General features: G+C 46.4%; 3 protein-coding genes and 1 pseudogene across 4 annotated transcripts in view; 2 read left to right on the top strand and 2 right to left on the bottom strand.

The window, feature by feature from the left end:
• MTOR (mechanistic target of rapamycin kinase) overlaps nucleotides 1-8,077 on the bottom strand; it is a 157,920-nt gene extending 149,843 nt beyond the window's left edge. The window contains exons 1-4 of one of the 2 annotated variants that reach the window (XM_060170910.1): nucleotides 7,986-8,077; nucleotides 4,546-4,719; nucleotides 3,608-3,716; nucleotides 30-262 (exon numbers count right to left, since the gene is read on the bottom strand). In XM_060170910.1, the coding sequence (XP_060026893.1) occupies nucleotides 30-262; nucleotides 3,608-3,716; nucleotides 4,546-4,707 (504 nt within the window). In that variant the 5' untranslated portion in view covers nucleotides 4,708-4,719; nucleotides 7,986-8,077. Of the gene's footprint in view, nucleotides 1-29; nucleotides 263-3,607; nucleotides 3,717-4,545; nucleotides 4,739-7,985 lie in introns of those variants that run through there. The other variant, XM_060170911.1, reaches the window with a different exon arrangement.
• Nucleotides 8,078-13,108: 5,031 nt separating this feature from the next.
• On the top strand, nucleotides 13,109-22,708 carry UBIAD1 (UbiA prenyltransferase domain containing 1). Its single transcript, XM_016193864.2, has 2 exons — nucleotides 13,109-13,794; nucleotides 20,248-22,708. The coding sequence occupies exons 1-2, from the start codon at nucleotides 13,284-13,286 to the stop codon at nucleotides 20,733-20,735; spliced, it is 999 nt and encodes a 332-aa protein (XP_016049350.2). The 5' UTR covers nucleotides 13,109-13,283; the 3' UTR covers nucleotides 20,736-22,708.
• Nucleotides 22,709-27,932: 5,224 nt separating this feature from the next.
• On the top strand, nucleotides 27,933-61,165 carry LOC132542408 (zinc finger protein 14-like). Its single transcript, XM_060204979.1, has 6 exons — nucleotides 27,933-28,084; nucleotides 29,320-29,382; nucleotides 44,853-44,983; nucleotides 53,330-53,456; nucleotides 54,533-54,590; nucleotides 56,055-61,165. Exons 3-6 carry the CDS (start codon nucleotides 44,969-44,971, stop codon nucleotides 57,973-57,975), a joined length of 2,121 nt encoding a protein of 706 aa, XP_060060962.1. The 5' UTR covers nucleotides 27,933-28,084; nucleotides 29,320-29,382; nucleotides 44,853-44,968; the 3' UTR covers nucleotides 57,976-61,165.
• Nucleotides 61,166-65,791: 4,626 nt separating this feature from the next.
• Nucleotides 65,792-69,344, bottom strand: LOC132542429 (heterogeneous nuclear ribonucleoprotein A1-like; annotated as a pseudogene).
• Between the last annotated feature and the right edge of the window lie 1,543 nt (nucleotides 69,345-70,887).

The following is a 70,887-nucleotide window of genomic DNA, read 5'->3' as shown; positions in this document are numbered from 1 at the left end:
GGGCTGCCGCGTGCTCCCTGGGCACTCACAGCTGCATGCCTCCGGCCCTCGTTGCGGTCAGCTCCCAGCCATTCCAGCGCTCGCTTCACCTCAAACTCCACATACTCGGCGGTGAAAGTGTCCCCGGCCATGGCGAGGCGGCCAATGGCTTTGGATGCCATTTCCATGACGACCGGGTCATTGGATGGGAGGAGGTTGCGAAGGTAGTTAGCAAACCTGCCGATTCGAGTGGCGTTTCCGCCTTCCACCCCTATGAGGCTGGCTGGAAGAGGAGGGCAGAGAGGGCAGGGCTCAGGTGGGCGTGCTGCCATGGAGGGCAAGCTCGCCTCGGTGAGTAGACTCAGAACGCTCCGGACAGCAAGGCTGCAGACACTGTCCTTTTAACCAACAGAGTTGGTATTTGTGTCAGAACCAACCACATAAAGCAAAACAACCCAACTGCGGAGCATCTAATGCCTCCCGAGAGCAAGAACGGGGCCAGAGAACTGACGGGCAGGCTGGGCGCCCAGGCCCAGAGAGGCATATCTCACTGAGCCTCACTCACTTAGGAGTGTTGTCATGCTGCAGTCTGAGTCACAGAGAAGTCAGAACTCGCAAAAAGCAACATGGAATAATCAAAAGAAAACTGGTTTCTAGAAAAAGATGGCACCGGGGTTCAGGCCCCTGGTCCCCGCCTGCAGGGCGGAGCTTCCCAAGCAGTAGAACAGGGCTGCAGCCGGTGTCCTCCTCCACCCCACACTTCACTGTCAATTTCTCGCTGTCCTAGGAAACTAATTAAAAAAAGAGAAAAAGAACCTTATCAAAGCAAGGACTGCAAAAGCTGAATAAGGGCAAGAGACTGGCACACTTTAACAATGACTCTTTAGTCACTATCAGGCCACCCCATCAGCTGGGGCCCTAGTCGGGGAGTCCTGAGATTCCCAAACAGACATGATGGGCCTAGACCTCAATAAATCCCTCTCTCCATTGTTACTGGTCGTCTCTATCTGGAACAACACAATAGACCCCTTTGTGGGCCCCCACAGGACCTTGCCCTCAACATGGATCAACAACGGTAGAGAATGTTCCATCCTCCAAAGGGAGGCTGGGCAACATACTCTATGCTACACCTGAGGAAGATGGGTCCTGATACTGGGGCAGCTTGGAATGTTCCTACTCATGTCCACAGAATGTGAGCTCAGATCTAGAGGGATGCAGAGGTCACATAGGCTCCTAAGCTGAATATGAGCCCCAGATCACATCAAATCAATGGGGTTTACAGTCAATAATATTTATACACCTTTCCCATATTTGGGAGCTACTCTCTTCCATGATCCATCTCTCTGATCCTTCTGCCAGCCATGACATCATCTCCCCAGACAATAATTAAGATCCACCTGCATCTCAGATTTCAGGCTCAGGCCAAAAACATACACACACACACACACACACACACACACACACACACACACACACACACACGTAGCCACAGGCCCTTTGGAATATAACTAAAATATGCCTACTAGCTATCTACAAAACGGACATTTCACCCCAACTCTTCATCTGCACTATTCCAGCCTTTAGGTCCATGACTGGTCAACAATTTGTTTGGCTTTGTATGTTAACTCTCTTTTCAATCTCCAGGCTCCAGATGTTGGCATGATGCCAACCAGACTTCCCTGGGCAGACAACCCCACCAATGTGTCCTGGAGCTCCGCTTCCCCAGATCCCTTCCCTACTAGGCAAAGAGAGAGGCAGGCTGGGAGTGTGGATCCACCTGTCAACACCCATGTTCAGCGGGGAAATAATTACAGAAGCCAGACCTTCCACCTTCTGCATCCCACAGTGATCCTGGGTCCATACTCCCAGAGGGATAAAGAATAGGGGAGCTATCAGGGGAGGAAAGGGGATACAGAGTTTTGGTGGTGGGAATTGTGTGGAGTTGTACTCCTCTTATCCTATAGTTTTGTCAGTGTTTCCTTTTTATAAATAAAAAATTAAAAAAAAAAAAAAAAAGACCTTCTGCTGGTCCAGGGGGTGTCGTAGTGAATCAGGCACTGGGCTCTCAGGAGTGCTGCCCTGGGTACCATCCCAGGCAGCACATGGACCAAAGTGATGTCTGGTTCTTCCTCTCTTCTCCTACTTCTCTTTATTAAATAAATACAGTCTTTAAAAAATACTTATAATCCCAGCTTTGACAAACTGTCTGACCTTGCAAAAGTCACTTCACGGTTCTTTTTTTTTTTTTTTATTAAAGAAAGGATTAATTAACAAAACCATAGGGTAGGAGGGGTACAACTCCACAGAATTCCCGCCACCCAATCTCCATAACCCACCCCCTCCCCTGATAGCTTTCCCATTCTCTATCTCTCTGGGAGCATGGACCCAGGGTCATTGAGGGTTGCAGAAGGTAGAAGGTCTGGCTTCTGTAATTGCTTCCTCGCTGAACATGGGCGTTGACTGGTCAGTCCATACTCCCAGTCTGCCTCTCTCTTTCCCTAGTAGGATGGGTCTCTGGGGAAGCTGAGCTCCAGGACACATTGGTGGTGTCTTCAATCCAGGGAAGTCTGGCCGGCATCCTGATGACACCTGGAACCTGGTGACTGAAAAGAGAGTTAACATACAAAGCCAAACAAATTGTTGAGCAATCATGGACCCAAAGCTTGGAAAAGTGGAGAGGAAGTATTAGGGAGGTACTCACTGCAAACTCTAGTATACTTCTGCTTTCTTACTTTGGTGCCATACTCCAAACTCAGTCAATTTCTGCTTTGCGTTTCTACTTCTTTTTTTTTTTTTTTTTTACATGCATAACATTCCCCAGATTCCCATTTAGCAATACAACCCCCACTATTTCATTCATCATTTTTCATGGACCTGTATTCTCCCCACCCACCCACCCACCCCAGAGTCTTTTACTTTGGTGTAATACTCCAATTCCATTTCAGGTTCGACTTGTGTTTTCTTTTCTAATCTTGTTTTTCAACTTCGGCCTGAGAGTGAGATCATCCCATATTCATCCTTCTGTTTCTGACTTATTTCACTCAACATGATTTTTTCAAGGTCCATCCAAGATCGGCTGAAAACGGTGAAGTCACCATTTTTAACAGCTGAGTAGTATTCCATTGTGTATATATACCACAACTTGCTCAGCCACTCATCTGTTGTTGGACACCTGGGTTGTTTCCAGGTTTTGGCTATTACAAATTGTGCTGCCAAGAACATATGTGTACACAGATCTTTTTGGATGGATGTGTTGGGTTCCTTAGGATATATCCCCAACACTTCACAGTTCTGATAGTCCATCCTGCCGTGTCTCAGGGCTGTTGCTAGAATTCAAATATCTGAAGAAGTGTGCTGAATGTTGGAAGGCTCCTTAACATGCAATGCACTAAGCTGATGTGAACCATCTGGTGAGGGCTCAGCAGACAGGGGGACAGTGGACAGTGGACAGGCGGCTCAACAGATGGGGACAGTGGACAGGGGGACAGTGGAGAGGGGGCTCAGCAGACAGGAGGACAGTGGACAGGGGGACAGTGGACAGGGGGACAGTGGGGCAGTGGACAGGGGACTCAGCAGACAGGGGGACAGTGGACAGAGCGGACGCTGTCGGCAGAGACCCCGACTGTACCTATGGCCAAGATGCCGCCCTTCCTCTCGTTGGCATCAGAGCTGGACACCAGTTCAAAGATGTGGTGGTTGAGCTGGTCATAGAAGCGAGTCGACTCCTCCTGGCTCATCTGTGGAGGGAGACGCACTCAATCAGCCTCGAAGGTCTCTGGGGAGGCCTCCCAGTGGGAGCTGAGCACAAGTCACACCAAAGGCGACGGAGCCGCTCCCCACCCCGCGACCCAGCCCCGGTCACTGACCACTCGGCCGGCCACTAAGCTGCTGAAAGGCTGCCTCAGGCTGGGGTGTGAGGATGAGCAGGACGTTTCCCTGACCTCACGCCTGGTCTCCATCCTGAAAGGTCCAAGCTATCAGGCTGTTAGGGCTTTTTATTGCCACCAGGGGTGGGCTGCAGCTCAGTGCTGGCACAATCCACCTCGCCTGGTGGCCACTTTTCCATTATATTTTATTTGATAGGACAGAGAGAAACTGAGTGGAGAGAGAGAAAGAGAGAAAGACAGACACCTGCAGACCTGCCTTATTACTCATGAAGCATCCCCTGTGCAGGTGGGGATTGGAGGCTTGAACCCAGGTCCTTGTGTGCGGCAACGTGTGTGCTCACTGGGCATGCCACTGCCTGGCCCGTGCTCAGCTTTCTAAACCCATTCTGCCACTATGAACAGGCACAAAGAATTGGGGGTCTGGAAGGTGGTGAGGAAAAGGACAGGCATCTGGCTCTATGCTGACCCTTAAAATGCAACCACAGTGCAAGAAACGCCACAGAAATGCAGACATGCTTCACATGGGCTCTGTGTGTCTGAGGAACTGCCAGCTTTCCCAGAACAGCTTTACCGGGCTGCCCAAGCCCCCACCCAGCTGTCCAAGACCCAGACCAGGACAGTCGGCCCAAACAGCCCAGCGCGACTCCTGACCGGCCCAGTTGGGGCCCCGACCTCTCACCTCTCGCAGCTCCATGGTGACGTAGTGCTGGAGCTCCTTGGCGGCTTTGGCCCTGGTCTCTTCATTCCGGCTCTTGAGGCCGCTGGCAAACTGCTGCAAGACGCTCACGTTGCTGGGAGTGGCGGTGGCCGCGGTGGCAGCGGCAGGCCCGGTGCCAAGCATCTTGCTGCGGTTCTTTGGAGAAGCTTCCTTTAGTATTCTGTGAACCGGTCGCGGCTTATTACAGCCACCTGGAGTCCCAGCTCAACACCCAGCCCAGGTCAGGGACTAGTTTCTAAAAAGCCTGAGAGTGGCCTAGGAGGTGATGCAGAGCTTGGGGCTTAAAAAGCTTGAGGTCCCAACTTCAGTCACCCAGTGTCACGGGTGCCAGAGAGACACTCAGCTTATCTCTTTTTGCTCTCATCCTTGTTAATAAATAAGTATTAAAAAAAAAAGTCAGTAGATCTTATTGATGAACCACAGAAAACTCAATAGAGGGTGGGGGAGGTAGAATAATAACATGGTTCTGCAAACAGACTCCTGCCTGGGGCTCTGAGGTCCCAGGTTCGAGCCCCCACATCGCCATCAGCCAGAACTGAGCAGGGCTCTAGTAACAAAGAAAGAAAAGAACATCTCAATTCATGCTGTGGGATAGATATTTTAGGGAATCCTACTGTGCAATCAAAAAAAGATGAGACTGTGTGCTTTGGGGCAAAATGGATGGGTCTGGAGGTGATGATGCTTAGCGAAAAAAAAACACAGAGGAGAGATGACCAGACAGCTTCACTCAGACGTGGAATCTACAGACCAGAATCACATAAACTTGCCAAAAAATGAAACAAAACAAAACACAAACAGGGAGTCAGGCGGTAGCACAACAGTTAAGCGCACGTGGCGCAAAGCACAAGGACCGGCGGAAGGATCCCAGTTTGAGCCCCCAGCTCCCCACCTGCAGGGGAGTCGCCTCACAAGCGGTGAAGCAGGTCTGCAGGTGTCTGTCTTTCTCTGCCCCTCTCTGTCTTCCCCTCCTCTCTCTGTTTCTCTCTGTCCTGTCCAACAACCATGACATCAATAACAACAACAATAAAACAAGGGCAACAAAAGGGAATAAATAAAACATTTAAAAATAAAAAGTGGATAAAGCATTGGATTCTCAAACATGAGGTCCAGAGTTCAATCCCCGGCAGCACATGGACCAGACTGATGCCCGGTTCTTTCTCTCGCCTATCTTCATGAATAAATAAAATCTTTCTAGAATTAAAAAAAAGACCACTGGTGTATTTCCCCACCCTCTCTCCTCGTTCAGTCTCCACAAGTGTAGGCAAGCAGCACACCCACAGCACACGGCATGAGTTCCAAGTGGCTGGTGATCACGGTGCCAAGCACACGGTGATCCCGAGTACTGGGACCCGGACTGTGTCAGAGACTGACGGACGGGATGCAGCGTGGACCAGCCGCTTCTCAACAGGCACTGCCCACTCCTCCTGGGGTGCTACACGCCTGGGGGAATCACCAGACAACAAAGCGGCCCAACAGGACCCAGCCCAGGCTGCTCAGGGGTGACATACATACTTGTCCTGTTGCTCTTTATTTTTTTTATATTTATTTATTTTCCTTTTTGCTGCTCTTTTTTTCATTGTTGTAGTTGTTGTTGTTATTGATGTCGTCGTTGTTGGCTAGGACAGAGAGAAATGGAGAGAGGATGGAAGACAGAGAGGGGGAGAGAAAGACAGACACCTGCAGACCTGCTTCACCACTTGTGAAGTGACTCCCCTGCAGGTGGGGAGCCGGGGGCTCAAACCGGGATCCTTTCGCTGGTCCTTGTGCTTTGTGCCACGTGGCTTAACCCGCTGGCTACCACCGGAGTCCCGCTTTTTATTTAAAAATATGTATTGCTGGAGTCGGGCTTTAGCGCAGAGGGTTAAACGCACGTGTTGCAAAGCACAAGGACCGGCATAAGGATGCTGGTTCGAGCCCCGGCTCCCCACCTGCAGGGGAGTCGCTTCACAGGCGGTGAAGCAGGTCTGCAGGTGTCTGTCTTTCTCTCCCCCTCTGTCTTCCCCTCCTCTCTCCATTTCTCTGTCCTATCCAACAACAACGACATCAGTAATAACAGTAATAACTACAACAATAAAAAATGAATTAATTAAAAATATATATGTATTGCTTCACTACTAGATAGAGACAGAGAAATGGAGGGAGGAGGGGAAGAGACAGAGAGACACCTGCAGCCCTGCTTCACCGCCCGTGAAGCTTCGCCCTGCAGGTGGGGTCGGGGGCTCGAACCCGGCACCTGTGCTGTGTATCAGATGCCTTTTCCCACTGGCATCCAGCGCTGGGAGAGGCGCAGCAAAGGAAAAGCCAAACTGGGTTTTGAAAAGCCACTCGGGACTCAGCTCCGAGGAAATACAGGAGGAAAGGCCGCCCCTCCAGGGAGGAAAGAAAGCCAGGGACCCGGAGAGAGAGAAAACTACGGAGCGCGCTCACACACGCCAGCGCGCAAGGACCGGGGTGGGGTTCGAGGCCCTGGTCCCCACCTGCAGGAGAAGCTTCCTGGGTGCTGAGCAGGGCTGCGGGCGTCTCCCTCTCTCTCTCTCTCCCTCTCTCTCTCTCTCTCTCTCTCTCTCCCTCCTTTCCCCTACCAGGTCTCTCAGTTTCCGTCTCTACCCAACAATAAATAAATACGCTCTCAGGGTGAAGGCCGAAAATCCAAGCGGAATGCGGGGAGGAGGCGCCAGGGCCTAAGGCAGTGACATGGGGGGCGGGGAACCTAAGCGCAGGCTCGGGGTTCGACCCGGGGCGCCGCCGCCCAGCTGACCAGGTGTCCGGCTGTCCAGGCCAAGCTGTCAGGGATCCGGGTGCTGGCGGGACCGCGTGGGGTCCGAGGAGACCCAAGCCGGGGGCGGGGGGTCACCATGGGGTCGGGGGTCACCACGGGGGCGGGGAATCACCACGGGGGCGGGGGTCGCTACGGGGTTGGGGGTCGACACGGGGGCGGGGGTCACCATGGGGTCGGGGGTCACCATAGGGTCGGGGGTCACCACGGGGGCGGGGAATCACCACGGGGGCGGGGATCACCATGGGGTCGGGGGTCACCACGGAGTTGGGGTCGCCACGAGGTTGGGGGTCACCATGGGGTCGGGGGTCACCATAGGGTCGGGGGGGGGTGACCACGGGGGCGGGGGGTCGCCACGGGGGAGGGGGTCACCATGGGGTCGGGGGTCACCACGGAGTTGGGGTCGCCACGGGGTTGGGGGTCGACACGGGGGCGGAGGTCACCATGGGGTCGGGGATCACCACGGAGTTGGGGTCGCCACGGGGTTGGGGGTCACCCCGCGCCGCGCAGGGCCAGTGGCGGCGGCGGGCGGTCAGCACTGACGGGCCCCACGTCCCGAAACCCCCGGCCCTGGGTCCGAACGCCGCGCCGCCTCGGAGGGGGCGATGTCAGAGCCCAGACTCACCGCCAGGCTCCGGCCGAGCCCTCAGCTGCCGCCGCCTCGGGAGCCCGGCCCGGCGCCTGCTTTCCCCTCCGTCCTCTAGCCGGGCGGGAGGGCGGGCTCAGGCCCGCGGGGCCAATCGGCAGGCAGGAGGCGCCGACGGACGGGGACGCGGACCAACCGCAGCGGAGGAGAAGCCAGGCTCCGGGACCGGCTTCCCGGGGGCGGGGACTGTCGCGATAGGCAAGGCGGGCGGCCAATGGCAGGCGGACGGCGTCTCGGTCCGCTCGGGAGAGCCAATCGATGACGAGCTGACTTGTGTCGCTTCCCCACACACATCCGGTGCGGCGCGGCTTAAAGTCCCCTCCGCTGCCCAGCCCGCTGCCTAGGGGCCGGCCCTGGGATGGAGGTTCGAGCCCCGCCCAGTGTGATTCTGACTCGGGACAGAGATGCCGCAGCCTGGGTTTGCTGGAGCAGGATGTCGGCTCTAACGCGCCAAGGCAGCTTAGTGACCCGTGGCTTTTCTTTTTTATTAGCGGTTTGATTATTTTTTCTTTTTTACAAGCGCCCTGTTCAGCTCTGGTTTATGGTGGTGCGGGGGATTGAACCTGGGACTTTGAAGCCTCGGGCATGCGAGTCTGTTTGCGTGACCACTATGCTCTCTACCCTCCGCCCTTTATTAGTGATTTAATGTTGATTAGCAAAATTACAAGATAACAGGGGTACAACTCGGCACCATTCCCACCACCAGAGTCCTGAGTAAACACTAAATACTTAGGCCAGACTACAGTGCAACCATAATAATAATAATAATAATAATGGACCTACCCTGTGACCCTGCAATTCCCCTCCTGGGTATATATCCTAAGGAACCCAACACATCCATCCAAAAAGATCTGTGTACACATATGTTCTTGGCAGCACAATCTGTAACAGCCAAAACCTGGAAGCAACCCAGGTGTCCAACAACAGATGAGTGGCTGAGCAAGTTGTGGTATATATACACAATGGAATACTACTCAGCTGTAAAAAATGGTGACTTCACCGTTTTCAGCCGATCTTGGATGGACCTTGAAAAAATCATGTTGAGTGAAGTAAGTCAGAAACAGAAGGATGAATATGGGATGATCTCACTCTCAGGCAGAAGTTGAAAAACAAGATCAGAAAAGAAAACACAAGTAGAACCTGAAATGGAATTGGCATATTGCACCCAAGTAAAAAGACTCTGGGGTGGGTGGGGAGAATACAGGTCCATGAAGGATGATAAATGACATAGTGGGGGTTGTATTGCTGAATGGGAAACTGGGGAATGTGATGCATGTACAAACTATTGTATTTACTGTTGAATGTAAAACATTAATTCCCCAATAAAATAAATAAATATAAATAAATAAATAAATAAATAATAAATATTTAGGCTACAGAAAATATTCACAGGGGCCAGGCGGTAGCGCAGCGGGTTAAGCGCACGTGACACAAAGCCAAGGACCCGCGTAAAGATCCTGGTTGGAGCCCCGGCTCCCCACCTGCAGGGGAGTCACATCACAGGAGGTCTGCAGGTGTCTGTCTTTCTCTCCCCCTCTCTGTCTTCCCCTCTTCTCTCCATTTCTCTCTTTCTCTCCCCCTCTCTGTCTTCCCCGCTTCTCTCCATTTCTCTCTGTCCTATCCAACGACGACATAAATGGCAACAATAGCAATAACAACAACAAGGGGAAAAAACGGCCTCCAGGAGCAAGCAGTGGATTTCTGGTGCAGGCACTGAGCCCTGGCGATTACAAAAATAATAATTATTATTATATACACACACACACACATATATATATTCAGATATATATATACACACACACACACACATATATATATATATTCAGAGCTATGGTCTAAGCAGTTAGAGAATGGAAGTATGAAATCAATCTCTTGATGTGTTACATTAGTAGTGGTTTATGAGAATATAAATCAGTAAGATTATAATTTGACACCTTTACCAAAACCGAAGGTCACCCCATTCCCTAGACAAACACTGTTGTTTCCCACAATCTAAATATGGGTCAGCTTTGTGTTTGTTTCTTTAACTTTGTGTGTTCAGTTCTCTAAATTCCACATATGAGTGAAATCATCCTGTAGTGGTCCTTTACTTCCTTGCTTACTTCACTAAGCACAATCTTCTCCAGTTCTATCCATTTTATCCCAGAGGATACACAGTCATCTTTTTTATTGTTGAGTAGTACTCCACTGAGTAAATATTCTGCAACATTTCTTTCTTTTTTATTTTTTAAATATTTATTTTCCCTTTTGTTGCCCTTGTTGTAGCTATTATTGTTGTTGTTATTGATGTTGTTGTTGGATAGGACAGAGAAATGGAGAGAGGAGGGGAAGACAGAGAGGGGAGAGAAAGATGGGTGCCTGCAGACCTGCTTCACCGCCTGTGAGACGACCCCCTGCAGGTGGGGAGCCGGGGACTCAAACCGGGATCCTTACGTTGGTCCTTGCCCTTTGCCCCACGTGGGCTTAACCCGCTGCACTATTGCCGGACTACCCAACTCTTCTATCCAGTCATATGCTGAAAGGCATTTTGGTTGCTTCCATATTTTTGCTATTGTGAATAATGTAGGTATGAACATGGGGGTGCATTTATCCCTTTGAACTAATGTTATTTCTTTTGGATAAATGCCTAGGAGTGGAATGGCTGGGTCATAAGGTATTTCCATTTGTATTCATTTAACGATTCTCAGTACTGTACTCTGTAGTAGTTGTACCAGTTTGCATTCCTATCAGCAGTGTAAGAGTTCCTTTCTCAGGGAGTCGGGTGGTAGCGCAGCGGGTTAAGCGCAGGTGGCCTTAAGCTCAAGGACCGGCGTCAGGATCCCGGTTCGAGCCCCGGCTCCCCACCTGCAGGCAGGTCCCTTCACAGGCGGTGAAGCAGGTCTGCAGGTGTCTGTCTTTCTCTCCCCCTCTCTGTCTTCCCCTCCTCTCTCCATTTCTCTCTGTCCTATCCAACAACAACGACATCAATAATAACTACAACAATAAAACAACAAGGGCAACAAAAGGGAATAAATAAAAACAATAAATAAAAGAGTTCCTTTCTCTCTACATCCTTTCACACTTATCCTCTCCTATCTTGTTGATGGATCCCATTCTAGCAGATGTGAGCCAGTATCTTACTGTGCTTTTAATTTCCCATTTCTCTGGTGATGAGTGAATGGGAGCATTTCTGCCTATGCCTGTGGACCACAGGGTGTCTCTTCTCTAGAGGACTGTCTATCCATATCTTCTGCCCACTTTTTTATCGGGCAGTTATTTTTCTTTTTGTTGAGCTGTATGAATTCTTTATGGATGTCTGATATCAACCACTTGTCTGAAACATAGTGTGAAGATGTGTTTTCCCATTTGTTGGGTTTCCTGTTTATACTTATGGCATTTTCTTTTGATGTGTAGAAGCTTTTTAATTTGATAGAGTCCCACATTTGTTCATTCTTGTATTGTTTCCCTTGACCATGGGGTGGCTCTCCAGATAGGTGTTTAATGTTAAGCTCCTAAAATGTTTCACCAATATTCTTCCACGTATTTTACAATTTCAGGTCTCATATCCAGATCTTTGATCCATTTTCAGCTAAGACTGGTACATGGTGTTAATTGGTGTGACCCTTAATTTCTCATACGTTAAGGTGGCCTTGCATTTGGAAGCATTTGTAGTTAGATTTCTACCCCTTTCCTAAAGTGAGCAAGTTGACTAGGGCATCATGAGAAGCCACAGATGCATTTCAAATGGGTGTTTTTACAACTAATAATAATTATTTTTTTACCAGAGCACTGCTCATTTCTGGCTTATGGTTGTGTAGGGAATTGAACTGGGACTTTGGAGCCTCAGACAGGAGAGTCTCTTTGCATAACCATTATGCTAAGTTGCCCTTAAAGATTGTTTAGGGGGGGAGTCGGGCTGTAGCACAGCGGGTTAAGCGCAGGTGGCGCAAAGCGCAAGGACCGGCATAAGGATCCCGGTTCAAACCCCGGCTTCCCACCTGCAGGGGAGTCGCTTCACAGGCGGTGAAGCAGGTCTGCAGGTGTCTATCTTTCTCTCCTCCTCTCTGTCTTCCCCTCCTCTCTCCATTTCTCTCTGTCCTATCCAACAACGATGACAACAACAATAATAACTACAACAATAAAACAACAAGGGCAACAAAAGGGAATAAATAAAAAAAATTAAATTAAATTAAAAAAAGATTGTTTAGGGGAGGAGTAGCTCACCTGGTTAAGTGCACATAGTATGAAGCATAAAAACCCACACAAGGATCATGGTTTGAGCCCCTGGCTCCCCACCTGGAGCAGGGTTGCTTTATAAGTGGTGACGCAAGTCTGTAGGTGTCCTATCTTTCTCTCCACCTCCCTCAATTTCTTTCTGTCCTATCCAATAAAAATGAAGGGGAAAAAAGGGGGGCTCCAGGAGCAGTGGATTCGTAGTGCAGGCACCGAGCCCCAGCGATAACCTTGGAGGCAAAAAAAAAAAAATAAGAAGAAGAAGATTCATTTATTCTGGTCTCCCTGGTCTCTGATTATAGGTGATTTAGTATTTTTTTAAAAAGTTATTATAAATGCATTAACAGTTTAAGTCCAGTGTGAAAATTCAATCAGCTTACTAATTTGAAACCTTAAGTGCTTAGACTGAAGGAATATATACTATGAACTGAAGTCTATATATTAAAAAAGCTCTCCCCTCCAGCTCCCCTCCCTTCCCCTGCAGGGCTCCCCTCCCTGGCCCAGCCCCTTTCCCCTCCCCTCTAGCTCCCCTCCCCTCCCCTGTCCCCCTCCCCTCCCCACCCCTGCCAGGCTCCCCTCCCTGGCCTGGGCCCTTTCCACTCCCCTCCCCTCCCCTGCCGGCTCCCCTCCCTGGCCCGGGCCCTTTCCACTCCCCTCTAGCTCCCCTCCCCTCCCCTATCCCCCTCCCCTCCCCTCCCCTGCCGGCTCCCCTCCCTGGCCCGGGCCCTTTCCACTCCCCTCTAGCTCCCCTCCTCTCCCCTCCCCTCCGGCGCCCCTCCCCTCCCCTCCCCGGCCCAGCCCGGCCCAGCCCGGCCCAGCCCGGCCCAGCCCGGCCCGGAAGGCGCTGCAGCCCCGGTTTCCGCCCGGCCTCCAGAGGCGGTGCACAAGATGGCGGCGCCCATAGCCGGGGCCGGGCGGCCGCGCCTCCGCCTCGGGGTCTAAGCGCGCGCGCGCAGTCGGGGCAAGGCGGGGCCGCGGGGCCACGTGGGGGTCAGGCCCGGCCCGGCCCGGCCGCTGCCCGGCGGCGGGAAGGTCAGCGCGGGGGCTGCCGCGTGTGCGGCCTCCATGGCGGCGCCGGCGGTGGCGGCGGAGAGGGTCGGCGTGCAGGCGGGCGAGGCGCCCGCGGCCGGGGGTCCGGGCGGGGACGCGGCCGGGCCCCCCCGGCGCCCCTGGAGGCAACGCTGCGCCTCGTACGTGCTGGCCCTGCGGCCCTGGAGCTTCAGCGCGTCGCTCACGCCCGTGGCCCTGGGCAGCGCCCTGGCCTACCGCTCCCAGGGCGCCCTGGACCCGCGCCTGCTGCTGGGCTGCGCCGGCGCCGTGCTGGCCGTGCACGGCGCGGGCAACCTGGTCAACACCTACTACGACTTCTCCAAGGGCATCGACCACAAGAAGAGCGACGACCGCACGCTGGTGGACCGCATCCTGGAGCCGCAGGACGTGGTGCGCTTCGGGGTCCTGCTCTACACGCTGGGCTGCGTGTGCGCCGCCGGCCTCTACTGCCTGTCGCCGCTGCGGCTCGAGCACCTGGCGCTCATCTACTTCGGGGGCCTGTCGGGCTCCTTCCTCTACACCGGAGGTGGGAGCTGGCGCCGCGCTGTGGGCTTCCCGGCGGGCCCCCAGGGCGAGCGGGGGCGAAGGCGGTCCTCCGACTTGGCCCGCAGGGCAGGGCAGGGCAGGGCATGTGTCTGTGTGTATATACATGCATGTGTACAGGTGGCTTATTTTTTTTTCTTTTTTAAAAAATATTTATTTAGGGCAAGGGTAGGTAGCATAATGGTTATGCAAAGACTCTCATGCCTGAGGCACCAAAGTCCCAGGTTCAATCCCCTGCACCACTATAAGCCAGAGCTGAGCAGTGCTCTGGTAAAAAAAAAAAAAAATTATTTATTCCCTTTTGTTGCCCTTGTTGTCTTTTTTTTTTTTTTCCTCCTCCAGGGTTATTGCTGGGCTCGGTGCCTGCACCATGAATCCACCGCTCCTGGAGGCCATTTTCCCCCCCTTTTGTTGCCCTTGTTGTAGCTATTATTATTGCCCTTGTTGACGCAATTCGTTGCTGGATAGGACAGAGAGAAATGGAGAGAGGAGAGGAAGACAGAAGGGGAGAGAGAAAGACAGACACCTGCAGACCTGCTTCACCACCTGTGAAGCGACTCCCCTGCAGGTGGGGAGCCGGGGGCTCGAACCGGGATCCTTACGCCGGTCCCTGCACTTTGCGCCACATGCGCTTAACCCACTGCGCCACCGCCCGACCCCCGCCCTTGTTGTCTTATTGTTGTAGTTAATCTTGTTGTCGATGTTGTTGGATAGGACAGAGAGACATGGAGAGAGGAGGGGGAGACAGAGGGGGAGAAAAAGACAGACACCTGCAGACCTGCTTCACCGCCTGTGAAGTGACTCCCCTGCAGCAGGTGTGGAGCCGGGGGCTCAAACCGGGACCCTTAAACCAATCAGTGTACTTTGCGCCACGTGCGCTTAACCCGCTGCACTACCGCCCGACTCCCAGATGGCTTATTTTACTAGCCAGTCTTTTTATCTTTATTCACTTATTGGATAGAGACAGCCAGAAGTCGAGAGGGAGGGGGATAGAGAGAGACAGAGAGACGCCTGCAGCCCTGCTTCACCACTTGGGAAGCTTCTTTTTCTATTTATTTATTTATTTTCCCTTTTGTTGCCCTTGTTTTTTTATTGTTATTATTGTTGTTGATGATGTCGTTGTTGTTGGACAGGACAGAGAGAAATGGAGATAGGACGGGAAGACAGAGGAGGAGAGAAAGACAGACACCTGCAGACCTGCTTCACCGATTGTAAAGCGACTCCTCTGCAGGTGGGGAGCCGGGGGCTCGAACCGGGATCCTTATGCTGGTCCTTGCACTTTGCGCCACATGCGCTTAACCCACTGCGCCACCGCCGGACCCCCTATTATTATTTTTTTAATATTTATTTATTTTCCCTTTTGTTGCCCTTGTTTTATTGTAGTTATTATTGTTGTTCTTGATGTCGTCGTTGTTGGCTAGGACAGAGAGAAATGGAGAGAGGAGGGGAAGACAGAGAGAGGGAGAGAGAAAGACAGACACCTGCAGACCTGCTTCACCGCCTGTGAAGCGACTCCCCTGCAGGTGGGGAGCCGGGGGCTCCAACCGGGATCCTCAAGCCGGTCCCTGCACTTTGCACCACCTGTGCTTAACCCGCTGTGTTACCGCCTGACTCCCATGAAGCTTCTTTTTAAACATTTTCTGTTATTCTTATTTATTGAATAGAGACAGCCTGAAATTAAGAGGAAGGGGGAGATAGACACCCGCACCACTACGTCATCACTTGTGAAGCTTTCTGCCTGAAGGTGGGGGCCGGGGCCTTGAACCCACTCCGGATTCGATGTTGAGAATAGATAAACGGAGAGCTAGAAGACCAGGCAGGAAGTTGCTGAAAGATAGTTGGTCCTCGGGTCAGGGTTGTGGTGGTGGAGAAGGGAAGGACTAGGCGGGTTCTGAGTATACTTTGGAGGGGGTTGGCTTTTTCGAGATCTGAGGATCTGAGGATCTGAGGCAAGAGAGAAACAGCACTAGGCGTAACTAGAAGACTTTGGCCTGAGCAGTTGGACGGCTAAAGTTAGGTTTTGAGGAACAAAATTAGAAAATTAACTTTGTAAAAGATTTGTCTATTTACGAATGAGGCAGAGAGAAGAGTCTGAGCATCTCTGGTTTGTGCAGTGCCAACCAACAGTCATTGAACCCTGGACTTCACAGCTGAGCCTTTTCCTGGGCCGCCTTGGGACGTCTTACTATGTCAGACTTTTAAGTGGAGATGCCACAGGATTAGTGGGTGAAGGAGTCTGAATTCAGGCAAGAAACATATTTGGCAAGTCATTGGCACATAGACAAAATATCAGTGGGGGAGGGTCACTGGAGGAGGAAGGGAGAACAAAACTGAACCCTCATTAAGAGGTGGGTAAAAAAACAAAGCAAAACCCAGAACTCTGCTTTCACAATGTGTTTGCAACCCAAGCCACAAAGGAACTGTGCTGGAAGCCTGGCAGGAGAGAGAAGGCCAAGCGCCCGCAGGAGACCCCAGGAGGGCTGGGGCAGCGGGCACAGGAAGAGCCTCCTTGTCTTGTCCCGCTAGTGCAGTGCCACCTCATCTAGGACTAGGGAGCCGGCGAGGAGAGGGGCTGGGGGCTGACTGGCCTGTTGAGTCTTACAAGGCTGAAGAGCAGCGGATGCAAATGGCGGAGACCTTGGCGCCCTTCAGCACCTCCGGAGGGACCGCTGTGTGTGAAAGAATGGGGCAGGGTTGCTGAAGCAGATGAGGACTTTATGGTGCTGGCCTCGAGGTCCTCGGCCTCCTTGCTAAGTCCTCCTCCAGGCTCAGTGCTTGGACCTGTGTTCTGTCTCTGTACTTTTGGGGACTGTGGTCATTCTGATGGCTTCAGTTGCTGTTAAACTGGTGACTTTCAAATTTATTTATACCTCTTGCCCAAACTCCCTCCCTTCCCTCCCTTCTCCTTCCCTTTATTTATTTATTTATTTATTTATTTATTTATTTATTTATGAGAAAGATAGGTGGAGAGAGGAAGAACCAGACATCGCTCTGGTACATGTGCTGTTGGGGATTGAACTTGGGACCTCATGGTTGAGAATCCAGTACTTTATCCACTGCGCCACCTCCCAGACCTCCCTTTCTCCTTTCTCTCTCTCTTTCTACAGAGCACTACACAGCTCCCTGGCTTAAGGCGATGCTGGAAATTGAACTTGTGACTCCAGAGCCTCAGGCATGGAAAAAGCCTTTTGCAGAACCACTGTGCCGTCTCCCCTGCCCTGGCCCAGACTTCTGCCAGTGTTGAGTTTTTTTACCAGGAGCTCCTCACAGGCATATGGAGCTCACGTGTCTGAAGTCACACTCCGGCCACACACCCCCAGGAGCCGGCTCTGCCTGAACTCTCAGTTATTTCATCTTGTGGATTTTTTTTCTCAGAGGCCTGCTCAGCTCTGGCTTATGAGGTGCAGAGGACTGAACTTGGGACTTTGGAGCCTCAGGCATGAGAGTCTCTCTGCATAAACTTTATGCTATTTCTCCAATCCTATTTATGCATTTATTGTTCATTGCTTTTAATAGGATAGAGAGAAATTGAGGGGGGAGAGAGAGAGGGAGTGGTAGTACTCGTCACCGTGTGTGAAGCTCCCCCCTTGCCGGTGAGGCCTGGGGTGTGCACCTAGGCCCTCCTGCGTGGTAGTGTGCGCTCAGCCCCGTGTGCCAGCACCTGGCTCCTGGTTATTGCCCCCAGGTTGTCACTGCCTGCATAGTGACTCCACTACTCCTGGTGGCTTTGTAAGTTCTTTCTTGGAGAGAGACAGAACTTGAGAAGGAGAGAGACACCTATGACACAGCTTCACTCCTGTGCAGCTCCCCCTTCACCCGTCGTCCCACCACCCCACAGGTGGTGACCAGGGACTTGAACCCAGGTCCTTGCACATGGTAACATGTGTACTCTTGTACCATGGCCTCCGGTGTTGTGGTTTCATGGTCCAGATTGTACCCCACCCCTACCCCCTTGGGCTTCTCCCCTGTGGACGCCCAGATCTAGCCACTGCCCTGATGGTGTCACAGGTCTGCTTCACCTGGTCTGGGCTGTCTGTCAGCCAAGGGAGGTCACCAAGTGTGACTTCAGCCTTCCCGCTCAGCCTTCCCTCTCTCGGGGCCCTTTAACTCTCACTGAGCAGAAACAGACCTGTGATGCAATCTTGATGGTGGTAGGGTCTTGGGGATGCTTTATTTCTGGTGATTTATTTTGATTAGGACACTTCAGAAGAGAGGCGAGATGGGGGCTGGGTAGTGGCGCAGCGGGTTAAGCACACATGGCACGAAGCACAAGACCTGTGTAAGGATCCTGGTTCGAGCCCCCGGCTTTCCACCTGCTGGGGGGGGGGGTTCGCTTGACAACTGGTGAAGCAGGTCTGCAGGTGTCTATCTTTCTCCCTCTCTGTCTTTCCCTCCTCTTTCATTTCTCTCTGTCCTATCCAACAATGACAACAATAATAGCAACAACGATAAACAACAAGGGCAACAAAGGGGGGAAAATGGCCTCCAGGAGCAGTGGGTTTGTAGTGCAGCCACTGAGCATCAGCAATAACCCTGGAGGAAAAAAGTGGGGGGAGATCATTGCGCCCGCCCCAAGCTTTGGCGACTACTTGGACTTTCTGGGGGCCTGCTCTGCAGGCAACAGTCCTTCCAAGCAGAACGTGGGCTCCCCGCTGTATGCTGGAAACAGCTCTCTCTTCACATGTTTGAGGTGCAGGACGGGGGCCAGTTTTTCCAGGAGCCTCTAGTCTGTCCTCAACTCTCCAAACAGATTTTGGGCTTTGGCTAAGAAAGAAAGCACCGCACGGCCTCGATCTTCAGTCCAATGACCCAGAAACATCTCCTCAGATCGGCTGGCAAATAGAAGACCAGGGGAGTAAACAAAAGTGCGGCCAGGTCAGCCGCTTCCGGGAGAGCTCGGCCGAGCCCCGCCACAGGAAACAACACGGTCCTGGGGAGAGAGCCCAGATCCAGTGTCCCGGCATGAGGGCTCCTCCGTCCGTGCTCACTGTGTCTGGGGTCCTTCACTGTGTCGCCCACAGCGCTGGTGTCTGCTACTCCAGCTCAGAGCTCTAGTCAACGCCCTCTGTCCCCAGCACAGGGAAGCACCAGGCCAGGTCTCCATCTAAGAGCCAGAAGGAATCTGTTACATCAAAATGTTGGCAAGGGGGTGTGGTGGCTGGATGGCAGACGGCTGGTGAGGGTGTCAAGCACTTTGGCCACAGCAAGGAAGGGACCCTGGGGCTCTTGAAGGGCGGCAGGGTCTTGGGGATGCTTCATTTCTGGTGATTTATTCTGATTAGGACACTGTCCAGAAGATCTGGCTGCTGGTGGCCACAGGGACAAAGCCCGTGGACTCTGGAATTCAGGTTGTTGCACGCAGGTATCCTGTGCTACCACCTGGCTGCTCTTGCCCCAGACTCTCCAGTTACAGGACCGGAGAACCTGCGTGCCCGTTACTCAGTCAACAGGGTACCCCTTCAGCTTACATAGTCTCTCTCTCCCTTTTTTTTAAAATTTTTAAAAATATTTTATTATTTTTTTTTTGCCCTTGTTTTTTTTTTCTACTGTTGTTGTAGTTATTACTGTTGTTATTGATGGCCACAGGTGTCTCTCTCTCTGTTTCTCTCCCTCTCTGTCTCCCCCTCCCCTCTCAGTTTCTCTCTGTTTCTACCCAATAGTAAGTAAGTAAAGAAATAAACAAGTAAGGAAGTCTGGCGGTAGCACAGTGGGTTAAGTGCACATGGTGCAAAGTGCAAGGACCGGCGTAAGGATCCTGGTTCGAGCCCGGGCTCCCCACCTGCAGGGGAATCGCTTCACAGACTGTGAAGCAGGTCTGCAGGTGTCTGTCTTTCTCTCCCCTTCTCTGTCTTCCCCTCCTCTCCATTTCTCTCCTGTCCAACAACATCAGTAACTACAACTATAAAAACAAGAGCAACAAAAAGGAAATAAGTAAGTAAATAAATAAACTATTTTTAAAAATTAAAGAAAAGAGGCTGCGGAGGAAGGGGGGCAGAGAAGTGTGCAGGTGGGCCGGCTGGCGTCCCAGGTGCACCAGGTCTGTCAGACGGATCGTCCTTGGTCTTCCCGGGTTGGTGATGGCTGAACAGCAACCACAGGACTGCATAGTAAACCCTTAACTACGCGTGTTGTGCATACCCACTGCTCTTTCCTGCAAAAATTAGGGGTCCTGGGGTAGAGGGCGGGGTGTTGGGGTTACATAGGTGACAGGTACGCTCAGCAGGTAGGCCCCTGCACGGCCCTAGGGATTACAGAGGAAGGAGTCCCCACACCCAGCCGAGGGGTGAGAAATCACTGCTCTCCACGCCTCTGTACCACTAGAGAAGAAATCATCTCTGGAGGGAGGGGACGTGCCTGCCCTCCCCCTCGGCCCTGAACCCCCAGCTGTCCCTGCTGAGCTGTGCTCACATCCTTTCTCTGGGTTTTCTGCCTGCAGGGATCGGATTCAAGTACGTGGCCCTGGGCGACCTCGTCATCCTCATCACCTTTGGGCCGCTGGCCGTGATGTTTGCCTACGCAGTCCAGGTGGGCTCCCTGGCCGTCTTCCCGCTGGTCTACGCCATTCCTCTGGCCCTGAGCACCGAGGCCATCCTCCACTCCAACAACACCAGGGACATGGAGTCAGACCGGGCGGCCGGCATCGTCACACTGGCCATCCTCATCGGCCCCACGCCGTCCTATGTGCTCTACAACGCGCTGCTCTTCCTGCCCTACGTGGCCTTCAGCGTCCTGGCCACCTGCTGCAGCATCAGCCTGGCGCTGCCCCTGCTCACCATCCCCATGGCCTTCTCCCTGGAGAGGCAGTTCCGGAGCCAGACGTTCAGCAAGCTGCCCCAGCGGACTGCCAAGCTCAACCTCCTGCTCGGGCTCTTCTACGTCTTTGGCATCATCTTGGCACCAGCAGGCAGCCTGCCCAAACTCTGAGGGAGCGGCCGTCAGCCCCCACGCACACGCACGTCCCTCTTAGAAGACGCGAAGGCAAAACTGTGGGAAGGACTTGCTGTCGTTGAGGAGCCAGGATGACTTGTGAATTCGCACTTTCTATTTAATATATTTTCACCTTCTCCGGAATGGCCTCTTGTTACTTTGTGGGGAGTCTTGAAACTTCTCTGGTGTCCGAAGGCGACTCAGATGCTTGGCCGAGTCTTGTTTATGCTTTCCACCAGAGCGTGGTGTCAGGCCACCTTCAGGAGGACCGAGGCCTCGTCACTGAAGGGGTTGCAGGCTGCCTGTGCTCAAGCTGCGGACCCTGGTCGCTGGCCCAGCTCACCTCCTGTTAGCTGGGTCTTGCTGGGCAGGGTGGTAGCCCCTGTTGGGCCCCAGTAACAGGGCCGTCCTCTCACTCTGAGCGCTTGCTGCTGAGCAAGGCCCTCAAGAACATCCTGCTGTGGCTTTGGCGCCTGGCCTTCAGAGGTTTGTGTTCACCGTCCTTTTGCTTCTTGCCACAGTGGAGTAGTGTCAGAGCAGCCTGTGCAGCAGGACAAGCAAAGCAAAGCAAAGCAAAGTCGCTCACCCTGAGGTCAGCTGAGAAAGTCAGTCTGCTCTAGGAGAGACCTGCAGGGAGTGCTCTGGATAACAGGGACTCCAGGCTGGTTCTTTATTTTATTTTAATCAGAGCACTGCTCAGCTCTGTCTGATGGTGGTGCGGGGGATTGAACCTGGGACTTCAGAGCCTCAGGCATGAGAGTCTCTTTGCATAACCATTATGCTATCTCACCCCACCAACCCCCTCCACCCTCTTTGCTGGTTCCTTAAAGCTCACAGGTTGTTTTCTTAATCACCTCTCCCAGTGCTTCCTAATCCCCACCCCAGTTTCACTGGGTCTCAGTTTATGTGTCCACTAGTCCTGGGGCCAGGCCGTGTGGGCAGCACGTCATCCACCGAGTCAGGAACCATCAGCGCTAGTCCTGGGGCCCGGCTGTGTGGGCAGCACATCAGCCACCAAGTCGGGAAGCATCAAAGTGTTCACGGAGCCACAGGCAGAGACAACAGCTCTCCAGTGAATGAGCAGCCCAACAGACACGGTCCTGGCCCTGTTCAGCATGACTGACTGACAGGCCTGCCCGTGAGAGAGCTGTGTTTTCTCCTTGATGACAGATGTGCAGTGTTGACCCTGCTTCCCCAGAGGCTCCTGCTGCTTATAACGAGTCCACACCCGGCATGAGGGACCTGACTGTGTTTGTCGTCTCTTCACCTACATGGCGTAATTTCTGGGTTAACACTGCCCAGCTGCATTCAGATTGAGGCCACCGTCATTCCATTTCTTCTGTTGTGATTATAGCCTTTCTGAAAAAGTATTTCAGGGCCTTGGCCTGCACAAAATGATATAAGAACTAGTTTGGAATCCTCAAAATGATGCTAATTATGGCTTGACTCCCCAAACCAGAATCCATCAGCTTACTTGGGGAAAAAAATGCACTTGGGAATGGCAGAAGTCACCTCTGATGTCAAGACTGATGTCTGCAGAGGGATGGAGTCCTGGTCTGAGCTTAGCGACCTGGCAAGGGAAGAGCCCTGCCCGCCTTTCTCCCGGCACCTGTCAGTTCCGTGTGAGCCAGGTGCTGGTGCCCACAGGCCTGTCCTCAGAGGCCAGCTCCTGTCTCCTCAGGGGGCCTCATTCACATAGTGCCACACACACAGTGCTCATCCCCGTGACTGGGACCAAGTACTTCCTGTGCCCAGCGGCCAGACCCACCATTTGAGCCCTCCTGGTGGAGTGTCATTCTGCACTGTGTCCTGTGCAGATTTTAATCCTTTTTTAAATAAATCAACGTTTCTAAAAGTTCCTGTTTGGAGCCAGGTTTCACGTGCAGGGAACCATGATTTGTGTGACGTCCCCCAGTTCAGTGAAGGCTTTCTTTAGACTTGCTAATAAAAAGAAAGAGGATGTAATCAGCGGTCTGACCTCTAGCGGTTTTGCTTGTTTGGTTTTGATCTTGACTTTTTCTCTACTCACCTGGCTATGGGCTCTGATTCACAAGTCGCCCGCATGTGGCGGGCGGGTGACACGATGACTCTGCGTGGGGCCCAGGCAGATTTGACCAGCCCTTAGGGCAGGAGGGCCAGTGTGGGTCTGCCAAGACTGTCAGGCCAGAATCGCTACCCCATCTATCCTTTCCTGCTGGGTTTTTTTTTTGAAATGTGAGGCAGTAAGAGAGTTGTCCCACCGTTTTGTGTGGTACTGTACTGGGAGTTGAACCCAGGAACTCATGCATGCAGGGCATACACTCTACACCTGAGCTACCTCCCCAGCCCTCATTTTCCTTTTTTTTTTAACCAGAGCACTGTTCAGCTCTTGCTTATGGTGGTGTGGGGGATTGAACCTGGGACTTTGGACCCTCAGGCATGAGAGTCTGTTCGCATAACCATTATCTACCCTCCACCCCCCCTTTTTTAATTAATTAATTTTTTGCCTCCAGGGTTATTGCTGGGGTACAGTGCCTGCACTACAAATCCACTGCTCCTGGAGGCCGTTGTTCCCCCCTTTCGTTGCCCTTGTTATTGTAGCCTTGTGGTTATTGTTGTTGATGTCCCCTGCAGGTGGGGAGCCGGGGGCTTGAACCAGGATCCTACACCGGTCCTTGCATTTTGCGCCACCTGCGCTTAACCCTCTGTGCTACCACCCGACTCCCCCAGATGGAATATTAATGCCTGAGTTGCAGCAAGGTGCTCGGTGATGTGACAGGGAATGTGGAATGGAAACTCCAGTTAGAGGAACCTTGTCTCCAGTGGTGTGTCTACATTAACACGCACAGGGGCCGAGCGGTGGCACTCCTGGTTGAGCGAACACCTTACGATGTGCAGGGACCAGGTTCGACGCCCAGACCCAACCTGCAGGGGCAAAGCCTCACAAGTGGTAGAGCAGGGCTGCAGGTCTCTCTCTGTCTCCCTCTACATCTCCCCTCCCCTCTCAATTTCTGACTGCCTTTATCCAATAAACAAAGAAAATAAATATTTTTTATTAAATAAAAATAAAATGCAGGGGCCGGGTGGTAGCGCGCCAGGCTAAGTACACACCATACTAAGCTCAAGTATCCACACAAGGGTCCAGGTTCAAGATCCCAGCTCCCTACCTGCAGGGGAGTCGCTTCACAGGCGGTAAAGCAGGTCTGCAGGTGTCTTTCTCTCCCCCTCTGTCTTCCCCTCCTCTCTCCATTTCTCTCTGCCTTATCCAATAAAAAAAAAAACTGGGGCTGGTAGAGAGATAGCACAATGGTTCTGCAAAGAGACTCATGTCTGAGGCTCCAAAGTCCCAGGTTCAATCCTCTGCACCACCATCAGCCGGAACTGAACAGTGTTCTGGTAAAAATAAATAAATAAATAAAATGGAATAAATGGCCACCAGGAGCAGTGGATTCATAATATAGACACTGAGCCCCAGCAATAACCATGAAGGAAAAATAAAAATATACACAGGCCCTGAATATTATTTTATTCTTTTTTTCTTCCTTTATTTATAAAAAGGAAACACTGACAAAAACCATAGGATAAGAGGGGTACAACTCCACACAATTCCCACCACCAGAACTCTGCATCCATCCCCTCCCCTGACAGCTTTCCTATTCTTTATCCCTCTGGGAGCATGGACCCAGGGTCATTGTGGGATGCAGAAGGTGGAAGTCTGGCTTCTGTAATTTCTTCCCCGCTGAACAAGGGTAACAAAAGGAAAAAAAGAAAGCAAAATTAAAAGAGAGACCTGCATCCCTGCATCACTGCTCATGAAGCGTCCTCCCTACAGGTGGAGAGCAGGGGCTCGAACCTGGGACCTCACACGTGATGATATGTGTGCTTACTCGGCTGTGCCCCCGACAACAGAGAAGCAGAAACGGGTGAGGAGACACCACGGGACTCAAACTTCTGGGCATAACAGTAAAGCTTCCTACCTTGCAGGAGGAACTTGAACCTGGGTCCCTGTTCATTGTAGCGCCACCCTACTAGCTGCACTACCATCTGCCCCCCGCCAGGCATTGACTCTTACTTTAAAAAATTTTTATTATATTATATTGGATAGAAAACCGTCTGAAATCGAGAGGGAAGGGGAGAGAGACAGAGAGATACCTGCAGCCCTGCTTCACTATTTGTGAGACTTTCCCATTGCAGGTGGAGACCAGGGGCTTGAACCTGGGTCCTTGTGCAATGCAACATGTGCACTCAACCAGTTGCACCACCACCTGGCCCCAACTCTTACTTTTTTTTGTTGTTGTTTTTCTTTTTATGATAAAATCAGAGTGAAGTAGGGTGAGAGAGAAGGAGGAATGTAAGGAGGAAAGGAGGGGGAGAGGTAGAGAAGTGCCTGAGGCACTGCCCCACTACATGAGTGAAGCTTCCCCTGCAGGCAGGGCCTGGGGGCTAAAACCTGAGGCCTTGAGGGTGGTGACTTGGGCACTTTCCTGCTTTTGCCACCACCTGGCCCCCTGGGCACTGGCTGTTACAAACTGCCCCAGCCTTTCTGCCCCTCCATTACCCTAACTGGAGTGGAGGGGGCTCTCGGTGCTCTACCGACCCTTGAAACTGGGAAGCAGAGGGTCCACCTCTGTTCCCACAGGGGTCGTAAAAGACAGACCTGCCATCCTGTCCTCTCCCTGCCCGGCCGCTTCACCTCACACCACCCTGTGCTCTGTCTGTACCTGCCCCCACCACCAGCCTGTGTTCGTCTGCTTCTAAATTCTGCTTCTAAGATCCCTTCTGTTTCATTGGTTTAATCCCCCTGCTTAACACTGTGTTCTGTTTACATAATCACTGTTAACTAAGCACCACCCTGCCTCCCCGGCATTGGTTTAATCCTCACTGTTTTGCATGCTTGCTTTTTCCTCCCCACTCCCTATCCTACTTACTTCCTCTTCGGACCTGACTCTTCCACCTCAGGATATATATGGACAGGATTGTGATTAGAGATAGCTTAGATTGCGCTGTGTTCCACATGAATAAAGACTGAAGTGCGTACCACTCAGCTCAGCCATGAATCCCTGGTCGTCTCTCTGTCCCACCCGCGAAACTAGCCCAGCAAGCCTGGAGCCAAGAGCTGGCTGCAGATGGACTTGGGGACCCATTCCAGGGCTTTTCAAGGGCAAAAAGTGCCTTGGTCTCTCCAGTGATTTTGCTCAAAGAAGGGGGACTCTAATCACAGAGAGGCCACAGGACCCTATTCCACCAGCCCCTCTTTATCTGGTGGGTGTGGTGCCAGGGAGCTAATTAGCTGGGGAGGTGCCCACAGACAGAGATGCCCTGTGTCACCTCTCCCTACTTAATATTCAGAACCTGCTCCGCCTCCTACAGCATAACTTCTCCAAAAGGCAGATCGTAAAGCATATTAAAACTCACCTGGAATGGTTCTCCACAAAGACAACTGTTATTGTCTAGCAGTGATTCCAGGAGAGCACTCAGGCTTCCCAAGGCAGGGCACACCTCCTCCCCATTCTCACCCACCTTGTTCTGCCCCAGGAACACACCAGAGAGACCCGTGCGCCTCTTCCTACAGCCCCCTGCCCAACTCTGCTGCTGCGTCCCTGCCAGCCGCCAGGCTCTTCACACCATCAAGGCAGAGAGGAGAGAGGGCTGCGGCTGACGGCACGTCTGTGCTCTTTAAAAGGCCAGGGCTTGGGCGAGGGCATGGAAGCAGAACACACGTACCGCTGTGTGCACGGACAGACACAAATTCAAGTCTATGTGTAAGCCGCACAAGGGGTGAAGCAGCATCTCTCTCTCTTTCTCTCAGTCTTTCCCTCCTCTCATTTCTCTCTGCCCCCCCCACCGCATATATATACATATATAGACATGGCCTACAGGAGTGGTCCATTCTTTCTGCAGGCACCAAGCCCCAGAGATAACCCCAGAAATAATAATAATAAAGACTAAGGGCTTAGGGTGGGAGGATGCCCTGAGAAGTAGGAAGAGCAACTCCTGGCTCCCCAGGGGGGACTCCAGATCCAACTTCCCTGCAGGCAAGTGTCCTGGTCACTTCCACAACTGGGACCTGGACTGGACAGACAGACACTTTAAGACATTCCCTTGGGAGTTGGACGGTTAGTGCAGCGGGTTAAGCACACATGGCTGTCTCTATTTCTCTATATGTCTCTATATCTTCTGTCTCTATTTAATAAAAATAAAAAATGTATATTTGTAAAAGAGTCTTTTATTTATCACTGGGTAGAAGAAGAAACTGAGAGGGGGAGATAGAGAAGGAAAGAGGCTGAGAGACACCTGGAGCCCTGCTTCATCACTCATGAAGCTTTCCCCTGCAGGTGGGACCAGGATCACCTAGTTCCGAAGGATCACTCACTGTCATGTTGATCCGTCACCCGTATGTATGACAAGATGTGTTGATGAGTCCAGGATTCCTGCAGGAACTTTATTAAATTTAATTCCTTCTCCTGACAGAGGAGAGTACCCGCCACTAGCAGCTCTTAATATTTCCAAAGCAGCAAATTTACCTCATCTGTCCAAGTTTACAGCAACTTCATGCAGAATATAAGAAATAACATCTCCCATGGCCTGTGCAAAATAGCTGATTTCCACTGTTTCATTTCCTATTGTTAGCCATCCATGTGAGTCTGTGAGCTTACTCCGTGATAGCAAAACGGGACCCATGCTCAGTGTCCCATGCTCACTGCCATGTTCCCCTCTCCCCTGCCTCAGGGCTGTGGAGAGCACTGTGCATCTGAGTCAAGGCTGCAGGCAACAGCATAATGCGTCCTGCACACATCAAAAAGCATCATGATGGCAGCGTCTGGGGTCTCGGGACTGTGGCCCAAATACCCGAGTGTGTGTTGGGTGGGGATAGGGCAGGGGTAGCTGTGGATCTGAGTGAGCTGGAGCCAGCCAGCTTGAAGTGGCTGCTGGGAGTAAGTCTGGGTTTTTAGTTGCTGGTGCTTCTTGAGTGACATTCAAGCTCGGTTTCTTGCTTGGCTAGTTCCCCAGTCACAGCATCTCTGGAAAGCCAATTGGACAGTGCTTCTGCCATTCAGAAACCTCTGTTTTTGATCTGCTGTTGGTTTGGGGGCGTGTTTGTGTGTTGGGCGGGTCTGAGTATTATCCAGTCAGGAGAGGACGTGTGTTGTTGAAAAGCATTTCATCCAATTACATTTTAAGCTATTGGAAGTGTCCACCTCCTGTCCCATCTAGGCTGGTGGTGGTGAAAGAAGACAAGCCAGGAAGTAAGGCGCACTAGTGACCCCTCTCCTGCGGTCCTCACTTACTTCTCAGCTCACCCTCGCTTTCCTGCCATTTGGAATCGGAGAGAGTCTTCAGGGAGCCCCGAGCCTGGACAGCCAGTGGTGAGTGCAGTTCACCTGGACCGAGATGGGGAGAGCTGTGCCTGAGAGCTGCTGCGCTGCTGTGGGAAGCAGCCATGTGGCCAGGGCGCTCCTCCTCCAGTCATTCTGCCACCTGCACATTGCACCTGGGCTGCAGCCCCCTGGACCGCAGCCTCCTGGTCCATTGCAAGGGTCCCGGATTCAATGTGCTCCTTGGGCAGGGAGTGGGAAGTACCATTCATATTCCAAAACTCTGAAGCTGCAGAATCCCGCGTTCAGATTGTGATGGGGGAACAAGAGGAAGAAGACAGAGGTCCCACCATAAAGTTCCGCTGGTGTGGTTATAAGCTGATTTCTACATGAGGAATCACCAGAGAATCAGTCATCTTTCAGGGAGGCAAGCACTTACGGAGACAAATCAGAGAGAGAGAAAAGAGGCAAATACACAATTCAGACATATATCCTCCCAAGACAAAGAGAGGGGGGTATTGAATTGTCTGGTCTTCTAACTTTTATTGTGGGTTCAGGGAACGTTGAAGTGGAATTCCAAGGGGATTAACTTTAGCCTTTGTCCCCTGGTGTGCACATCTGCATGTCTTTATTTAATTTCTTTTTTGTCAGAACACTGATCAGCTCTGAGTGATGGTGGTCGGGGTGAGAAGTGCTCTGGTCTCTGTCCCTCTTGTTATGTCTCTCTTGTTAATGTAAAAAGATACTATGACACAATGCAGGAATCTGTGCACACTTGGCCTTCCTGCAGGCTTCCTACAGAGTGAGGAAGTAGTTGCTAATGTCCTTGCAGAGTTTTTCTCTAAACAGCTCCATAACACAGCCTCATCGATATTAGTTTGCAAGTAATTTGACAGTGTTTTGCAGTATTATATTATTTCAGGGCTACTCTCACCTTCACAGGGTTTGCATGAGACAACACACCCACCACCATTGTTCTTGCCACACACAAACACCATTGTTCTCACAAACTTCAAGTGGCAGCCTGGTTACATTTTTTTGTAAGTGGATTTGATCTGGTCACCTCTATTCTACATCCAACAGGAAACATCTGGTGCTGTCTTCACTGTTTTTACTTCAGTTAGTGCTCCAGGTAGTGCAAATAAGGACAAATTTTACAGATGAGGAAGTATAAGGAGAGTTAATATTTAAGTGTAAGAACAATGACTGCGGGCAGTGTACTATTTAAAGATATTTTTATTAAATTGCATTGGTTTAAAACATATGCTTTTTTTTTTTTTTTCCAGAGGAGTGCTCAGCTCTGTCTTGTGGTGGTGTGAGGGGCTGAACCTGGAACTTTGAAGCCTCAGGTATGGAATTTTATTTATAAAACCATTATGCTATCTCCCCCACTCTCGTTCCCTTTTTTTAAAATTTATTTTTTATTTAAGAAAGGATAAATTAACAAATCCATAGGGTAGGAGGGGTACAACTCCACACAATTCCCACCACCCAATCTCCATATCCCATCCCCTCCCCTGATAGCTTTCCCATTCTCTGTCCCTCTGGGAGCACGGACCCAGGGTCATTGTGGGTTGCAGAAGGTGGAAGGTCTGGCTTCTGTAATTGCTTCCCTGCTGAACATGGGTGTTGACTGGTCAGTCCATACTCCCAGCCTGTCTCTCTCTTTCCCTAGTAGGGTGGGTCTCTGGGGAAGCTGAGCTCCAGGACACATTGGTGGGGTCTTCAGTCAAGGGAAGCCTGGCCGGCATCCTGATGGCATCTGGAACCTGGTGACTGAAAAGAGAGTTAACATACGAAGCCAAACAAATTGTTGAGCAGTCATGGACCCAAAGCTTGGAATAGTGGAGAGGAAGTGTTAGGGAGGTACTCACTGCAAACTCTAGTGTACTTCTGCTTTCAGGTATATATTTTGCAGTAGTTTATGGATACGTGTGAACATATGCTCTCTCACAGAAACTGGTGTGTATCTTTTTTTAATGTTTATTTATATATTTATTTATTTTTGAGTGGAGACAGAGAAATTGAGAGAGGAGGGGGTGATAGGGAGGGAGAGAGACAGAGACACACCTTCAGCCCTGCTTCACCACTCCTGAAGTTTCCCCCCTGCAGGTGGGGAGCAGGGGCTTGAACCTAGGTCCTTGCACACTTAATGTGTGTGCTTAACCAGGTGTGCCATCGCCTGCCCCCCCCTTTTTAAATTGCCACCAGAGTAATTGCCACAAATAGTATCTATCCACTGCATCAGGCAGCTTTTTTTTTTTTTTTCTTGGTTGTCCTCCTCCTGTGAGGACTCTGGGGGTTTTCAGGTGGAGGACAAGAAAACTGGTGCAGAGTGTGGTGATTTATAAATGTGTGTGTGCATGTGGAATTACACCCCGAAATCTTTTTCTTTTAAAATATTTATTATTATTATTATTATTATTTATTTTCCCTTGTTACCCTTGTTGTTTTTGTTGTGGTAGTTGTTGTCATCGTTGTTGGATAGGATGGAGAGAAATGGAGAGAGGAGGGGAAGACAGAGGGGGAGAGAAAGACAGACACTTGCAGACCTGCTTCACCGCCTGTGAAGCGACTCCCCTGCAGGTGGGGAGTCAGGGGCTAGAACCGGGATCCTTTTACAGGTCCTTGCGCTTTGCACCACGTGCACTTAACCCGCTGCGCTACCACCTGACTCCCTTCTCTTTTTTTTTTTTTAGATTTTATTTATTTATGAGAAAGATAGGAGGAGAGAGAAAGAACCAGACATCCCTCTGGCACATGTTGTTGCCAGGGATCAAACGTGGGACCTTATGCTTGAGAGTCCAAGGCTTTAACACTGCACCACCTCCCGGACCACAATATACCCCCAAAACCTTATACTTTTGGGAAATACCATTAAATCACTAATAAAGTAAAAAGAAACTATACAGAGACATGCTATTTGTGGACCTCATAAAATTATCTAAAAGGTATAATACGAGAGAGTCATGTGATTATGTCAGTTACCAGAGACTGCCTTTTACTAATGACTGCAAGTCAGAGGTTCTCCTTTCATTGGGTGTCTGCATTATATTCACTTTGTCTCAGAAAGATCTGGACAACAGAAGTTGCTTAGTGTCATTGTCTGTCTTAGATCCATTATCTATCATTGGATGGAATGTTCTGCACCCAGAACTTAGCAGGGAGCTGTTGTGGTGACTATGTTGATATAAATATGCCCATAGTGAAGATAGCAAACAGCATGTGGGGGTCTCTCAGGAAATGAAATAGCTTCCTTGTCCATAGTCCCCAGTAGAGCTTGCCACACCTGTAACCTGGCAACCACTACACAGATATAGTATGTGGCATAAAATATGTTCTCCTGGGCCAGGTGGTGGGCACCTGGTTAAGTGCTCACATGGCTGTGCACAAGGACTCAGGTTCAAGCCCCTGGTCCCCACCTGCAGGGGAAAAGCTTCATGAGTGGTGAAGCAGGGCTGCAAGTGTCTCTCTGTCTCTCTCCCTCCCTCTCTATCTCTCCTTCCCCTCTTAATTTTTCTGTCTCTATCCAATAATAAATAAATAAACGAATTTAAAAAATAGTTTGAGAAACATGTTCTCCTGACATACGCCAATTTATAGGGGCTCTGTCTTGTGGGAACCTCAGTGACAGAGGCTTTCAGATGCTGAGCATGTTGTCTGAATCTGGTCATTTGTCACCACATTCCAGGAAGTCTGCTAAGATAAACAAAATGTCTGCAAGGTGAACCAGTGGCTCAAGGAAGTTAGACTCTTCTAGGTTAGGCTGCCTTGTGGTACTCCACCCCCCAGCCTCTTTAATGTGAAGGTCCAAGAGAAATCATGGAAGGGATGTCCTGGGCAAGCTCAAGTTGCTGGGCTGTTTGTTGAAAACCTGATGATTCTGTCATCACTCACCAAGACATCATGGAGGGAGGCCTGGGAATAGGGCCACTGAAGTGCCCCTTGTCTGTCCAAGTGGCCCATAGCCATCACAGGCCTCTTCTCCATCCTTCCTGGAGATCTATGTAGACATGGTGTGCATGGATCTGCTAGGCCCCGTCTTTACAGATGTTTAACCAAAGATCAGACAGGAGCTCATCTTCCAACAGAGGGGTCATGTGTCCTCCATCATCAGCACAGTCAGATACTATTGCAAGTGGAAATTGAAAGTCCAACAGTAGTCAGACTCTGCAGGCCCTAACTTCATACCTGCCATGCCTGCCATGTTTCATGTCTCTGACTTGTTTAAGTTCCATGCTTAGTGTGTGAATAACCTAAAGCTTCTTTGTTTTTGCTTTTTTACCAGAGCACTGCTCCGTTTTCAGTTATGTTGCTGGGGATTGAACTTGAGACCAGCATGCCTCTGGTGTGAACATCTCTTGTATAAATTGCTGTGCCAGAGCCAGGTCGAGCACATATGTTTCATTTATGAAAACGCTAATAAATCTATTTTAAGTATATTCCAAAGGGCCCATGACGTTGCTAATTTTTGCCTGAGCCTGTCAGCTAACAGGCAGGTAGGCTTCTTCTTCTTCTAGCGTTTGCCCTTCTTCCGTAGCCAGTCAACAGCGTCAGGTTGAGCCTGATGTAAAGTTTCGAGACCTCCTTTGAATCTGGAGAGGTGGCAGTCATTGACTATGTGGGTCATAGTCTGTCTGTAGCCGCAGGGGCAGTTCGGGTCGTCTCTGGCTCCCCAGCGATGGAACATAGCGGCGCACCGGCCATGGCCTGTTCGATAGCGATTGAGGAGGGCCCAATCATAACGTGCTAGGTCAAAGCCGGGTTGACGCTTGCAGGGGCTAAAGGTATTGATTGTCTGGGGAGATGCTGTTAGAGTTGGAAAAAGAACTAGAACCATTTATTGAAGAGACCCTCCTTCCTCCATGTAATACTTTGAGTCCCATTATCAAAAATTAGGATTTGGGGGTTTGTTTCTGGGATTTCAATTCTTTTCCACTGGTCTGTGTACCTATTTTCATTCCTGTACCAGTGTGTTTTCATTATGATGCCCTTATAATTTATTTAGTTTTGAGATCTGGGAGTGTTTCCTTTCCTCAAAATTGTTTTGGTGATTCTAGGTGTGGTCTGGTTCCAGATAAATGATTGTCATTTTTGTTCTATTCCCTTAAAGAAGCTTGGTGGAACTTTGCTGGGTATCACATTAAATTTGTATATGGCTCTGGGGAGAATATTCATTTTGATGATATTAATTCTTCCAGTCCAAGAGCATGGGATATCTTTCCATTTATTTGGATCATTTTCTACTTCCTTGAATAGCAACTTATAGTTTTCTATATATTATTCTTTTGCTACTTTGGTCAGGTTTATTCCTAGTTAATTTACTGATTTTGCTGTGATAGTGAATGGGAGTGATTTTTGCATAGCTTCCTCTTCTCACTTAGTGTGTGTATAAAGGAATGCCACTGGTTTTTGTGCAGTCATTATATAGCCTAACCCCTTGCTATATTGCTTAGTGATTTCCAGAAGCTGTCTCATGGATTCTTTAGGGCTTTGTATGTTTACTATCATATCATCTACAAAGAGTGAAAGTTTGTTTTCTGCCCTTCTAATCTGTATTTCTTTGATTCCTTTGTCTTGCCTGATTGCTATGGCAAGAACTTCCAATACTGTTGAGGAGTAGTGGTGATGATGGACAGTTCCCAATCTGAGGACGAATGCTTTCAGCTTCTGTCCATTGAGTATGACGTTGACTGTTGGTTTGCTGTATATGGACTCCACTATCTTAAGGAATTTTCCATCTATTCACATTTTTTTGGCAGTGTTTTGAGCATGAAAAGATGTTTGGTTTTGTCAAAGACATTCTCTGCATCTATTAAGATAATCATCTGGTTTTGTTCTTGCTTTTAGTGATGTGGAGAATCACATGGATTGACTTGTATATATTGAACCAAACTGAATTCCTGGAATAAATCCTACTTGTCATGATGAACACTCTTTTCCATATAATATTCTGTGTCTGGTTGGCTAGATTCCTGAATGGTTTTTAGAACTCATTTGTAAAGCCATCTGGTCCTGGAGTTTTGTTGTTGGGAAGGCTATTATTATTATTATTATTTATTTTCCCTTTTGTTGCCCTTTTTTTTTCTTGCCCTTGTTTTGTTGTTGTAGTTATTATTGTTATTGGTGGTGGTGTCGTTGTTGTTGGATAGGACAGAGAGAAATGGAGAGAGAAGGGGAAGACAGAGAGGAGGAGAGAAAGACAGACACCTGCAGACCTGCTTCACCGCCTGTGAAGCGACTCCCCTGCAGGTGGGGAGCCGGGGCTCGAACCGGGATCCTAATGCTAGTCCTTGCGCTTTGCGCCATGTGCGCTTAACCCTCTGGGCTACCGCCCGGCCCCCAGGAAAGGCTTTTTAATAACTGTTTTGATTTTTTTGGGTTTGTAGTGGGTCAATTTAGGTCTGAGAAGATGTTTGGGATGATTTCAATGCTCTTGAATTTGTTGATACTGTCTTTGTGGCCTAACATGTGGCCCCTCATGGAAGATGTGCTATGTGGGTTTGAAAAGAATGTGTGTTCTAAGTTCTTAGGGTGCAGAACTCTAGATATATCCAGGAGGTCTAGTCTAGCCATATCTTCAATTCATTCTTTTATTTCTTTGTTGACTCTCTGCTTAGATTATCTAAGTGTGAGGGTGGGGTGTTGAAGTCTCCTACTATTACTGTATTACTACTGATGTATTTTTGTAGCTGTTTCAGTGTCTGATATATTTGGATGGGCCCTGATTGGGTGCATCGATGTTAATAATTGCTCAGTCTTATTGGTTCATTGAGCCTCTAAGCAATATGTAATGTTCCAGCCTATCTTTTATTACTTTATTTTTTAAAGTTTATGTGTCAGAGATGAAAATAGCAGTTTAAGGAGAATAGCTGTTTAACGTTTATTTGTTTATTGTATCAGAGAATAGCTGGCTTTTGTTTTGTTTTGTCTTGGTGATCCATTAATAGCTCGTATGATAGTTTTCAATTCTTTTCTCTGTCTTTTTTAAAAATATTTATTTATTCCCTTTTGTTGCTCTTGTTGTTGTATTGTAGTTATTATTGATGTCGTCATTGTTAGATAGGACAGAGAGAAATGGAGAGAGGAGGGGAAGACAGAAGGGGAGAGAAAGACAGACATCTGCAGACCTGCTTCACCGCCTGTGAAGCGACTCCCCCGCAGGTGGGGGGGGGGCTCCAACCTGGATCCTGAGGCCAGTCCTTGGCGCTTTGCCACACGTGCGCTTAACCCATCGTGCCACGCCCGACCCCCAATCTCTGTCTTTTTGACTCACGTGGGATTCCTGCAGACATCATATGGTTGGGTTGTTGTTTCTGAACCATCTTCCTACTCTGTGCCTTTTTTTTTTAATTAATTTTTTAATATTTATTTTCCCTTTTGTTGTCCTTGATTTTTTTATTGTTGTAGTTATTGTTGTTGTTGTTATTGATGTCATTGTTGGATAGGACAGAGAGAAATGGAGAGAGGAGGGGAAGACAGAGAGGGGGAGAGAAAGACAGACACCTGCAGATCTGCTGCAGGTGGGGAGCTGGGGACTCGAACCCGGATCCTAATGCCAGTCCTTGCGCTTTGCGCCACCTGCAGTTAACCCGCTGCGCTACCGCCCGGCTCCTGATTTGATCATTTTTTTCAAGTGGTGTGGTTTGTAGTTTTCTGTCCTGTCTGTTGTCATTCAGTTGTTGTGTTTTGTGAGTACAAGACACACCAAATCAAAGTCCTTTTACAGATGAAATCGCAAGCCTCAGAAAATACAATAATATCAACAGAAGCAAAGATTAATGCAGTTCAACTAAAACCAGTTAGCCAAGCAACACCTCCACTCCAAAAACAAAACAAGAACAAAACCAAATGCAAACCATAAAGACAAAGCAAAAATAGACAATTACAGTAATCAGCTATAAATTTTAGAGATAGTGGAAAAGAGAGAATCCGCTCTGAGTCCAACTTCTTTCACAAGATAATTCTCAAACATGCACAAGTGATTACAGAAAAAGCAGCAAAAAGAAAAATATTTTTCAAATCAGAGAGGTAGAATGAAAAAGAAAAGAGGAGAAAAGGGAAAGAAAAGCAAGCTCCGGGAGTCAGGCTATAGCACAGCGCGTTAAGCGCAGGTGGCGCAAAGCACAAGGACCGGCATAAGGATCCCGGTTGGAGCCCTGGCTCCCCACCTGCAGGGGAGTCGCTTCACAGGCGGTGAAGCAGGTCTGCAGGTGTCTGTCTTTCTCTCCTCCTCTCTCCATTTCTCTCTGTCCTATCCAACAACGACAACAACAGTAATAACTACAACAATAAAAAAAAAAAACCCAGCAAGGGCAACAAAAGGGAATAAATAAAATAAAATAAGTATTAAAAAAAATTAAAAAAAAAAAAAAAGAAAAGCAAGCTCCTCCTACAATAGAAAGCACACCCAACCCCAATCAATGGGAAAAGCAACAACAGCTAATTTTGGTCAACCCAGAAAGAAGGAAAAACAGACAAAAGTAAAATGAACAAAGAAAAAACAGTGATATCTGGGGTGGTGCAGTTAGATTCTCAACCATGAGGTCCTGAGTTCAATACAGTTAATAAAAAAATACAAGGAAGAAAAGCTGTAAAAAGAAAAAAAAATCCAGGACTTCCGGAGGCGGAGCTACGAGCAGCAGATCGCTTCCTTTCCTCTCCTCTCCTCTCCTCTCCTCTCCTCTCCTCTCCTCTCCTCTCCTCTCCTCTCCTCTCCTCTCCTCTCCTCTCCTCTCCCAGATCAACTAGGAATACCAAAGGAGACCACCCGGACCGAAACAAGACAGGACTAGAATGACCACAGGAACCCAGTAAATCACCCGTGAGTACAAACACGTGAGGCTGGTGACAGAGAGGAGAGAGGGGCCTAAGGAGAGATTAAGTGACTGCTAACAGTTCAACAGTTTATCAGTGGAGACACCACTTCCAGTCTGCTCCACAACAAGGGGACAGCTGAAGGGAGAAAAGGACTCCCCAGAGACTCATCAAGTGTAACTCTGAGTCTCCATTGCTACTACCCTCAGAATCTGGAGCAGCAACAGGGAGGGACACCAGGGGACAGAGATCTAACTGGGAAATTCTGGAGAAGACCTATACCTCGGTGGCATAGCTGAGGGGCTGTGAAAGTCTCTTTGCATAACCATTGGATTATCTCTGCCACACCCTGCTTTATCTCTTGGCCAGGAGTCAGTCTTCTTCTAGCGTTTGCCCTTCTTTCGTAGCCAGTCAACAGCATCAGGTTGAGCCTGATGTAAAGTTTCGAGACCTCCTTTGAATCTGGAGAGCTGGCAGTCGTTGACTATGTGGGTCATAGTCTGTCTGTAGCCGCAGGGGCAGTTCGGGTCATCTCTGGCTCCCCAGCGATGGAACATAGCGGCGCACCGGCCATGGCCTGTTCGATAGCGATTGAGGAGGGCCCAATCATAACGTGCTAGGTCAAAGCCGGGTTGACGCTTGCAGGGGTCTGTGATGAGATGTTTGTTCTTTACCTCAGCTGACTGCCAGCTCTGTTTTCAAGAGACTGGAACAGAGAAGTTCAGTGAAGGCGTAGGGGACCAGATTGGGTGAGGAGACGTCAAGCGTTGAACAGGGTGGGCGAAGATATCCGCGTATATTGGCAGGTCCGGTCGAGCGTAGACGTGGGAAATGAACTTAGATGATGCCGCATCCCGACGAATATCTGGTGGGGCGATGTGGCTAAGAACTGGCAGCCATGGAACCGGGGTGGAACGGATGGTTCCAGAAATTATCCTCAGTGATTAAGCTAAGAAGCCTATTGATAGTTTAAAAGCCCTCAGGCTCCCATAACCTACAGGGAAGAAAAAAAGAAAGAGGCTTTTACACCACTGAGCTCCAACTCAGGGATTGAAAAAACTTTTAACTTCCACCACGGTAAACCCTTTAATTAAATTACTTAGACACAAGTCAATCCAGGCAATAGTAATCAATAATTTGAAAAGTACTGATAAAGGGAACTCATAACATAATATATAAAATGGTTAAAACAACAAGAAGAAATATTGGAGACTTGAACCAGGACAAGAGTCCAGCTAAAAGTCCTCCAGAGGGTGAAGCACAAAACAACGAGTTCAACATCCAAACATTAGCTAAGGAAATAATAACAGGAGTGAGTAAAGAATTTGAAAAAATTGTAATCAGAAATGCAGGAACAACAAATGAGAATATGGAAGAAAATTCTAATAATCTTATGGTTATTAGAGAGCTGAAAGCTGAAATCGCTGAGCGAAGAAAGCAACTAGCTGAACAAGCTAAAACAGTATCAGAGCAGGGCAACAAAATAGATGAACTCCAGAAAGAAGTAGAGGGCAGATTAGAATAGAATCTATGAAGCTGAAGACAGTATTAGCAAGATTGAGGATGAATTAGAGACAACTAAAAAAGAAGTAAGAGATCTCAAAAAAAGATTAAGAGATGCTGAAAACAACAAAAGAGTCCTATGGGATGACTTCAAAAGAAACAATATACGCATTATTGGCTTACCAGAGGAAGAAAGAGAAGGAGAGGAAGAAAGCATTCTCCAGGCCATAATAGCTGAAAATTTCTCTAGTCTAGACAACACCAAAGACATAAAGATTCAGGAAGCCCAGAGGGTCCCAAACAGAATTAACCCAGACCTAAAGACACCAAGACATGTCATACTTAGAATGGAAAGGAATAAGGATAAAGAAAGGATCGTCAAGGCTGCAAGAGAAAAACAAAGAGTCACCTACAAAGGAAAACCCATAAGATTAGCAGCAGACTTCTCCATACAAACACTACAGGCCAGAATAGAATGACAAGATATCTATCGAGTGCTCAATGAGAAAGGCTTTCAGCCAAGAATACTATATCCTGCTAGACTGTCACTCAGACTAGATGGAAGCATCAAAACCTTCTCAGACAAGCAAAAGTTGAAGGAAGCAACCATCACCAAGCCTTCCCTGAAAGAAGTTCTGAAAGGGCTCCTATAAACAACCAGACCACCACAAATAGGACATTTATCAAAACACTCTAAAACTCTACAAGAATGGCATTAAAATATCTTCAATCTTTGATATCAATAAATGTCAATGGCCTGAATTCACCTATTAAAAGACACAGAGTAGGAAGATGGATCAGAAAACACAACCCAACAATATGCTGTCTACAGGAAACTCATCTAACTCAACAAGACAAACACAGACTTAAAGTGAAAGGATGGAAAACTATCATACAAGCCAATGGCCCACAAAAAAGGGCAGGAACAGCTATTCTCATATCTGACATGATAGACTTTAAAATAGATAAGATTAAAAAAGATAGGAATGGACACTACTTAATGCTCAGAGGATCAGTCAATCAAGAGGACTTAACAATTATTAATATCTATGCACCCAATGAGAAGCCATCTAAATACATCAAACTTCTACTGAAAGAGCTACAGCAATATATTAAGAGTAACACAATCATAGTAAGGGACTTCAACACCCCACTATGTCAACTTGACAGATCATCCAGGAAGAAAATCAGTAAAGACATAAGGGAGCTAAATGAAGAGATGATAAACTAGAACTATTGGACATTTTCAGAGTCATTCATCCCAAGAAACTGTAATACACATTTTACTCAAATCCACATGGGTCATTCTCAAGGATAGACCATATGTTAGGCCACAAAGACAGCATCAGCCAATTCAAGAGCATTGAAATCATCCCAAGCATCTTCTCAGACCACAGTGGAATTAAACTAACACTTAACAATCAACAAAAGATTAGTAACAGTCCCAAAATATGGAAGCTCAACAGTACACTTCTTAACAACTTCTGGGTCAAAGAGGAAACCAAGGAAGAAATCAAAATGTTTTGAGAGTTCAATGAAAATGAAGACACAAGCTATCAAAATATTTGGGACACAGCTAAAGCAGTCCTAAGAGGGAAGTTCATAACTGTACAAGCACACATTAGGAAACAAGAAAAGGCACAAATAAACAGCCTGACTGCATATCTGAAAGACCTAGAAGAAGAACAACAAAGGAATCCTAAAGCAACCAGAAGGACAGAAATCACTAAAGTTAGGGCAGAAATAAATAACATTGAGAATAGGAAAACCATACAAAAGATCAATGAAAGTAAATGTTGATTCTTCGAAAGAGTAAACAAAATCGACAAACCTTTAGCCAGACTCACAAAACAAAAAAGGGAGAACACCCAAATAAATCAGATAGTAAATGAAAGAGGAGAAATCACAACAGACACTGCAGAAATTCAACATATCATGCAAGGCTTCTATGAACAACTATATGCCACCAAGCTAGAGAACCTGGAAGAAATGGATGATTTCCTAGATACCTACCAACTTCCAAAACTAAGTAAAGAGGAAGTGGATAACATGAACAGACCCATCACAGCTAATGAAATTGAAACAGTAATGAAAAATCTCCCCAAAAATAAAAGTCCTGGACCAGATGGTTTTACAAATGAATTCTACAAAATTTTCAAAGAAGAACTAATACCTCTACTTTTAAAAGTCTTCCAGAAGATTGAAGACACTGGAATACTCCCTGCCAGCTTCTGTGAAGCCAACATCACCCTGATACCAAAAGCAGACAGGGACACAACCAAAAAAGAAAACTACAGACCAATATCTCTGATGAACATAGATGTGAAAATATTGAACAAAATTCTAGCCAACTGGATACAGCAGTATATCAAAAAGATTGTTCATCATGACCAAGTGGGGTTTATCCCAGGCATGTAAGGTTGGTTTAATATACGTAAATCAATCAATGTGATCCACCACATCAACAAAAGCAAGACCAAAAACCACATGGTCACATCAATAGATGCAGAGAAAGCCTTTGACAAAATACAACATCCCTTTATGATAAAAAAACTACAAAAAATGGGAATAGATGGAAAATTCCTGAAGATAGTGGAGTCTATATATCGCAAACCTACAGCCAACATCATACTCAATGGTGAAAAACTGGAAGCATTTCCCCTCAGATCAGGTACTAGACAGGGCTGACCACTATCACCATTATTATTCAACATAGTGTTAGAAGTTCTTGCCATAGCAATCAGGTAGGAGCAAGGAATTAAAGGCATACAGATTGGAAGAGAAGAAGTCAAACTCTCCTTATTTGCAGATGACATGATAGTATACATGGAAAAAACTAAGGAATCCAGCAAGAAGCTTTTGGAAATCACCAGGCAATACAGTATTGTGTCAGGCTATAAAATTAACATTCAAAATTCAGTGGCATTCCTCTATGCAAACACTAAATTAGAAGAAATTGAAATCCAGAAATCAGTTCCTTTTTCTATAGCAACAAAAACAATAAAATATCTAGGAGTAAACCTAACCAAAGAAGTGAAAGACTTGTATACTGAAAATTATGAGTCACTACTCAAAGAAATTGAAAAAGACACAAAGAAGTGGAAAGATATTCCATGTTCATGGGTTGGAAGAATTAACATCATCAAAATGAATCTATTACCCAAAGCCATCTACAAATTTAATGCTATCCCCATCAAGATCCCAAGCACATTTTTTAGGAGAACAGAAAAAATGCTACAAATGTTTATCTGGAACCAGAAAAGACCTAGAATTGCCAAAACAATCTTGAGAAAAAAGAACAGAACCAGAGGCATTTCACTCCCAGATCTCAAACTGAATTATAGGGCCATTGTCATCAAAACTGCTTGGTACTGGAACATGAACAGACACACTGACCAGTGGAATAGAATTGAGAGCCCAGAAATGAGGCCCCACACGTATGGACATCTAATCTTTGACAAAGGGGCCCAGACTATTACATGGGGAAAGCAGAGTCTCTTCAACAAATGGTGTTGGAAACAATGGGTTGAAACATGCAGAAGAATGAAACTGAATCACTGTATTTCACCAAATACAAAAGTAAATTCCAAGTGGATCAAGGACTTGGATGTTAGACCAGAAACTATCAGATACTTAGAGGAAAATATTGGAAGAACTTTTTCCGCATAAATTTTAAAGATATTTTCAATGAAACGAATCCAATTACAAGGAAGACTAAGGCAAGTATAAACCTATGGGACTACATGAAATTAAAAAGCTTCTTCACAGCAAAAGAAACCACTCCCCAAACCAAGAGACACCTCACAGAATGGGAGAAGATCTTTACATGCCATACATCAGATAAGAGTTTAATAACCAACATATATAAAGAGCTTGCCAGACTCAACAACAAGACAACAAATAACCCCATCCAAAAATGTGGGGAGGACTTGGACAGAATATTCACCACAGAAGAGATCCAAAAGGCTGAGAAACACATGAGAATATGCTCCAGGTCTCTGATTGTCAGAGAAATGCAAATCAAGACAACAATGAGGTATCACTTCACTCCTGTGAGAATGTCATACATCAGAAAAGGTAACAGCAGCAAATGCTGGAGAGGGTGTGGGGTCAAAGGAACCCTCCTGCACTGCTGGTGGGAATGTCAATTGGTCCAACCTCTGTGGAGAACAGTCTGGAGAACTCTCAGAAGGCTAGAAATGGACCTACCCTATGACCCTGCAATTCCCCTCCTCGGGATATATCCTAAGCAACCCAACACATCCATCCAAAAAGATCTGTGTACACATATGTTCTTGGCAGCACAATTTGTAATAGCCAAAACCTGGAAGCAACCCAGGTGTCCAACAACAGATGAGTGGCTGAGCAAGTTGTGGTCTATATACACAATGGAATACTACTCAGCTGTAAAAAATGGTGACTTCACCATTTTCAGCCGATCTTGGATGGACCTTGAAAAAATCATGTTGAGTGGGGAGTTGGGCTGTAGTACAGCGGGCTAAGCGCAGGTGGTGCAAAGCACAAAGACCGGTATAAGGATCCTGGTTCGAACCCCGGCTCCCCACCTGCAGGGGAGTCGCTTCACAGGCGGTGAAGCAGGTCTGCAGGTGTCTATCTTTCTTTCCTCCTCTCTGTCTTCCCCTCCCTCTCTCCATTTCTCTCTGTCCTATCCAACAACAATGACAACAATAATAACTACAACAATTAAAAACAACAAGGGCAACAAAAGGGAAAAATAAATAAAATAAAAAATATTTAAAAAAAATCATGTTGAGTGAAATAAGTCAGAAACAGAAGGATGAATATGGGATGATCTCACTCTCAGGCCAAAGTTGAAAAACAAGATTAGAAAAGAAAACACAAGTCGAATCTGAAATAGAATTGGAGTATTGCACCAAAGTAAAAGACTCTGGGGTGAGTGGGTGAGTGGGGAGAATACAGGTCCATGAAAGATGATGAATGACATAGTGGGGGTATTGTTAAATGGGAATCTGGGGAATGTTATGCATGTACAAACTATTGTATTTACTGTTGAATGTAAAACATTAATTCCCCAATAAAGAAATAAATTATTTTTAAAAAATCCAGGTTAATAAAACCCTAACAATCAGTCTGTAGATTAGATTAAACTATTCCAGATTGGCTACACACCCCCCCTCCCCCCACTTCCTAAACAAAGCAAAAACACACAATCACAGGAAGCAACTATCAATTATACTCAGTAGGTATAATGGAGAAAGAAAAATAGATAAATTAACCCAAGCAAGACCAAAGGACATTAATCTCACAGCCCCCAGCAGAGGCAGAGATTGGTCAAGTATTCAGCCACTCAGATTGAGCTCCAGCCTCTGTCATAAAGAAAAAAGAAAGAACTTTGCTTGGGAAAAGAGCCCCCTACCTCTGGATGGCTCTAGGTATCTTGATAATGAAATTACCATTTTTTAATGTCTTTATTTATTTCCTTATGTTGCCCATGTTGTTTTCTTGTTGTAGTTATTATTAATGTGTTTGAATAGGAGAGAGAGAAGTGGAGAGAGGCTGGGAAGACAGAGAGGGGGAGAGAAAGACAGACACCTGCAGACCTGCTTCACCACTTGTGAAGTAGATAAAGAAACTATCTTTAGTGATCTCTTGTCTGTAGCTGGTTCCCTTACTCCTCTGGTGTGGAGATTGGTCCTGGGGTGCAGTGGGAAAGAGTCAGATTTACAGCCAATGGGCCAACCCCACGTTTCCTTTGTCCTTTTCAGCCTCGGTTTGCCAGCCTAAGGGTGAGTTATAGGACTCTTCCTAGGCTCCTTAGAGCCCTCCTACATTCTTCCTCTGCCACTGGCCTGGAAATCCTACCCTCACCTGAAATACCCAGGTTTAAAGCAGCCTCCTTGCAGAGCTCATGCCAGGTGTGTCTTCAGCTGCCATCTTGGCTCTACTCACCCCACTCCCCCTCCCCATGTCACTGCTTTAATACAGATCTCTGAGCAGTAGTTAGGTGAGGCTTGAATTAAATATGAAAACTAATAGACGTTTTACTAGATTTTTTAAAATGTATTTTATTTTCTCTTTTTGTTGTCCTTGTTTTTATATTGTAGTTGTAATTATTGATGTTATCATTGTTAGAACAGAGAGAAATGGAGAGAGGAGGGGAAGACAGAGAGGGGGAGAGAAAGATAGACACCTGCAGACCTATTTCACCACCTGTGAAGCAATTCCCTGCAGGTGGCGAGCTGAGGGCTTAAACTGGGATCTTTAGGCTGGTCTCTGAGCTTCGCACCACATGCACTAAACCCGCTAAGCTACCTCCCAACTCCCGTTGTACTAGATTATTGTGAATGTTTTTGTTGAAGAAAAATTAAGAGGTTGAAAGAACTGTCAGTAGAATTTGTGGGCTTTGTCATGGTCCTAATAGGCAGGATAACTCACTACATGTTTCCATAACCTCTTCTGTTTCCATTGCACAGCTAGGGTGTTGTACCTTTTATTCACCACAGTGTCTTCCATCTAGGGGCCATACTGTCCAGTGAAGAGGCTGTGCTGCTAGGTTTAAACAGAGTCACAAGCTATTGCTGTGATTGATCTTCCATTTTCTGGCCTGAAAGACATTCAGGGAAAGAGGAAGAGATGGCAGTTTCTTGGGTAAGTGACTTGCCCCACATCAGAGTCTATTTTTCCTCTTGAACAAGTTGTATTTTAATTGATACGTGTTTAATTTACTGTTTCTGTTTTGCCCATCATATTTCTTTCTGTATCCCTGTCTCTTTCTTTATCTTTCTGTCAGGGCACTGCTTATCCCTGGCTTATGGTGGGTCAGGGAATAGAACCTAGAACCTGAGAGCCTTGGGCAGAAACTTAATGTTATCTACCCCACCCTTGTATTTCTCTACTGTTTTTTTATTATTTTTTAATTTGTTTTTTTAATTTCTTTATTAGGGAGTCAATGTTTTACATTCAACAGTAAATACAATAGTTTGTACATGCATAACATTCCCCAGTTTCCCATTTAACAGTACAACCCCCACTAGGTCCTCTGTCATCCTTCTTTTGTTTTACTTTGGTGTGATACGCCAATTCCATTTCAGGTTCTACTTGTGTTTTTTTTTTTTTGTTTGTTTTTTCTGATCTTGTTTTTCAGCTTCTGCCTGAGAGTGAGATCATCCCATATTCATCCTTCTATTTCTGACTCATTTCACTTCACGATTCCTTCAAGCTCCATCCAAGATGGGCTGAAAATGGTGAAGTCACCGTTTTTAATAGCTGAGTAGTATTCTATTGTATATCTAGACCACAACTTGCTCAGCCACTCATCTGTTGTTGGACACCTGGGTTGCTGGTTTTGGCTATTACAAATTGTGCTGCCAAGAACATATGTGTACACAGATCTTTTTGGATGGATGTTTTGGGTTCCTTAGGATCTATCCCCAAGAGAGGAATTGCAGGGTCATAGGGTAGATCCATTTCTAGCCTTCTGAGAGTTCTCCAGACTGTTCTCCACAGAGGCTGGACCACTGACATTCCCACCAGCAGTGCAGGAGGGTTCCTTTGACCCCACAGCCTCTCTGGCATTTGCTGCTGTTACCTTTTCTGGTGTATGACATTCTCACAGGAGTGAAGTGGTATCTCATTGTTGACTTTATTTGCATTTCTCTGACAATCAGAGACTTGGAGCATTTTTTCATCTGTTTCTTGGCCTTTTGGATCTCTTCTTTGGTGAATATTCTGTCCAAGTCCTCGCCCCATTTTGGGTGGGGTTATCTTTGTCTTGTTTATTATTTAATTTTTATTGATAAAATGGAAACACTGATAAGACCATAGGATAAGAGGGTTACAATTCCATACAATTCCCACTACCAGAATGCCATATCCCATCCCCTCCTCTGATAGCTTTCCTATATTCTTTATCCTTTGGGAGTATGGACCCAGGGTCATTATGGGGTCCAGAAGGTGGAAGGTCTGGCTTCTGTAATTGCTTTCCCACTGAACGTGGGTACTGACAGGTCAATCCATACTCCCAGCCTGTCTCACTCTTTCCCTCCCTATTGGGGCAGAGCTCTAGGGAAGCAAGACTCTTTTAGTTAATTATTTATTTTTTAATTATTTATTTCAGTGAGAGTGATGGAGAGTGACCAGAGTACTGCTCAGCTCTGATTTATCTTGATGCTGGGGATTGAAAGCCTCAAGTATATAAGTATTTTGCATAACCACTATGCTATCTCCGCAGCCACTTACTCTTATAACTCTAATTTTCCATTTAGTACTATCACTGGGACTCAGTGTCACCATTCTTGAATGTCATGTTATATATATACAGATAGATAGATAGTTACAGATATAAATAGAGACAAGGAATGGGGGTGCTGTGAAGCACGTACAATTGTGAGACTTCCCTCTGCAGCTGTTGGAGAGATGAGTCTTGAACCCATCTGACTTCTCACAGGTGATCATTGTGGTGTCCACTTGTTATTCCCCGAGAAAGCGCCTGTGAAATAATTTTTGAATACCAAGACATAACTCATGTTGTAACGTGCAACTTTGTCATACCCAGATATTGAGTTTCCAGCCCTGACAACACAGATAGACATGAAAAGGGGAACTTCTTGGGTATTACTCTGGAGTCTTCCCCTTTTTTTTTTTTTTGGTCTAATCTTCTATCTAGAGAAAATAAATAAATAAAATTGTCCCACCAGGAATAGTTGAATCATGTGCAAGTGAGGTTAATTAGGATACAGAGTTCCTAATTGTTGTTTTCACCGGGCTGGCTTCACAGGCGGGTAACAGACGACCCGGGACTCATGGCTGGGTTGTACGCAGTATCTCTTTATTCATACAGGACGCAGCACAATCTAAGCCGAGCTAAGCTAAACTAAAACTAAAACAAACAATGTTGTCTTTATATATACTTCCCAAGTAGGGTGTGAACAGGATGTGACATAGAGAGGGTGGAGAGAAAAGTGACTGGTGAAAATCAGAGTGTGACAAGGAGAGGGGGCGGAGCAAAAACATATGAACCAGTGGGGATTGAACCAGTGCCCTGCAGTGGTTATGTAAATAGAATACAGTGTTAAGCAGGGGGTATTTAAACCAAATGAAACAGAAAAGGTTTTAAAAGTAGAATTAGAAACATACCAACACCTAATATTCAGAGTCTTCATATTCTCTCTCTTTTTTTGATTATATTTTTTATTTTTTACTTATGAAAAGGAAACACTGACAAAACCATAGGATAAGAGGGGTTAAACTCCACAGAATTCTCACCACTAGAACTCCGTATCCCCTCCCCTCCCCTGATAGCTTTCCTATTCTTTATCCCTCTGGGAGCATGGACCCAAGGTCATTGTGAGATGCAGAAGGTGGCAGGTCTGGCTTCTGTAATTGCTTCCCCCCTGGACATGGGCGTTGACAAGTGGATCCATACTCCCAGCCTGCCTCTCTCTTTCCCTAGTGGGGTAGGGCTCTAGGGAATCAGATATCCAGGACACATTTGCAGGGTTGTCTGTCCAGGGTAGTCTGGTTGGCATCATGCTAGTATCTGGAACCTGGTGGCCAAAAAGAGAGTTAACATTTAAAGCCAAACAAATTATTGAACAATCATGAACCTGGAATAGTACAGATGAAGAGTTGGGAGGCAGGAGGGTCTCTCCATTTTGTAGATAGCTAGTCGGTATATTTTAGTTATATTGCATAGGGCCTGTAGCTATACTATTTTTTTTTCTCCCTGAGCCTGAAATCTGATATGCAGGTTATTCCAAGTTATTGTCTGGGGAGATGATGTCATGGAAAAAGGGCCAGAATGCTGGTTCAGGACAGAGAGTAGCTCCCTAATATGGGAAAGTTGTATAAGTATTGTTGACTGTAAACCCCATTGATTTGACATGATCTGGGGCCTGTATTCAGCTTCATAGACTATGTGACCTATGCATCCCTGTAGATTTGAGCTCACATTCTGTGGTCATGAGTAGGAAGTTTCCAAGCTAGCCTAATATCAGGACCCATCTTCCTCAGGTAGGAGATAGAGTATGTTGTCCAGCCTCCCTTCAGAGGATGGAACATTCTCTACCGTTGTTGAACCAAGTTGAGGGCAAAGTCCTATGGGGGCCCACAAAGGGGTCAATTTTTTTGTTGCTGACAGGTGAGTGGTATTGGAAGTTCTCACCATAGCAATCAGATGAGAGAAAGGAATCAAAGGAACACAGACTGGAAGGGAAGAAGTCAAGCTCTCACTATTTGCAGTTGATAGGATAGTATACATAGAAAAACCTACAGAATCCAGAGGAAAGTTACTGCAAGTTATTAGGCAATATAGCAAGGTGTCCAGCTACAAAGTCAATGTACAAAAGTCAGTGGTATTTCTTTATGCAAACACTGAATCCAAAGAAGCGTATATCCAGAATTCACTCCCATTCCCTGTTGTAGCAATATCAATAAAATACCTAGGAATAAACCTGACCAAAGAAGTGAAAGACTTGTATACTGAAAACTGAGTCAGTATTCAAAGAAATAGAAAGTGATAGGGGCTGGGTGGTGGCACACCTGGTTGAGCGCGCACATGTTACAGTGTGCAAGGACCCAGGTTTGAGTCCCCGGTCCCTACGTGCAGGGGGAAAGCTTCACAAGTGGTGAGCTGCAGGTGCCTCTCTGTCTCTCTTCCTCTCTAGCCCCGCCCTTCTCTCTCAATATCTGGCTGTCCCTATCCAATGAATAAATAAATAAAGAAATAAAGAAATAAATAGAAAATGGTGATAACAAATCAATGGGACTACATCAAATTGAAAAGCTGCACAGCCAAAGAAACTATCACACAAACAAACAGACCCCTCACAGAATGGGAGATCTTCATATGCCATACATCAGACAAGAGACTAATAACCAAAATATGGAAATAATTCTGCAAACTTAGCAACAACAAAGCAAATGTCCCCATCCAAAAATGGGCAGAGGATAGGAACAGAATATACACAACAGAAGAAGCCCAAAAAGCTAGCAAACACTTGAGAAATTGCTCCAGGTCACTGATTGTCAAAGAAATGCAAATAAAGACAACTTTGAGATAGCACCTCACCCCCGTGAGAATGGCAAACATCAAAAAGGACAGAAGCAACAAGTGCTGGAGAGACTGTGGGGACAGAGGAACCCTTCTGTACTGCTGGTGGGAATGTAATTTGGTCCAGCCTCTCTGGAGAGCAGTCTGGAGAACTCTCACAAGGTTAGATATGGACCTTCCGTATGACCCAGTAATTCCTCTCCTAGGAATATACCCCAAGGACACCATAACACCCAACAAAAGAGATCTGTGTACACCTATGTTCATAGCAGCACAATTCGTAATAGCGAAAACCTGGAAGCAACCCAGGTGCCCAACAACAGATGAGTGGCTGAGAAAGTTGTGGTCTATATGCACAATGAAATACTACTCAGCTATTTAGAACAGTGAGCCCACCTTCTTTGACTCATCTTTGATGGAGCTAGAAAGAATTTTCTGTCTTTTTTAAAGTAGATTTTTAAAATAATATTTGTTTATTTATTTAATAAAGGATTGAAACCCAGAGAAATGGATGGGGCAGGGGAGATAGAAAGAGAGAGAGATGGAGAGAAACCTGCAGCCCTGCTTCACATTTCATGAAGTTTTCCTCCTGTAGGTGGGGCCAGAGGGCATGAACTGGGTCTCTGCACACTATAAAGTGAACACTTAACCAAGTGTGCCACCCCTTTACCCCCTAGCCTATTTTTTCTCTCTACCCAGCATTCTTCTAACGAGTTTTTAAAAATATTTATTTATTTATTCCCTTTTGTTGCCCATGTTGTTTTATTATTCTAGTTATTACTGTTGTTATTGATGTCATTGTAGTTAGATAGGACAGAGAGAAATGGAGAAAGGACAGGAAGACAGAGAGGGGGAGAGAAAAACACACCTGTAGACCTGCTCTACTGCCTGTGAAGCAACTCCCCTGCAGGTGGGGAGCCAGGGTTTCTTTTTTTTTTTTAATTTATTCCCTTTCATTGCCCTTGTTGTATTGTTATAGTTATTATTATTGTTATTCATGTCATTGTTGTTGGATAGGACAGAGAAATGGAGAGAGGAGGGAAAGACAGAGAGGGGGAGAGAAAGACACTTGCAGACCTACTTCACCGCCTGTGAAGCGACTCCCCTGCAGGTGGGGAGCCAGGGCTCGAACCGGGATCCTTATACCCGTCCTTGCTCTTTGCACCACTTGCGCTTAACCCACTGCAATACCGCCTGACTCCCGGAGCCAGGAGTTTCTAACTGGGATCCTTAATCCAGTCCTTGGACTTTGGGGTACGTGCACTTAACCTGCTGTGCTACCGCCCCACCCCCACCAGGGTTATTTCTTTTTTTCTTTTTTTTTAAAATTTTTTATTTAAGAAAGGATTAATGAACAAAAACATAAGGTAGGAGGGGTACAACTCCACACAATTCCCACCACCCAATCCCCATAACCCACCCCCTCCCATGGTAGCTTTCCCATTCTCTAGCCCTCTGGGAGCATGGACCCAGGGTCGTTGAGGGTTGCAGAAGGTAGAAGGTCTGGCTTCTGTAATTGCTTCCCCGCTGAACATAGGCGTTGACTGGTCGGTCCATACTCCCAGTCTGCCTCTCTCTTTCCCTAGTAGGGTGGGTCTCTGGGGAAGCTGAGCTCCAGGACACATTGGTGGGGTCTTCAATCCAGGGAAGCCTGGCCAGCATCCTGGTGGCATCTGGAACCTGGTGATTGAAAAGAGAGTTAACATATGAAGCCAAACAATTTGTTGAGCAATCATGGATTCCAAGCTTGGAATAGTGGAGAGGAAGTGTTAGGGAGGTACTCACTGCAAACTCTAGTGTACTTCTGCTTTCAGGTATATATTTTGCAGTAGTTTATGGATACTTGTGCACATAAACTCTCAGGGTTATTTCTTAAGCTCATTGTGAGGAGTTTGAATCCACTGCTGCAGAAAGCCTTTTTCTTTTTTTTTAATTTATTTTATTTATTTATTCCCTTTTGTTGCCCTTGTTGTTTTATTGTTGTAGTTCTTGATGTCATTGTTGTTGAATAGGACAGGGAGAAATGAAGAGAGGAGGGGAAGACAGAGAGGGGGGAGAGAAAGATAGACACCTGCAGACCTGCTTCACCACCTGTGAAGCGACTCCCCTGCAGGTGGGGAGCCAGGGGCTTGAACCGGGATCCTTATGCCAGTTCTTGCGCTTTGCACCCCGTGAGCTTAACCGCTGTGCTACCGCCCGACTCCCAGAAAGCCTTTTTCTTCTTTCCATTTTATTTGATAGGAGACACCTGCAGGCCTGTTTCACTGCTCATGAAGTGTCCCCCACTCAGGAGGGAAGCAGGCCTCAAACCTAGGTCCTGTGTCATGTGATATGTACACTTAACCAGGTGCACCACTGCACAGCACCTGATAATACTTATTTGCATAATATTCTTGCATTTTTAACTTTTTTTTGGACACTGACACTACAGTTAAGCCTAATGTATGTTTTAAGATTTTATTTATCTATGAGAAAGGAGAAGAGGGAAAGGACCAGACATCACTGTGGCACATGTGCTGCCAGGGATGGAACTCGGGACCTCATGCTTGAGAGTCCAAAGCTTTACCACTGTGCCAACTCCCGGACCACGAGATGTTTCATTTCTAACAAACTTATCATAATCATGTGTTCTTTTTTTTAAATTATCATTTATTTTTATCTTTATTTATTGGATAGAGTCAGCCAGAAATCAAGGGGGGGGTGATAGGGAGAGATACAGAGAGACACCTGCAGCCCTGCTTCACCGCTCGTAAAGCTTTCCCCCTGCAGGCGAGGACCAGGGCTCGAACCCAGGTCCTTGCACATTGTAACACTTGCGCCCAACAAGGTGCGCCACCACCCAGCCCTGATGTGATCTTTTCTTATCCCATCTTTTATTTTATTTTATTTTTAATCACTGTGGCTTCATTATGAATTCAATTACACCCTGTGGCCATTTTTTTCTTGTTTATATATATATATATATATATATATATATATTAAAATATTTATTTTATTTATTTATTCCCTTTTGTTGCCCTTGTTGTTTTATTGTTGTAGTTATTATTGTTGTTGTCGTTGTTGGATAGGACAGAGAGAAATGGAGAGAGGAGGGGAAGACAGAGAGGAGGAGAGAAAGATAGACACCTGCAGACCTGCTTCACTGCCTGTGAAGCGACTCCCCTGCAGGTGGGGAGCCAGAGTTCGAACCGGGATCCTTATGCCGGTCCTTGTCTTATTTTTTTGAGTTTTATATAGGTAAAGAGAATTTAATAAGGAAATAGAGGTAGAAAGTGAAGTAGAGATATCTCTATGTCTGTGTGGGTGTCATATGAAGTTGTTATTCATATATAATAAATGAAATTAATGTTTATTTCCTTTTGATGAGAAGAACTGAAGATAGAAGAAGATACAACTTTGAGCTCGAAGGCCCCAGGGGCTGTAGGTTCAATTCCAGTTACCTTCTACTTCACTCTCCCTATCAAATTCTCTTTACCTATATAAATTTTACATTATAAATAAGGAAGGAAATGTCCAAAACTGCTCCACCAATTGGGAAGAGTGCCCCCGCACCCCCCCACCCCCCGAGCATGTGAGAACTAGGCTATATAGAATCTTGGTCCTTTTATATGGCACCGTGAGCATCCTATCAGTTGTACTCCCACACAGCCCTAAGATTTTATCATTTACTAATTACAAAACTGTAGAGGGGAAGACTGAGAATAGGGGTATCTCTCTGTCACATGAGATGCCAGCGATTGTACTCAGGGCCTCGTGAAACAAAGGCCAGTGTTCTAATCAATGCACCAACTTTTAGAGCATGATTCAGAGGTATTTGATTCTCAAGTCACCAAAGACATGTTTGCAGATGAGACAATCCTTCACAGGCTTCCTAAAGTAGAGACTGAATGGCTAATCTGCTGTCCCTCTCATTTTCTCACATGAACACATTGCACATATTTTAGGGCTCAGTGACCTATGAAGATGTAGCCGTGATATTCACTCCAGAGGAGTGGGCACTATTGAATCCTTCAGAGAAGAAACTCTACAGAAATGTGATGTGTGAAAACTTGAGGAACTTTCTTTCACTAGGTAAGTCTAACGACCTTAATTTTTCCACTAGAAGACAAATCACTTTTTGTTCACCAATGTAGAAATGGAGACAGTGTTAAGTGAGCAGGGTTTGACTGTGACTCATAATGGAGCACAAATTCAATCTTGTGGTCCAGAAGGTGACGCAGTGGATAAAGCACTGGATTCTCGACCATGAGGTCCTGAGTTTGGTCCTTGGCAGCATATGTTCTAGAGTGATGTCTGGTTCTTTCTCTCTCTGCCTATCTTTCTCATGAATAAAGAAATATTTTTTAAATTCCCTTTTGTTGCCCTTGTTTTATTATTCTTATTGATTTTGTAGTTGTTGGATAGGACAGAGAGAAATGGAGAGAGGATGGGAAGACAGAGAGGAGGAGAGAAATATAGACATCTGCAGACCTGCGTCACCACTTGTGAAGCGATTCCCCTGCAGGTTGGGAGCTGGGGTTTCGAACCAGGATCCTTAGGCTGGTCTTTGCACTTTGTGCCATGTGTGCTTAACCCTCTGTGCTATCGCCCGACTCCCCAACAAATAAATTCTTTAAAAACAGAATTCAGGGTGGGGGTGGATTGCACAATGGTTATACAAACAGACTCTCATGCCTGAGGCCCTGTCAACTCCTAGGTTCAATCCCCTGCAACCTCATAAACCATAGCTGAGCAGTTCTCTGGCAAAAATAAATAAATGAAAATAATTTAATATTTGTATAATTTTTTTCTTTTTTAAAAAATTATTCATGCGAAAGATAGGAGAGAAACAACCAGCCATCACTCTTGTACATGTGCTGCTGGGGATTGAACTCTGGACCTCATGCTTAAGAGTCTAGTGCCTTAGCCACTGTGCCACCTCCCAGACCACTATTTGTATAATTTCTTTTTTTTCTTAAAGATTTTTATTTATTTGTTAATGAGAAAGATAGGAGGAAAGAGAGAAAAAACCAGATATCACTCTGGTACATGTGCTGCTGGGTACTGAACTTAGGACCTCAGGCTTGAGAGCCCGATGCCCTATCCACTGCGCCATCTCCCAGACCACTTGTATAATTTCTAATACTTTATATACTTTGTGATTTTAGAGAAAATACAAGAACATTCCTCTGAAGAGTTGTATAACTTGCATGGGAGTAAACGAAGGTGAGAGTTACATTTACAGTAAAACATGATGTACCTACCACCCAAAAAGCTGCTGTTTTCAAAATTTTGGTCTCTGTGTAATTGACTGAGATCTGGTGCCTGCTTGTAGTGTTCTTGTGGTATTTATTTATCTTTATTTCTTCCCCTTTGTTGCCTTTTGTTGTTGTAGTAATTGATGTTGCTGTTGAATAGGACAGAGAGAAATTGAGAGAGGACGGGGAGAGAAAGACAGACACCTGCAGACCTTTTTCACTGCTTGTGAAGTGACTTCCCTGTATGTGGTGACTCTGGGGCTCAAATCTGGATTCTTAAGCTGGTCCTTGTGTTTTTCGGCTTTTTTTTAACCCGCTGTGCTACCTCCTGACTTCCAACTTAATTGTGTGCTCTCTCTCTACTGACTTAATAATTGCATAGAAGCTCTTTTAATAGAATTTATTAAGAAAATAGTATGTATAATAAAAACATAAAATTTATAATCACTGCCACAAATAGATTAATATTTAATAATCTCATCAAAGATACTTCATAACTAGGTTATAGAATAGTTGGACAAGTGTCTCAAATATAATGAATGTGGTGTACATGACTGAACTTCCCATGTGACTCACTGGCAACAAAAGAGCCATAATGATTTTATACATTATCTTTTCTCCACTGTATAGGAAAATCTTTCTCACCTATTACAAGGAAATGGAAATTTTAAAAAGGGTGTAAAGATGCTTAGTATTTATAAGATAGTAAACTTGGAAACAATAATATCTTCAATGTATGTATATCTATATTTTTATGATACTTAAAGGTAGTCCTTTTAGAAAAGATCAATATTTTCAGTGAAAAATTTCAAAACAAATCCAAAACTTGCTGTTAACAAATAGTAGTTCAATTAATACGTACAAAATACCTGTAAAGATATTATTAGTTTTGGCATAATATATAATTTTTAATATTTGGGATTTTTTTCAGTATATGTTTTTATTTTATTTTTTAATTTTTTGCCTTTGTTGCCCTTGTTGTTTATCATTGTTGTTGCTGTTATTGCTGTCATTGTTGTTGGATAGGACAGAGAGAAATGGAGAGAGGAGTGGAAGACAAAGACAGACACCTGAAGACCTGCTTCACCATTTGTGAAGCGACTCCCCTGCAGGTGGGCAGCCAGGGCTCGAACCGGGATCCTTACGCCAGTCCTTGCGCTTTGCGCCATGTGCGCTTAACCCACTGCGCTACCGCCCGACTCCCACACCAGTGATCTTTAACTTGGCAGTAAGTTGAAACTCCCAGGATGTGTGGAGCTCAGTGACTGACTTAGCCTACCTCTCTGTAACCTGCTATGTTTTTAATCAAATCTATAGTAAATGTCTGATTTTGTGGCTTATTAAGTAAAATAATGTCCTGCGTCTTGATAATAGAATCAATTACACTTTTATGCATTAAAGTATCATTAATTAATTGTTAATTATTTTACAGTAATGCAGCAGTGAAAATCTCTGAGGGCAAAAAAAGTCAGAATGCTAGAAAATTTCAAGAATGTGAAGTATACAACAAATTATTCACTTATTCTATTCATCTTCAAAAACATGAAAGAATTTACAGAGGAGAGGAACCCTATGAATGTAGACTGTGTAGTAAAACATTCAGTCGTTCCGGTAGTCTTCGAAAACATAAAAGAATTCACAATGGAGAGAAACCTTATGAATGTAAACTATGCAGTAAAACATTCAGTTATTCCAGTAGTCTTCGGACACATGAAAGAATTCACAGTGGAGAGAAACCCTATGAATGTAAACTATGTGGTAAAACATTTGGGCAATCCTGTCATCTTCGGACACATGAAAGAACTCACAGTGGAGAGAAGCCCTATGAATGTAAACTATGTAGTAAAGCATTCAGTTGTTCCAGTACTCTTCAGACACATGAAAGAATTCACAGTGGAGAGAAACCCTATGAATGTAAACAGTGTAGTAAAACATTCAGTTATTCCAGTAGTCTTCAGACACATGAAAGAACTCACAGTGGAGAGAAACCTTATGAATGTAAACTATGTAGTAAAACATTCAGCTGTTCCAGTGCTCTTCGGACACATGAAAGAATTCACAGTGGAGAGAAACCCTATGAATGTAAACAGTGTAGTAAAACATTTGGGCAATCCAGTCATCTTCGGCGACATGAAAGAACTCACAGTGGAGAGAAACCCTATGAATGTAAACTGTGTAGTAAAACATTCAGTTGGTCCAGTAGTCTTCAGACACATGAAAGAATTCACAGTGGAGAGAAACCTTATGAATGTAAACTGTGTAGTAAAACATTCAGGCAATCCAGTCATCTTCTGCAGCATGACCGAACTCACAATGAAGAGAAACCCTATGAATGTAAACTATGCAGTAAAACATTCCGACATTCCAGTCATCTTCAGATACATGAACAAATTCACAGTAGAAAGAAACCTTATGAATGCAAACTATGTAGTAAAACATTTGGGCAATCCTGTTCTCTTCACCAACACGAAGTAACTCACAGTGGAGAGAAACTCTATGAATGTAAACAATGTAGTAAAACATTCAGGCAATTCAGTGCTCTTCAGACACATGAAAGAATTCACAGTGGAGAGAAACCCTATGAATGTAAACTATGCAGTAAAACATTCCGTCATTCTAGTAGTCTTCAGATACATGCACGAATTCACAGTGATCAGAAACCCTTTGAATGTAAAGTCTGTAGTAAAACATTCAGCCGTTCCAGTTGTCTTCGGGCCCATGAACGAACTCACAGTGGAGAGAAACCCTATGAATGTAAACTGTGTAGTAAAACATTTAGTTTTTCCAGTAGTCTTCGGATACATAAAAGAATTCACAGTGGGGAGAAACCATATGAATGTAAACTATGTAGTAAAACATTCAGGCAATCAGGTAATCTTCGGACACATGAAAGAATTCACAGTGGAGAGAAACCCTATGAATGTAAACAATGTAGTAAAACATTCGGGCAATTCAGTGCTCTTCAGACACATGAAAGAATTCACAGTGGAGAGAAACCCTATGAATGTAAACTATGTAGTAAAACATTCCGTCATTCCAGTACTCTTCAGATACATGAACGAATTCACAGTAGAGAGAAACCCTATGAATGTAAACTATGCAGTAAAACATTCAGGCAATCCTGTTCTCTTCAGCAACATGAACTAACTCACAGTGGAGAGAACCCCTATGAATGTAAACAGTGTAGTAAAACATTCAGGTGTTCCAGTACTCTTCGAATACATAAAAGAATTCACAGTGGAGAGAAACCCTATGAATGTAAACAATGTAGTAAAACATTCAGTTGTTCCAGTAGTCTTCAGACACATGAAAGAACTCACAATGCAGAGAAACCTTATGAATGTAAACAATGAAGTAAAGCATTCATGGAATCTTGTTCGCTTTAGGTACATGAAAGAACTCACAATGGAAAGAAACCTCATGAACATAAACAATGTAGTCAAACATTCATTTAAGTCAATATTCATTAGAGACATGAAAGATCTCACAGTGGAGCGAAACCCAGTGAAAGTAAATAGCAAAGCACTGATTCAAACCAGTCATCTTTGTCAACATGAAATAACTCAGAATGGAGAGAAATTTGATAAATGTAAGCAGTACTGAAAAAACTCTGTTATTCTGGTCCTTACTGTAGACATGAAAGAATTCACAGTGAAACCAAACCCAAGAAAGTCATAAAGCTTTCAGATGTTACACTACTTTTCAAGCACATGAAAATATTCACAATGGAAATCAATCTTTTGAGCATAAATCATACTAAAGATTAGAGAGAGAGAGATGCAAGCTGAGTCATGATGCAGAGGCTAGTGGTTCAATATAATAGCTCTCAGGTGTGAGTCTCTGCACTACATGGGTTAGAGATATGTGCTGTTTTATTGTCTCTCTATTGCTCCATGTCTCCATCTTGTGTTAATATATAAGTAAATATATCTAAATAGTTGTAGGGATCACAGACCTATGTGAACCCATACCTCTGAATATTGTGTAAATATAAGGAATATGAGTAAGAACTTCGATTCTTTATCTTAAATTCTAATATATGAAAAAATCCACTTGGTACTGAGAAGTTCCTGATGTCAACAATGCTTCACAGGGGAAAGGGGACCCAGGTTCAGTAGCTTGTCTAGTTCCTTGTCCTCAAGAATCATGAGGGGCACACCACTCAAGGGCAGGTATGCAATCTGATGTTCTTCAAGCAGGTTGAAGCTCTCACAATCTAGAGGATTAAAGGGGAAGAACTTTTCTATTTCTGGATAGGTGTTGTCTGACACAGGAGCAGTGCTCTTTGCTTTAAGTCTTTTCCATTAACTCTTGGGCAGAGAAAGTTCTGTCTCTGTATAAGGGGTCCATTAGTCTGCACAGGCTTTCCTGTGGTTCTGTTTATAGTCTGCCCATGGACTTGTGTATTCTGCTGCCCCCTTCCCTAAATACTCCTTACAGTCCTCCCCTGTGTGAAAAAAAAGTCACAGGTGATGAGATTGACGTTCCTCTAACTGCAGTAACTGGACAAGGCTCTCTCCTGCAGATGCATTTCCCAGACTGTCCTTCTCTGCTGCACTGCAGGATAGGCAGCTCCCCAAGGATAAGTGGCAGCTTCTCATCCAGGCCCCAGGGCTCAGCTTGATCTAGCAGTTCCTGGCATGTCTGCAGGAGCGGGCTGCACCCAGAAGCTGTCTGGGCTGGCTTAGCCTGCTGGGGCTCACGTGGAGTGGCTCCAACCAGCGGGATAAGCCTCTGACCCTCCCTCACCAGCTCTAGTGACTGCATGAGTTAGAGGCATCAGGAGATATTCTGGTACGAACATCCCTTTCTTTGGAGATGGGTACAGGCTTTTATACTGAGTTAAAGAAAGAACATTTTTCACATATGTCAGAAATTACAGGTTTTTTAAAGGTCAGCTTGCCTCCATGGTAGAGGGCTTGTATGACAAGAATTGATGAGGTACATAAAGATAAAGACAATTAGTTTCCATGATGCAGGCAAGTTAGTTATCTAACGTATTTGAGAGAAGCATAGGGGTTAAATCAATAAGGTGAGGTAGAGAAGGAGAAAAACAAAGCTTGATGTAAATCACCGACATCAAGGACACAAAGAAATAGAATATGGGGTCTTACTGCTGGGTACTGGCCAGGATGTATGATAGTGTGTTCTCCTATATGATCAAGAGGTCAAGTTATAGTGAATTTATGAACTTTGAATGACTATTGTGAACTTTGACTGAACCCTCAAGCAGCCATGTGTCCTGCTGCTAACTGGGGGAACTAAGTGTGAGAGGCTTGTAGGCTTTCTGTGAGCTTGAGAGACTCATAAGGAGAAACTGATTCAGAGAGACTTTTCCCTCTTGGCTCATCTCTATAAGGAGAGAGGCTAACAAGTGGGGTGTCTCTCCAGACCTCCATCCAAGGATGGAAGACCTCCCCTCAGCTTTAACTACCTTTCACATAGTCCCACATTAGCCAAGACCCTCTTGCAGTCTCTTCCACACAGCTCTGCTAGCCTAGGTCCCTGACCTGGGAGGCTAGGGAACCTTAGGGGGCTCTTGTCACCCTCCAAAATCGGCTAGTCAAGATGGCAGGAGCCATGAGTCCGTAGGATGAGTTCTCAGCCTTCTGCTACATGTGTTCAGGTCCTGGGAGGAGTACAGTGGTCAGGGAGAAGGAGAGCTTGCAGGAGCAGCTAGTGCAGCTGAGTTTGCAGGAACAGAGAGTGTGTTTCCAGCAGACACACACTAAGTCACTTCCCACACACCACACCCTTGTTGGTTTGCGTGAGTCTTAAATATATGCCTAGTCATATCATCAAAGTTCATGGCGCCAGTATGCCAGGCTAGCTTCGAGGCAGTAGACAGACGACCAGGGACACAAGGCTGAGCTGAGAACGCAGTTTAATCTTTATTCATGAGCGGGCAAGCTGTCCAACAACCTAATCACCACATGCTCCTCATCTTTCTCCTCAGGCGGCAGCATCAGGAACCCAGGAAGTATGTAGGGTAGGGGACTGGGAGAAGCAAGAAGCGCAAAAAGGCCAGGACTAAACCAGAATCTCCCAGAGGCAGGGGGACTGAGACCAAACCAATGTAACAGAATGACCATGTAAATAGACCACAACATCAAGCAATGTAACAGAAGTGATCCCAGAAGCAGAACTAGAACCATACCAACACAGTCTGACACCAGTTGTATGGGGATTATGTCCCAAAGTACAGTATCCACACTTTGAGCTGTTCCCACCTCTATGACACTTGGAGCGTTGTGTGTGTAGTAGATGCCCCAGGAATATGCCATCAGCATCTGGGAGAAATTCAGGTCCACTACTTCAACACAAGGATAGTTGAAGCACAGAAAGGCCAAGTGACTTCTTCAAGTTCTCCTAAATTGGTCCACACATGCCAGGATTATTTTTATTTATTTTTAATTTTTAAATAACATTTATTTTTCCATTTGTTGCCCTTGTTTTTTTTGTTGTTGTTGTTGTAGACACCTACAGACCTGCTTCACCACCTGTGAAGTGACTCCCCTGCTGGTGGGGATCTGGGGGCTTGAACCTGGATTTTTACGATGGTCCTTGCACTTTGCGCCACATGCACTTAACCTGTTGCACTTCCACCGACTGCCACAGGATTATTTGTGTATATATATATAATTATCTGTATTTATTTATTGGATAGAGGCAGCCAGAAATCGAGGGTGGGAAAAGAGAGACAGACACCTGCAGCACTGCTTAATCACTCATGAAGCTTTCCGTCTGCATGTGGGGAACCAGGGCTCCAACCCTGGTCCTTGTGCACTACAATGTTTGTGTTCTACCAGGTGCTCAACCACTTAGCCCCCACACACTTCAGGATTATCTTGTCCAATGAGGTGGATGGGTCCCTCCATTAGACCAACCTTGAAGCTGTAGGATACAGTCAGTGTGTGTGTGTGTGTGTGTGTGTGTGTGTAGGGAGTGGGCAGCACTGCAGGAGCTGTGGTGGTGGGTCAATGTCCCTATTACCTAGAGAGGAGTTTCCTTAGCTCAAGGAGGAAGGACACACAGACCTCTCCACCTCTTGACTAATGAATCTTTGGAGGAACTTGTGGACAGGAGCTCTTATGGTGAGTGGCTGTGGAAAGAGAGGGGACCCCAGGCAGAGGACCAGGACAGGATCTGGGGCAGGAACTTGGCTCTGTCCTTGCACAGGACTGAAGCCCCTCTTCCCCAGAAGGACCTCAAAATCTGGTGAGGAGCCCACCTCTGGTCAAGAAGGACGTTCCTCTTTTCCATCTCTCTGCCTGCAATTGACAGCTACTTTTTTCCCCCTTAATTTATTGGGAAGATTAATTATTTACAGTCTGGTTATATTGCACCAAAGTAAAAGACTGTACCATGGCCTGAATTCAGAACCTCATGTATTTAAGGGCCCAATTTTTATCTACTGCACTACCTCCCACACCATAATATTTTATAATCTTAAATAATTAGAAGGCCAAACTTATTGTCACTGACTTGATGACATATAAGCCTACTCTCATGTTTCATTTTCCTTTTCCTTTCATATCAAAGTCCTGAGTTTAGTGAACCACTCATATTATTTCCCTGAATGAACTTTTTGTATTTAACTCCTTTGGCTTCATGGTCTCCACTCCTCACCCCCTAAAAATCTCTCAAGATGAGTTCAGTTGTTGACCAAGCAAGTTCAGGCAATAGGGGCCTAATTATGAAAACAAAGGTTTGCTGTTTACAACCATGATTGTTGCTCCCCTACATGCTATCAAAGACTTCCCTCCTCAGAACATAGCTCCATTCTCCTCTCTCTCTCTTTTTTTTTTCTTTTGCATCCTGGGTTATTGCTGGGGCTCCGTGACTGCAATAGGAATCCACTGCTCCTAGAGGCCTGTTGGTCTGCTTCTAAGACCACTTCTGTTGCATTGCTTAATGCTGTGGTCTATTTACATATCGCTGCTTTACCTGAGACCCTCCCTGCCTGAGGCCATTGGTTTAATCCCACTGGTTCGAACTCTCTTTTCACTCCACCCCCTCTCCTAGTCACACCGTTTCCCACTGTTTAATCCCACTGATTCATACTCTTTGCTCTGCTCCCTCTCCTAGTCACACCCTGTTTTCCACCATTTAATCCCACTGGTTTGCACTCTCTTTTTGCTCCGCCCCCTCTCCTAGTCACGCCCTACCACTTCCTTCTTAGGATGTATAAAAAGAATTCTTCTGATTAAACTTTGAATTGCCTTCCTGCTCTGTGAGTCCCAGAGTCTCCTACAATGCTAGACCGACACAAGTTCCTGATCCCTCTCCCACACACGCAGCAGCCTATATTGGCTCCAGCCGAGTTCTCTCCAACCCAGAGAGCATGTGCCTGGGAAGAAGCACCCTCAGGCTCTCCCGGCAGAGGCCTTTTTTCCCCTGTTGTTGCCCTAGTTGTTTATTGTGTTGTTATTGCTGTCATTGTTAGATATGACAGAGAGAAATAGAGAAGGGGAAGACAGGGAGAGAAAGATAGACACCTGCAGACCTGCTTCATCACCTAGCATGCAATGCACCCTGCATGTGGGGAGCCGGGGGCTGGAACAGGTATCCTTAGTTCAGTCCTTATTCTTTGCTCCACTGTGCTATCCACCAGCCCCCCTCTCCTCTCCCTTAGAGTGAAACTGTCTTCAACTTGGATGCCATCAGCACTCCTCTTGCTATCCTCCCAGCACCCCCATTAACTAGTCAAATTGCCTCACATTTGACTGAGCTGAGGCCACTGGCTGGGCTTCCCCACTGCCCATCTCCTCTGGCATGGCTGACTCCCCACCTACCCAGCTGCCCAGCCTGTCTCTAGATAATGCTGGGTGTGGTAGACATCAAAGAGAACAGACCCCTTAGTTCTATTCTCTTAATTCCTTCATCTCACCCCATGCATACACACCCCTCACTGAGACTCCATAGAAAAGGCTCCAACATGTTACCTCACACCAGTAACTCTAGAAGCCTGATCACATGGCAGATCTTAGTCACCTTCTCTGCCTCTATTTCTTTTTTAAAATTTTTTATATTTATTTATTTTCCCTTTTGTTGCCCTTGTTTTTTTATTGTTGTTGTAGTTACTTTTGTTGTTGTTATTGATGTTGTCGTTGTTGGATAGGACTGAGAGAAATGGAGAGAGGAGGGGAAGACAGAGAGGGGGAGAGAAAGACAGACACCTGCAGGCCTGTTCCACTGGTCTGTGTGCCTATTTTTGTTCCAGCACCAGGCTGTTTTGATGATGATGGCCTTATAATATAGTTTGAGATCTGGGAGTGTGATGCCTCCATTTCTGTTTTTTTTTTTTTTTCCTCAAGATGGTTTTGGCAGTTCTGGTGTTTTCTGGTTTCAGATAAATGATTGTAGTTTTTGTTATTGTCTTAAAGAAGCTTGGTGGAACTTTGATAGGTATCGCGTTAAATTTGTATATGGCTCTGGGGAGAATATTCATTTTTTAAAAAATTTATTTCTTTATTGGGGAATTAATGTTTTACATTCAACAGTAAATACAACAGTTTGTACATGCATAACATTCCCCAGTTTCCCATTTAACAATACAACCCCCACTATGTCATTTATCATCCTTCATGGACCTGTATTCTCCCCACCTCACCCCCAGAGTCTTTTACTTTGGTGCAATACGCCAATTCCATTTCAGGTTCTACTTGTGTTTTCTTTTCTGATCTTGTTTTTCAACTTCAGCATGAGAATGAGAATATTCATTTTGATGATATTTATTCTTCCAATCCATGAGCATGGGATATCTTTACATTTCTTGGTATCATTTTCTATTTCCTTGAATAGTGACTCATAGTTTTCAGTATACAAGTCTTTCACTTCTTTGGTCAGCTTTATTCCTAGGTATTTTATTGATTTTGCTGCAACAGTGAATGGGAGTGATTTCTGGGTGTCTTCTTCAGATTTAGGGTTTGCATAAGGAAATGCCACTGATTTTTGTACATTAATTTTATAGCCTGACACCTTGCTATATTGCCTAATAACTTCCAGTAGTTTTCTGCTGGGCTCTTTAGGTTTTTCTATGTATAGTATCATATCATCTTCAAATAGTGAGAACTTAACTTCTTCCCTTCCAATCTGTATTCCTTTGATTTCTTTCTCTTGCCTGATTACTATGGCAAGAACTTTCAACAGTATGTTGAAGAGGAATGGTGATAGTGGACAGCCCTGTTTAGTCCCTGATCTGAGGGGGAATGCTTTCAGCTTCTTTCCATTGAGTATGATGTTGGCTTTAGGTTTGCTATATAGGGACTCCACTGTCTTGAGGGATTTCCCGTCTATTTACATTTTATGTAGTGCTTTGAGCATGAATGGGTGTTGGATTTTGTCAAAGGCTTTCTCTGCATCGATTAAGATAATCTGGTTTTGGTTTTGCTTTTATTGATGTGGTGAATGACATTGATTGAAATACGTATTTGAACCAGCCTTGCATTCCTGGGATAAATCCCACTTGGTTATGATGAACAATCTTTTTGATATACTGCTGTATCTGGTTGGCCAGGACCTTGTTTAATATTTTGGCATCTATGTTCATCAGAGATATTGGTCTGTAGTTTTCCATTTTGGTTGTGTCACTACCTGCTTTTGGAATCAGGGTGATGTTGGCTTCACAGAAGGTGGAAGGGAGTGTTCCTGACTCTTTGATCTTGTGGAAAAGCTTTAGAAGTATGGGTATTAACTGTTTCCTGAAGGTTCTGTAGAATTCATTTGTGGGGGAGTTAGAAAGTAGCACAGTGGGTTAAGCGCATGGGGCGCAAAGTGCAAAGACCGGCCAAAGGATCCCGTTTCCAGCCTCTGGCTCCCCACCTGCAGGGGAGTCGCTTCACAGGTGGTGAAGCAGGTCTGCAGGTGTCTTTCTCTCCCCCTCTGTCTTCCCCTCCTCTCTCCACTTCTCTCTGTTCTGTCCAACAACGACGACATCAGTAACAACCAAAATAATAACTACAACAATAAAACAATAAGGGCAAAAAAAGGGAATAAGTAAATAAATATTAATTTTAAAAAAAGTATTAGTTTGTGAAGCCATTTGGTCCAGGACTTTATTGTTGGGGAGATTCTTAATAACTGTTTCAATTTCTTTGTCTATTATTTGTGCATGTATGTTTTGTAGTTCTTCTTGGTTCAGTTTTGGAAGGACATATGTTTCTAGGAATTCTTCCATTTCTTCCAGATTCTCTAGCTTGGTGGTGTATAGTTCTTCATAGAAATTTTACATGGTTTTCTGGATTTCTGTGGGGTCAGTTGTGATATTTCCTCTATCATTTACAATTATATTAATTTGAATGTTCTCTCTCTTTTTTTTTTAGTGAGTCTCGCGAGGGGTTTGTCAATCTTGTTTCATTTTTTCAAAGAACCAACATTTGGCTTTATATTTTGTATGGTTCTCTTATTTTCGATGTTGTTTATTTCTGCTCTAATTTTAGTGATTTCTGTCCTGGTTGCTTTAGGGATCCTTTGTTCCTCTTCCTCTAGTCCTTAAGGTGTGCAGTAAGGTAGTTTATTTGAGCTTTTTCTTGTTCTCTAATATAGGATTGTATGGCTATGAGTTTCCCTTTCAATACTGCTTTAGCTGTGTCCCAAATATTTTGATAGCTTGTGTCTTCATTTTCGTTTCCAGGAAAATTTGAATTTCTTACTTGAGTGTCTCTCTGACCCAGTGGTTCTTAAGCAGTATGTTGTTTAGTTTCCAAATTCTGTGTCTTTTAGTAATTTTCTGTTAAATGTTAGCTTTATTCCACTGTGGTCTGAGAGTTTTGTTTTTTTAAAGACATATTTATTCAGCTTCATGATCAGACTATTACATTTAGCAATAAACAGCATGGGTGAAAAAAAATCTACATTAAAACCTGTTGTTGGAATGCTTTCCACTTTCCACAAAACAGAAACTAAAGTAACCTGTTACACAATTAGTCACAAATACAGTCCTCCAAAGCTTTTTTCTCTCATACACAAGAGTGTTGTCTAACACAAGTCTTTGTAGAAGCTAGACCCTGCCACCACTGTGCTTGGCTGAGTTCACAAATCTGTTGTGACCTGTCACTTCCCTGTCACTTCTCTGGCTCTGCTCTCCTGCTAAACTTTGTTTCCTGGTGATTAAAACATTCTGCTGTTGCCATAGCTACTGCTGCTCTTGGAGCCACCATATTTGCCTCGGTTTCATGGTTTTGCAAAATACTGGCCACCACCACCATAAGGACCAGAGCTTTGGCCTCCAAAGTTTCCTCCTTTCATGGGGCCAAAATTTGAGGACTGGTTATTATAACTGCCAAAATTATTGTAGCTTCTGCCACCTCCAAAATTACTTCCATCATTGCCAAATCCATTGTAGTCATCCCCACTGCCACCACCTTGGCTGCCACCAAAGCCACCTTGACCACTAAAGTCTCCTCCTTGGCCAGAGTTGTCATTGCCACCAAAGCCACCTGCATGTCCACCACCAAAATTTCCAGAACCACTTTGTCCTCTTTGGTTGAGTGAGGCTCTAGCCATCTCTTGCTGTGATAAGGCTGTCCTTGCTTCACAGTTGTGGCCACTCACATTATGGTATTTCTGGATGACAGTCTTGTCGACAGAATCATGATCATCAAAGGTTACAAAAGCAAAGCCTCTCCTTTTGCTACTGCCCCAGTCAGTCATGATTTCAATAACTTCAATTTTCCGACAGTGTTCAAAATAGTCTCTTATATGGTGTTCTTCAGTGTCTTCTTTTTGCTACTCACAAAAATCTTTTTCACAGTTAAGTGGGTGCCAGGTCGTTGAGAATCTTCTCTGGAGGCGGCTCTCTTTGGTTCCACAACTCTCCCATTAACCCTGTGTGTCCTCGCATTCATGGCAGCACCCACCTCCTCCACGGTGGCATATGCGACAAAACTGAAACCTCTGGAGCACTTGGAGTTTGAGTCTCATAACCACACACTCTGTGAGAGCTCCCAACTCCTCAGAATGGCCTCTCTGACTCTCATCGGTCGTTTCAAAGCTCAAGTCTCCGATGAAGAGCTTCCACAGCTGTTCTGGCTCCCTGGGAGACTCAGATTTCAACATGGTGGCAACTGACAGAGACAAGGTCAGGATGCTCACTCGGTGATGGCCACCGGCAGAAAGCAGTGATGTAGCCGACGTCTGTAGCTCAGTGTTTATAGGAGCACACTCCTTTGGATGCCAGATTCCTCTCTCCAGGAATACAGATGTCAGCAATCTCAGGATGTCAAAATTTAGACAACCTCTTCCCTACCCAAGCCCACATTACAGTCAGAAGGCCCTGCTTACCTGGGGCTGCCAGTGCAGAGCAGCTCACAGCCTCTCCTCAGAGCCTGTTAGAGATGGAAGTCCTGGAGAAGTGCTTCTGCTGATTCTGGGGACAGACCAGCGGCTCTCCACAGTGAGCAGCCATTGACACACCTCTAGATATGTGAGCTGATGGACCTCACCCAGAAGGTGTGGAGCTGCCCCAGGGGTGGGTGGGCAGGGTCAGCATAGATGATTGGCATTAAGGCATTTGTGGTGCAAGGACCCAGGTTCAAGCCCCCCTTCCCCACCTGCATGGGGAAAACTTTCAAGTGGTGAAGCTGTGCTGCAGGTGTCTCTCTCCCTCTCTCTCACCCTCTCCCTATTTCTGGCTGTTTCTAGCCAATAAGTAAAGCTCATAATAATAATAATAATAAAAAGAAAAAAAAACACATTTCTGCTCCTCCCCTGATCCCTTCACGGCACTTGATTCTATTTCTTTCTTTTTCTTCTTTTCACAGGAGCACTTATTGGCTTTCACTTCCAATGCCAGTGATTGACCCTCAAACCATGATGTCTTGGGCATATAGTTTTTTCTTTAACAAGTGTGTTACTTCCATGCACGAGGTTCTGCATTTAACAAGATGGCCAGTAGTGTGTGTGTGTGTGTGTGTGTGTGTGTGTAGACAGATAGCATAATGGTTATGCAAAATGACTCTCATGCCTGAGGCTCAAAGTGCCAGGTTCAATCCCCTGTTCCACCAGAAGACAGAGTTGAGCAGTGTTGTAGTAAAGCAAACAAACATATATAGAAATGAATAAAATGGCAGGGAAGAGACCATAATGCTTATTCATGCAAAGAAACTCTAGTGACTTAGTCTCCAAATCTCAGGTTTAATCCTTTGCACCAGCTTAATTAGAGATGATCAGTGCTCTGGTTAGAAAAAAAAAAAAAGAAAAGCGGGGCAGGGTGGTGGTGCCCCTAGCTGAGCGCACACGTCACAGCGCAAGGACCCAGGTTCGAGCTCCCGGGGCCCACCTGCAGGGAGAAAGCTTTGCAAGTGGAGAAGCTGGGCTGCAGGTGTCTCTGCCTTTCTCCATCCCTGTCTCCCCTTCCCTCTTGATTTCTGGCCGTCTCTGTTCAATAAATAAATGAAGATAAATTAAGCCTCGCGATGTAACATGTGCGCTCAGCCAGGTGCACCATCATCCAGGCCCTACTCTCAATTCTCTTTCCTGGTCCAAAATAAATACAAATAAAAAAAAAAAAGCAAACAGCTTAGATTTCTCTCATTAAATTACCATGGCGCAGAGCAGCTCACTCATTCATTATCTAGAGCTTCCGGCTCCTTAAAAACCACAAGAAGCCGACCCTGAACCACCAGGCTAGAGAGGCAGCCTGTGCGCTGCTATGGTCCACGGCTGGGGAGCCAGAGACGACCCGAACTGCCCCTACGGCTCCAGACAGACTCTGACCCACATAGTCAACGACTGCCACCTCTCCAGATTCAAAGGAGGTCTCGAAACTTGACATCAGGCTCAACCTGACGCTGTTGACTGGCTACGGAAGAAGGGCAAACGCTAGAAGAAGAAGGAGGCAGCACTAGGCTCCAGGGCAGAGGCATCTCTGTTTCCGGGAGCGTCAGTTTAGGCCAGCCGCACGGGCTGCTGGGACTTGTAGTTCGAAGGGCTCTTCTTCCGCGGATGACGGCGAGGGGCGGACTACAACTCCCGTCAGGCCAAGCGGCGCCAGCGGGGTCCTGCACACGCGCGGCTGGGCAGCAGGTTCGCGTTGCTGTAGCTGCGAGTCCTGTCGTGCAGAGTTGGTTGCACGGCGGCGTCAGGTCAGTGGCAGCTGGTGGGTGTCGGGTGGCGGCGGGAGCCGGGCGAGGAGACCTGGGGCTCTGCGTGTGTCGGGGAGGTGCGCCAGCCTCGCCTCTGGCCATTCTGCGCCGCCTCCCTGCTGGTCTGGGTCCCGCTTCCCCTCGCCCCGCTTTGGGGCCCGCGGAGCTGCGGGGAGGTGCGGGGCCCGCGGGGGCGCGGCGTGAGCCGCTGGGGCGGGTGCAGGGTGTCCCGGGCAGGCTCCGGAAGGCGGCCAGGGGCGCGGACCCGCGGCGGGGAGCGGCGCTGAACGCGGCAGCCTCTGGCCTTGTCCGCGGGCGGACCGGCGCGTCTGCGCAGGCGCGGGGCTGTGGTTCCCGAGTGCGCGCGGCGCCTGCGCGGTTGTGCGGCTGCAAGTGGCCGCCAGCTGCGTGTCTGCGGCCGGGCGGGACTGGCCTGCTGGAGCTGGTCCCGCTGCAGGATCCTGTGCAGCGACTCCGCGGCCGCCTCACGTGCTGCCGGCCGCCGGTCTGGGCCAGATCTCGGCATAATAATTATTTTAATATTTATTTATTTCACCCCTTTTTTATGCAAAGCGCTGCTCAGCTCTGGTTTATGGTGGTGCAGGGAATGAACCTGGGACTTTGGAGCCTCAGGCATGGGTGTCTGTTTGCATAACCATTATGTTATCTACCCTTCCCTATTCCCTTTTGCTGCCCTTGTTTTATTGTTATAGTTGCTATTGTTGTTGGATAGGACAGAGAGAAATGGAGAGAGGAGGGGAAGACAGAGAGGGGGAGAGAAAGACAGACACCTGCAGACCTGCTTCACCGCCTGTGAAGTGACTCCCCTGCAGGTGGGGAGCTAGGGGCTCGAAGAGGGATCCTTTCTCTGGTCCTTGTGCTTTGCGTCACATGCGGCACTTAACATGCTGCCCTACCGCCCAACTCCTGTTTTACTAGATTTTTGTGGGTGCTTTTGTTGAAGAAAAATTAAAGAGTTGGAAAGAGATGTCAGTAGAGTTTGTGGGCTTTGTAATGGTCCTAATAGGCAGGATAACTCACTAAATGTTTCCAGAACCTCTTCTGTTCACATTGCACAGCTAGGGTATTGTACCTTGTATTCACTACAGTACCTTCCATCTAGGGGCCATACTGTCCAGTGAAGAGGCTGTGCTGCTAGATTTAAACAGAGTCTCAAGC

The sequence above is a fragment of the Erinaceus europaeus genome, chromosome 13 (genome assembly GCF_950295315.1).
Source record: "Erinaceus europaeus chromosome 13, mEriEur2.1, whole genome shotgun sequence".
Classification (NCBI taxonomy): domain Eukaryota; kingdom Metazoa; phylum Chordata; class Mammalia; order Eulipotyphla; family Erinaceidae; genus Erinaceus; species Erinaceus europaeus.
The sequence above is the reverse complement of the archived record's forward strand: the minus strand, read 5'-3'. Positions and strand labels throughout refer to the sequence as shown.

Coding starts and splice junctions, on each gene's coding strand:
- UBIAD1 (XM_016193864.2), top strand. CDS start 13,284: ATGGCGGCGCCGGCGGTGGCGGCGGAGAGGGTCGGCGTGCAGGCGGGC. Junction 13,795..20,247: donor CTCCTTCCTCTACACCGGAG/GTGGGAGCTGGC, acceptor TTCTGCCTGCAG/GGATCGGATTCAAGTACGTG.
- LOC132542408 (XM_060204979.1), top strand. Junction 53,457..54,532: donor GAGGAACTTTCTTTCACTAG/GTAAGTCTAACG, acceptor TTGTGATTTTAG/AGAAAATACAAGAACATTCC. Junction 54,591..56,054: donor TTGCATGGGAGTAAACGAAG/GTGAGAGTTACA, acceptor ATTATTTTACAG/TAATGCAGCAGTGAAAATCT.